Raw genomic sequence first — 57,631 nt, forward strand, 5'->3', positions numbered from 1 at the left:
TACAATTCATATTTAAACGCAACACATAAATAGTTACCAAAAAGGTTCCGCTATCGCATGATGAGAGAAGTTAGAAAAAAACGAAATTTATGCATTTTCGACATGTTTGTGGGACCATGATAAACAATTTTAAAAGATGTGGTTTCATTGTCAATATGACAGATATTAATAAAACAAAGAACAAACAAGTGAACCGTGATATTCATATGCGGATCCGTAGGATAACTTTTAAAAAAGGGGGGTAACCGGTAGCCTTTATAAGGGGTGACTGAATATCGCCTATAGTCGCCGTCACGTAAAATTGGCACCATGATTTTCGTTGAAATTTTTTAAAATATTAGTGACATTTACTCGAGACGATGTTTTTCAAATAGCGGAATAAGAATCCATTCCAAATATCCACTTCTGTCCTACCTTTTATTGTATTTGCACTGTATAATCCCGACCTTCACATTATCCAAGATCATTTTTAATGGTGGAATCCGACATTGTAATTACCGGAAGTGTTTCTGTGGAGTTTCACGTACAGTTAATTTGCATATTCCTCGGAGCCACTCGGATTTTTTCATCATTTTAAAGGTTAGTCAAGAGAAATATTTTATAGCAGACGATAAGCAAAGAAGAAACATTTATAATATTACTGTATTTATCGTTCCATAATTATTTCAAACTAAAAATGCCACCTAAAAACAAAAATGTAGTCAGAAACCTACAGGTAAATACTGGTAAACAAAAGAAATAAAAAGAAATACGAAATTTAAACACAAAACAAATAAAAAATGCAGACGAATAATCTAGAAAGGAACTCTGCATAGCACATGCACTTGCTGTCCTTGCTTGTATCCTAAAGTCGACAATCCATATATATATATTATTGAACCTAAGAGTTGAAATGCATAGTAGAGTAGCACAAATGGTGCAGGGTTTTTTTCTCCAACTTGTGCCAAAACTTGACAAAATAGTGCTGGTGAGTACTCAAGTCCGGAATCTCTGTTCCTTTACCTATGCCTATAGCTATGTCCACCCCTATCAATAATCTCTGTTCCTTTACCTATGCCTATAGCTATGTCCACCCCTATCAATAATCTCTGTTCCTTTACCTATGCCTATAGCTATGTCAACCCCTATCACTGGACAGTACTCAAGTCCGGAATCTCTGTTCCTTTACCTATGCCTATAGCTATGTCCACCCCTATCACTGGACAGTACTCAAGTCCGCAATCTCTGTTCCTTTACCTATGCCTATAGCTATGTCCACCCCTATCACTGGACAGTACTCAAGTCCGGAATCTCTGTTCCTTTACCTATGCCTATAGCTATGTCCACCCCATTCACTGGACAGTACTCAAGTCCGGAATCTCTGTTCCTTTACCTATGTCTATAGCTATGTCCACCCCTATCACTGGACAGTACTCAATTCCGGAATCTCTGTTTTTTTACCTATGCCTATAGCTATGTCTACCCCTATCAATAATCTCTGTTCCTTTACCTATGCCTATAGCTATGTCCATCCCTATCAATAATCTCTGTTCCTTTACCTATGCCTATAGCTATGTCCACCCCTATCAATCAGAACTTGAAATTTTTAAACCTACCTTATACACATACGTTTATCTGATGCAATGTCCAGTCTTGAACCCTAATCATTAGTCCAAATTAATGCTGATCGACAAAATGTAATCAAATTTATAAGCTGCAAAATCAATTTTTCAAGTATGCAGTAAAAATAAAAATGAGAACAAACCCACAACCTCTTGAGAAATCATACTTCGCAGATCATTAACATCAATGAAACAAAAGTAAATTTTCATGAAATTGGGAATGATACAGATAATGTGTGAAACTGAAAGAGACAACAACCCAATTAAAGAGCTAAAAATAGCCCAATGCCACCAAGCACAACGGTTACTTTTTCTTGTTACACTGAGTAGGGATATATAAAAAAGAAGATGTGGTATGATTGCCAATGAGACAACTGTCCACAAGAGAGCAAAATGTCACAGACATTAAAGACTATAGGTCACCGTTCGGTCTCAAGAATGAGCGAACCACATACCGCATAGTCAGCTATAAAAAGACAATGTAAAACAATTTAAACGTTAGTTTTTTGTCTTAGTTAGAATTTCTTTTCAGAAACATTCTTTTTAGTGACAATCAAATTATTTTTATCATTTTTTTTTCTGAATTGAAAACTATAGGTATTGGGAGATCTCATTATGGATTCCGAATTTTTTTCTCTGCATGACCACAATTTTTTTTTCATCATCAAATTTGTTATCAGAATACATTTGTAAGAAATAAACATACCACACCTTTTTAATTTTAATATTCAACTTCATATAGTATTTTTTAGAAACAGGCCTCTAATTTTAATATTTCTTGCTTCATGGTCACCTTAAAAAAAGTCAATTAAATTTAAATTATCATGTTTATAGTAATCTGTTATACTATATAAAATTAACAACTATATGCCACTGTTCTGCCTTCAACAATGAGCCAAGCCAATACCCCCTAGTCAAACATAAATGTTCCTGAAATGACAATTGTAAAATAATTCAAACCAGAAAACTTAATGCTAATCAATTAAGAAACAAAGCAATGAAAAAACGAATACTTTACACAGCAACAAACAACAGGCACATACATACAGCTATGTTTGATTTGTTGTCAAGCTATGCAAGTCGAACAACAATTTGTTATGATTATGCAAACAAGAAGATAAATAAATGTCCCCAATCACCTTGAATACACTCTATACAATTACATACAAGTTTTTTCTATCATTTTTATGTTATATGCTGAAATACATAAACAATTAAAATTTCAGGGATTAAATCCACTACAATTAGAAGATATGTCCATACAGATGCCAGCGATGATGCTGTGCAGGATGTGGTGAAGGCAGTTAATAAGGCTGCTGTCCAGAAAACTGTCGAGAAGAACCAGAAGTTGGATGATTTCGACAAAGGTGTGGTGAGAACGACCATCTATGATCTGCACGAGAAATCCCAGTCAGTGACCATGCCAAGTCTGCAGCAAGCTCTGAAAAAGAAAGACATTGACGTTTCCATATCAACAGTGTCCGGAAAAGTGCGTTTACTGGTATTTCGGTAATTAATTTCATTCATTATGTTTGGACTTCATCTATTATTTAGTAGAACATGTATCTTAAATCATCTCTTTTTACATGCTTAATTATCAATTATATATACACACAAGTCTAAATTGAAAAAAACTTTCAAATATGAAAAGGAAGATGTGGTATGATTGACAATGAGACAACTCTCCACAAAAGACCAGAATGACACACAAATTAACAAGTATAGGTCACTGTACGGCCTTCATCAATGAGCAAAGCCCATACTCAGCTATAAAAGGCTCCTGAATCACAATTGTTGTAAAACAATTCAAACGTGAAAACTGACAGCCTAATTCAAACCTATGGTTGCGTTGCATAAAAACCTCTCCTTTTGTACATGTGCATGCAAACAAATGTCTTGTTAGATGTGTCTAAATACAGCACAAACAACATAAAAATCATTCGTTCCAAAAACTGAAACACTTATACAACTTGGAGTAATGAAATATTTACCAGCATTAAATACACATTTCAGTATTGAAAGACATCTACACATCTTGGAAATATTTACCTGCATTAAATACACATTTCAGTTTTGAAAGACATCTATACATCTTGGAAATAATTACCTGCATTAAATACACATTTCAGTATTGAAAGACATCTATGCATCTTGGAAATATTTACCTGCATTAAATACACATTTCAGTATTGAAAGACATCTATACATCTTGGAAATATTTACCTGCATTAAATACACATTTCAGTATTGAAAGACATCTTCTATACATTTAACGCGTCGCCAGTAAACTTAATTTGCGACCATCAAATCCCCAATTGATGCCGTCGGAAATATTTATGTGCTCTGTAGTCATCAGCAAAATTGTCTGAAAATAAATAAACCGCAATTAAAATTTATAGCTACAAATTATTAAACATATTGAAATAAACTCTAATGCATCAATCACTTTTGTAATATGTTCCATTTAAACATGAACCTGCAGAAGTCTCTATCAAAATGTGGTAACATCTTAAACTGACAAATATAGAATGTTATTGACACCCATCTGTACTTGAGATTTAAAAGTATGTTCTCTGCGCCCTATGTTACATGTATGTTTTAGTGTAACCCTTAAGTGTTATGGAATTGTGAATGTTTCTATTTATATGATTATTTTTTTCAGGTTCTACAAGAATGCTTCAAGCCGAAGATTTGTGTCGGAGAGGGAGGACATCGTTCTCTTGTGGATGGCATATCTTCGTAAGATACGTAAGTTTAGGCAGCAGGGTCGTCATATTGTACATTTAGATGAGACTTGGTTAAACACTAATCATGTAGTAAAGGGTGACTGGCTGGATGTTCCAAGCACGTCCATGTCTGTCTTTGAGACCCACTGTAAAGGTATCCATCGGAAAGTACCTTCTGGAAAGGGTACTAGATTGATAACCTTAGATGTTGGCTCCTTTCAACAAGGCCTAATTCCCGGATGTCGTCTTATATTTGAGTCGAAAACCAACAGCTCTGATTATCATGACGAGATGAATAAGGAGCACTTTACAGGGTGGTTCAGAGAAACACTTCTCCCTAAACTGCCTCCTCGGTCTGTAATCATAATGGACAATTCTCCGTATCACAGCCACTTAGATCCTGACTCAAGGGTACCAAACACTAGCAGCAACAAGTCAGAGATCTCGGCATGGCTGGAGAAGAGCATTGTACAGTATGATAAGAAAACAAAAAAGGCCGAGCTGCTTGATTTAGTGAAGAAAACAAACCAAAACATAGGTATATAATAAATGACCTTGCATCAGCTAATGGCCATGAGATTTTACGCACACCTCCTTATCATTGTGAGTTCAATCCCATCGAAATAGTTTGGTCTTACTTAAGAGGCAACGTAGCTAGATTTAATTATAGTTGCAAGAAAAAAAGACATTATCAAGCTTTTAGAGGAGGCCAAGTCCCATATCGATGCGGAGTGCTGGGCTAAATTTGAGACTCACGTGGAAAGGGAGTTTGAGGAAAAGCTCAGGAAACTTGATGGCATCAGAGACGAAGACGTCGATCCAGTGGTGATTGACATGACGGACGATGACAGCCAAGACAGCCAAAGGACAATTTCTTACATGTTTTCAGAGAGGGAGGAGGAGGGGAATGACGTTGAAAATGACAATGACTTTGAGGACACCGTCTCTGATACCATCAATGATGCTGATGAGATTTTGTGCAATACCTGTGGTAGCATTGAACCACTCAACCCTATTCAAAAGGACAAGTATATATCCTGGTTTCAGTGTGATGCTTGTGATCGGTAGGTACACAACAGGTGTTGCACAAAACCTGCTCTTGCGAAGAATGTCTGGTTTCGCTGCATCTCCATTTTTAACCACCGGAACCTCAGTGAACCACTAAATTCGCCACTGGAAGAAATGGAACAGTGATGTCTTCCTTTAATGCCAGTAAAATAGTAACATGAACACCATAATTTTTATTTATTAAAGATATTTTTGAATGTAGGTTAATCAAACATACATTGTTCTTATAGCAATGTAAAAAAAATAAAAAAAATATTCAAAGCATCGTAAGAAATATGATAAACAGAAAAACTCCCATCTTTTCTATGAAAGTGATTTCCTATCTATAATACTGGAAACTTTTTAAAACTTAAAAAAATTGCCATCGATTTAAATTAAAAAAAGTTAAGAATGGATTGCTATAACTGGCTTAGTTGATCTGTGATTAGTGGTGGACAGTGGGAAATAAAGGCAACAGTAGTATACCGCTGTTCAAACTCATAAATCCATGGACAAAAAACAAAATCGGGGTAACAAACTAAAATGACGGAAACGCATAAATATAAGAGGAGAACAACGACACAACACTACAATGTAACTAACACACACAGAAACGGACCAATCATCAGACAAAATCCCACGAGAATAACAAATATAACATCAAAACCAAATACATGAATTTGGGATAGACAAGTACCGTGACACGTCTTATCGCAATGTCAATTTACACTCAAAAATATGAGAAAACAAACGACGCAACGTTAAATTGTAACACACACAGAAACGAACTATACTATAACAATGGCCATATTCCTGACTTGGTACAGGACATTTTTAAAGGAAAAAATGGTGGGTTGAACCTGGTTTTGTGGCATGCCAAACCTCGCACTTAAATGGCAATGTTAAATATAACATAGAAATGACAACATAATATTACAGGACTACAATACAAATAAATAGGAAAACGAATTAGACAAAGAAACACATGATTAATGAATAACAAAAAGCATCAGGTTTAAAATTTAAAACGCCAAAAACGCGCCTCGTCCACACAAGACCCACCAGTGACGCCCAGATATAAAAGATCGAAAGCGGAAAATAGAATATTTTTAATTTGAATTACCACAAAAAAATGTTTCCTCCCTACACTTGCACTTTAAAACTTATTTAATGTCAAAAAGTTTTTTCCAATCATTTATTTTAAAGAAAGTGTTGGTACATGTACATGCGACTATTTTACGGCAGTTTCAGAACTGATACAGCTTTATACATGGGAACTGTTTACATTTCTTTACAGATTATGATGCCTTTCTTAACATACCTATGTTTAATCTTCAATTACTGATTCTTTGATAACAGTTTCTGGACAGTGAATGTTTCTATTTATATGATTATTTTTTTCAGGTTCTACAAGAATGCTTCAAGCCGAAGATTTGTGTCGGAGAGGGAGGACATCGTTCTCTTGAGGATGGCATATCTTCGTAAGATACGTAAGTTTAGGCAGCAGGGTCGTCATATTGTACATCTAGATGAGACTTGGTTGAACACTAATCATGTAGTAAAGGGTGACTGGCTGGATGTTCCAAGCACGTCCATGTCTGTCTTTGAGCCCCACTGTAAAGGTATCCATCGGAAAGTACCTTCTGGCAAGGGTACTAGATTGATAATCTTAGATGTTGGCTCCTTTCAACAAGGCCTAATTCCCGGATGCCGTCTTATATTTGAGTCGAAAACCAACAGCTCTGATTATCATGACGAGATGAATAAGGAGCACTTTACAGAGTAGTTCAGAGAAACACTTCTCCCTAAACTGCCTCCTCGGTCTGTAATCATAATGGACAATTCTCCGTATCGCAGCCACTTAGATCCTGACTCAAGGGTACCAAACACTAGCAGCAACAAGTCAGAGATCTCGGCATGGCTGGAGAAGAGCACTGTACAGTATGATAAGAAAACAAAAAAGGCCGAGCTGCTTGATTTAGTGAAGAAAACAAACCAAAACCTAGGTATATAATAAATGACCTTGCATCAGCTAATGGCCATGAGATTTTACGCACACCTCCTTATCATTGTGAGCTCAATCCCATCGAAACGGTTTGGTCTTACTTAAGAGGCAACGCAGCTAGATTTAATTATAGTTGCAAGAAAAAAAGACATTATCAACAAACTAAAACTGACGGAAACGCATAAATATAAGAGGAGAACAACGACACAACACTACAATGTAACTAACACACACAGAAACGGACCAAGCATCAGACAAAATCCCACAAGAATAACAAATATAACATCAAAACCAAATACATGAATTTGGGATAGACAAGTACCGTGACACGTCTTATCGCAATGTCAATTTACACTCAAAAATATGAGAAAACAAACGACGCAACGTTAAATTGTAACACACACAGAAACGAACTATAATATAACAATGGCCATATTCCTGACTTGGTACAGGACATTTTTAAAGGAAAAAATGGTGGGTTGAACCTGGTTTTGTGGCATGCCAAACCTCGCACTTTAATGGCAATGTTAAATATAACATAGAAATGACAACAAAATATTACAGGACTACAATACAAATAAATAGGAAAACGAATTAGACAAAGAAACACATGATTAATGAATAACAAAAAGCATCAGGTTTAAAATTTAATACGCCAAAAACGCGCCTCGTCCACACAAGACCCACCAGTGACGCCCAGATATAAAAGATCGAAAGCGGAAAATAGAATATTTTTAATTTGAATTACCACAAAAAAATGTTTCATCCCTACACTTGCACTTTAAAACTTATTTAATGTCAAAAAGTCATTTCCAATCATTTATTTTAAAGAAAGTGTTGGTACATGTACATGCAACTATTTTACGGCAGTTTCAGAACTGATACAGCTTTATACATGGGAACTGTCTAAATTTCTTTACAGATTAGGATGCCTTTCTTAACATACATTTGTTTAATCTTCAATTACTGATTCTTTGATAACAGTTTCTGGACAGTTAGTTGAGTGATTGCTATTAACCCATCCTGTATACATTAAATCAACATCTGTGATAAAGTTTCAACATGTGATATACCTTATTTTCAACAACTGTGATATACCGTTAATTCCAACAACTGTGATATTTAGTTCCAACAACTGTGATATATATTTATTCTGATTGTACATTTTGTAAATACATGCAATTCATTTATCATGTTTATGTTAAAGATATCTATTTTTAACTGTGTTTATAAAATGCAATTGAATTTTAATGTTTAATGTTGGTTTAGTTTTTAATTTTAACTTGTTGAATATGTTGTTACGCCAATATATATATTAAATATATATATATGAAAAAGCACATGCACATTATATCATGTATCTTAAGTAATTAAATCATAATTTTTGTTTAAATACACCGTTGTATTGTTTTATTGAAAATGCGCTTTTTAATGTACATGTACATATATATGGCTATAGATTATGAGATGCATGTATAGCTAGAAAAATATGTAGAAGTTTAACTATACATAAGAATTTTGCAAGTTAAAAGAAAGGAAGGGTTAAGATGGGGATCAGTTTTAACTTATAAGTTATGAGCATTGATGCATTAAGGGACTTAATCTGAAAATAAAAAAAAACATAATAGAACGTATAAGAAGTGCACAGAAAGCTGTCAATGTTCAAAATTTTCACAATGGAAAATCTATATCACACTTAAACATTGTCTCATTTTTTAATCTGGTATTATAATTTGTTATGTTTAAACATGAAACAGTTGATGTGATATGTATATGAATGAAACAGAAACTCAGCATAAAGAATATCAAACATTGATTGGTTTTAGCTTTACTCTCAAGTCTGCATTAAAAAGTCAACCTTCAGTCTTTAACAATATAAAAATAGATAGATGGCGTAACAATATATATAAAAAGAAGATGTGGTATGATTCCCAATGAGACAATTCTTCACAAGAGACCAACATTACACAGAAATTAACAACAATAGGTCACTGCACAGCCTTCAACAATGAGCAAAGCCCATACAGCATGGTCGGCAATAAAAGGCCCCGAAATGACAATGTTAAACATTTCAAAGAGTAAGCTAAAGGCCTTATTAGTAAATATTACAAAAAAGAAAAGAAAAAAAAATATGTAACACATAAACAAAGGACAACCACTGAACTACTCCTGACTTGGGACAGGCACATACATACATAATGTGGCGGGGTTAAACTTGTAAGCGGGATCCCCCCTAACCTAGGACAGTTAGTGGTATACCAGTACAACATAAGAACAAAATATAAAAATCAGTTGGAAAAGGCCCAACTCACCAGATGGACAGAAATACTAGTGGACATGGTCGGGTACTTGTACATCCCAACAACAAAGGACAATATGTCAAGTACAGGCACTCTTGCAATCAACATTATAAGATGAACACATTCAGTATTCAGTCATCAAAGTTGTAAGCTGAGTACGTTTAATAAATTTGTAACAGAAATGGCCACAAAAACATGCCAGTACAGCATATCAAATCAACCACCCTACTTTATTATCTGTGTGTATCCTGAAAGTCAAGAGTATCATGGAACTTACTGAGTTTTTTTTTGTTGCTGTATAGAGTAGAATAATTAGTTCCCTTTCAAGGAAATTGAAGGGGACTTAGGTTTGCACTCAGCCTGTCTGTCTGTCTGTCCTGCCGTCAGTCAGGCAAATCAGTTTTCTACACTTTTTTCTTCATGCTTGAAAATATTGATTTAATATTTGGTATATAATTTCATCATGGCAAGTTAAAGAATAAGTTTGATACATATTCCAGTCTGATGGTTGTGAGCAGAGTTATAGTCCTTGGACTTATAAAATTAAATAATAATTTTTCCACATTTATCTTCGCCATGCTGGAGTATATGAACTTTATATTTGATATATAGTTTACACCATGACAAGTTATAGGTCAAGTCAGAATTTTGTTTCAGAACAATGAATTCTTAACTAGTATACGTAGGGGACAATGTATTTGCATAGTTGCCATGCAGTACTCTCAGAAATGTTTGATTTTATAATTGAAATTCCCTAAATTCAGGGCAGCCGCTCATAAATTACAGGTACATGTATAAAAAGAGGGACGAAAGTTACCAAAGGGACAGTCAAACTAAAACAAACTGACAACGCCATGGCTAAAAATGAAAAAGACAAACAGCAAAACAATAGTACACACGACACAACATAAAAAACTGAAGAATAAACAACACGAACCCCACCAAAAACTAGGGGTGATCTCAGGTGCTCCGGAAGGGTAAGCAGATCCTGCTCCACATGTGGCACCCGTCGTGTTGCTTATGTGATTACAAATCCGGTAAATAGTCTAATTCGGTAGATCATATTCCTGAAAGGGAAGGGGATTGTAGTTACGACGTAAGGAACATATCCGATATCATTTGTGAAACGGTTATTCCATAACGGTCAACCAACTCGTGATGGCGTCCGTAAAATTTACGAAGGGATGATTTCAACTTCACCATTTGGAACTCTTGGTTTAATAGCTTCCTTGTGAGCAGCAAACCTCTATCAAGAAAATCATGATAGGAAATGCAAGCATGGGAATATCGTATCAATTGGGAGATATATACCCCGTATGCAGGTGCTGCTGGAATGTTGCTACTTAGAAATGGAAAGTTCACAATTGGAAAGCTGAAATCATCTCTTTTGTCGTAAAGTTTTGTTTTCAACCGACCCTCATTGTCAATTTCTAGATGTAAGTCAAGATATGAAGCCGACTTAACTGTATCTGTAGTATCGTTTATCTCTAGTTCGATTGGATAGATGCGTTCCACATAGTCACCAAATTTTGAATTGTTTAGTGAAAGAACATCATCTATATAGCGGAAAGTAGAGTTTAAGGATATTGCTAACTTCTTGTCTTTCTTCTTAAGAAGTTCCTGCATGAAGTCAGCCTCATAATGATAAAGAAACAAGTCGGCAAGTAGAGGGGCACAGTTTGTTTCCATTGGAATGCCGACAGTCTGTTGAAAAACACGTCCTCCGAACGTACAAATATGTTGTCAATCAAGAAATCAAGCATCTTGATAATATCAGTTTCAGAAAAAATTTTGTTTGAATCAGAGTGATTCTTTACAAAGTAGGATGTATCCCTCCCTAAGACAAGATACTTGTATCTACGTTGGCCATTCTTTTTTATGAAGCAAAGTAATACCAACTCTTTCAATTTGTCTTTTAGTTTGGAATGTGGGATACTTGTGTACAGAGTAGAAAAGTCAAATAATACTGTTACAAGATGAAAGAGAGTTAGATTGTATGTACTCTAAAAGATCTTTTGAATTTTTAAGTATCCACATCTGATTCACGCCACCTCTAGAATAGGCAGTTTCACAATAACTTTGAAGCCCGTCTTTGATTGCTGATAAAATAGATGTTAATAATTTAGAAAGAGGTTTCGTGGAGCACTTGGAAGACCCAGCAATATACCGTTGTTTGTAAGGACACTTATGTAGTTTAGGTATCCAATACAGTGATGGAAGATCCAGATATAAGATGTATGTGTTTTGTGTTTGTTCGTTTGAACATTAATAAGGTTCATAGATTTATCGTTTGCATGTTTTACACTTTCTCATGGCCTTTTATACATATGTAACTGGCAATGCAGTATGATGACACACAGCTGCGAATGTCTGTTGTAAATCTCTTCGACTATCTTGGGCCAAAAATAAAATATTGTTTGTTTCCCCTCCCACCACCGACCCGGTAGAATCGACGCGACTCGAAAAATTGTATTGGCCATTCTTACCAAAATTTTTTTTTTTTTTGCTATGTTGGTTTTTGGTGATATCTTTCCGATGCTGTAGTAAACGTATGTTGGTTTTTTGTAATACCTTTCCGATGCTGTAATCAACAAGCGTTTTAAATCAAGACATTTTTGCATTGAAGCGTCTAGTATATGATTCGGAATCAAGGAAAACAAACTACCTTGCTACACGATTTGTGTTGTGTGCAAGGTTGATATTTGAAAAAAATAAAATCTGAAGCATCTTTCAACCCACTGAGTGCACCTTGGCTTGGTCTTTTACCTCTGTTCCTGTTTAAAGGATAAAATCTTTGAGTAAAAATGGTCTGAATCGTGCTTTGAAATCAATCTATTTTGTCTTCGACTTCGAACAGGTTGGGCACAAGTCAGAAAATGTTGGATACGTGAATTCCCTGCTTTCACCTCTTGTGTAAACAAGACCAGTTTAAATGTGTTTTTATTTTTCAATTTATGGCATGAAATTTACAAAAGGGTACGTTTTACGTTATAACTGCATCAGTTGAATTTGTAAATACTTAAGGTATTCTAGGAACAACAAAACATACAAGTGAAGCCTTGTTTTTTCTAGAACTAGAAAAAACATGCAAATCTTTTGTTTAGGAAGTAATTGACCAAGCTGCATGATTCAGGTGCAACTGAACATAACTGAATTATGGTCACTGCTATTGAAAATTTTTATTCTTTAAATTTTAATTCCCAAGTCATTAATTTAAGTCACTAACACATCTTTTTGTCATCTCATAATTGATGATCAAGGTATGAATTGGTAAACAGGAATGGATTTTTTTTTGTGAGTTATGCATCAAATTAGACTTGAAATAAGCTTGATTTTTAACTAATTAAACACTGTATGAAGATAATTCGTCAAAGGCTGTAACTTTTTATTGTAAATGATGTTTCAACCTAAAAATACACAATATGACAATATTCAACTAACACACAAGTCACAAGTTTGATATGTTGACATCGCGATTGATAACCGTTAATTAGACACAATAAGCAGTTCAAACATTTGTTCAATAATAATGTGCATATCACTTACGCATTGACGGCCTATATCATATCAATCATTTGCTAATAACTTGTAGGTTTTCCAGAATGAACAAAGAAGTTCAAAAACCATTTCAGTGTTAAATCGATAAAAGGGGAGAGAAACGAGTCTGTATACAGTACTTTCTGCTCATGATAATACCTCCATAATTTGGAGCACCACTTCTTTAACGTATAATGTACTTTATCACATAAACAATTCAGGATAAATCCGTCATAAAATCAATACTAATATCGGAAAAGTTATCAGATTAAAATAATCGCCATACAATCCAAAATTAATTATCAATCAAAGTTATAATGTTTATCGATCCGATACATTCCCCGCCATAAAGTTTGTGTGAAATTAACTCTCATTTGTTACTAACATTGTTCTTCAACTGGAAGCAACACTACAATTCTGTGTGCAGATCTTCGGATCAATAAGTCCTGAGTTCCGGTGTATTTAGTTCCCGGTCCAATGTTCTTGTATCGAACGGTTACATCCCTCGTCACACCATCTCTACTTGAGTTTGCTTCAACTATTTGTCCTAATTTCCAATTACTACGAAACGAATTGTTGTCCTGTACAAGAACAAGGTCCAAAACTTGAAGGTTCCGTTTACTCACATGCCATTTCTGCCTAATAATTAACGATGGAAAATAATCTCTGTGCCATTTTCTCCAAAATGTATTAACTACTTGTTGCACGAATTTCCAACGTTTTTTGAAATTGTCTGATTCATCCCAATGTCCTACTGGCACATTCGAAGATGCTCTTCCGAGAATAAGATCATTCGGACATAAATATGTTCCCTCGTTCGGATCAGACGTTGAAGTTCCTATAGGTCGCTCATTCAAAATGTTGGCTACTTCAAGTAACACGGTTTGTAGTTCAGAAAATGTCATGATTGATTGTCCAATGGCAAGACTCAAACTTTTCTTGACGGATTTAATCAATGCTTCACTGCATCCATTTTCCCAAGGAGCGTCAGCTGCTTTTGTAAATTCCCATTCCATGCCGTTACCGTTCCCAAACATTTTGATCGTATCCCAATGCCAACTTTTTACTACTTCCTTTAGTTCCTTACTAGCTGATACTAGTTGTGATCCAAGATCCGACCTTATCTTCTTAGGATATCCTCTAATAGATGTAAATCGTCGTAATACCATTATGAAACTACTATTATCGTATCCACCAGCAAGATCTACATATACAGCTCTACTGCTCATGCAGTTGAACAACACTCCATAAGCTTTTCCACGAGTGCGCCCCTTAACGGTATCCTTAATTGTAAGAGGTCCGAAGAGGTCTACTGAACAGTACGAAAACGCTGGTGACGGTTGAAGTCGTTCCAACGGTAATGGTCCCATTTGTTGTCCAATACATTTGTTTTCTCGTCTTCGACATATAATGCATTTTTTCCTAATCATAGAAATGTATTTGCGCACCTTTGGAATCCAGAATCTGGATCTCACTTTAGCCAATGTTACGTCTACTCCTGCGTGATCCTGATCATGTACTGACTTTAAGTATAACCACACATAATGCCCTTTATTAGGTAATAGCATTAAATCAGTTCTGTTCCAAGTGGCTTTCAGCCAATCAGCTAATCTTTTACCAACAACAACTATACCCGCGTCATTCTTTTCTGGAGATAGTCTTCGAAATGTTTTTGTCCAATTATCCGAAATGTCTCTTTGTAAATATCTAATCCATTCAAATTCTGCAGCATTTAGACTTTCGGCAGTTACACCCATTGATGCACCTTTGAATGATTTCGTAGTGGCGATTCGCATCAGTATGCATGTTACTCGCAAAAGTTTTGAATATGATGAAATGTTTTCCAGTTTAACATCTTCGAAATTTAAACCAGACATTGTATCATTCATCTTCTTGATATCAGATGACATAACAATACCTATCGTGTCGGGTAGCTCGTCATTACCTAAATTACAATCTTGCCTTAAAGGCCACTGGTCTATTGGATCATTTAAAAATTTAGGTCCATTTTTCCATATTGAGTTCTTAACTAAATCATTAGGAGATGTAATCCTTGTTGCGAGGTCCGCTGCATTGAATTCACTTGGTACCCACCACCAATCGGACGGTTCCGTCTTATTTTGAATTTCTGCTACTCTTGTAGCAACAAATGTGCCGAATCCATAACTCTCTCGTTGAATTTGTGCCCTAACAATCATTGAATCGACTATGTGTATAACTCGACTAAATTTATAATCCATCTCCTCTACTAACTTTTGTCTAATTCTAGCTGCCAATACAGCTCCACATAATTCGAGTCTAGGAACAGACATCTGTTTAGTTGGTGCTATACGGTTTTTTGCTATCACTAACCGTGATTCAAATCCCGCTTGATCTGTTCCCCATCTGACATATGCACATGTTCCATAAGCTAATTTACTTCCATCCGAAAATATGACTAGCATGGGATCCCCAACAGCATTATTTGGCTTTAAACATCTGTGAAATTTCAACTGTTCTATGTCGAAAAGCTCTTTGAAAAAATCCATCCATTCTAACCGTGATTCTGCTGACATGGCATAATCCCATCGAGAATTGTGTAAAGTCTTGTCATTTGTATTGTTTTCTATGCATAGCTTTCGCATTAGAACCTTAGCTGCTAAAGTATACGGAGTAGCAAGTCCTAACGGATCATATACACTAGCAACTTGACTGAGTACCATTCGAGGAGTTAATGACGTAGGTACGCTACTTTCAATCTGTGACTTCGTTATATTTTCTCCTTTCCGAACATTTTTGTACTTAGGAGAAAAAATTAATCTTCACCTTGAAATCGAACAAGTCTTGTTTTGGATCCCACCTCATTCCGAGAATTTTCTCATGCGCAAATTCATCTAAATCAACCTCCACGGATTCACCACTAACTGGGGATTGTAGATTACTGCCGCATTTTTCATTCCCAGATATAATCCAATGTTTAATGCGAAAACCTCCACATGCCAGCATTTTCTCGGTCTGCTGGGTTATCAAACGAGCATTATCTACACTTTCAACTGACTGTAATATATCATCTACATAACTATTTCTTATCACCATTTTTGATGCATCTGGGTAGATGTGTTGATACATTTGTGCTGTTTGGTGTAATGCAAGCGTCGAAATAGCTCCACTCGGTCTGTCGCCAAAAGTAACTGTCAACAATGCATAGTGATCTGGATCTCTGTGTGTTTCTAAATTTCTCCACACAAATCGGTGTGTGTGCTGATCTAACGGTGAAAGTCTTATCGCATTGTACATTTTTGAAATGTCACCAGCCAAAGCTATAGATTCTTGTCTGAAACGAATTAAGACCGCTAACAAATCATTGATCACATTGGACCCTTTCGCCCAATAGTCATTCAGAGTGTGTCCCATATAAGATGATGAGGAGTTAAATACGATTCTTAATGGTGTCGATTTTGATTCGGGTTTTAATACCTCATGATGTGGTATGTAATGTATCGGACCGTTATGTCTCATCATTTCCTCCTTGGTCAATTTCCTTGCTATGCCACGTTTCACCATATCCATAATCTGTTCATCGTAGGCACTTGCATATTTTAATGAATTTCGGAGTAGTCGTTTTTCGGTAGATCCAAGTCTTGATACGGCTGAATTCACGTTATTTGGTAGGTTGTTTGGATTTTTTATCCAGGGGTAATTTACTATCCATTGCTGTGATTCTTCATCATGTATCATGCCTGATTTAATGATATTTAATTCCCTCTCCTCTCTTAAACTATGTTGCGATTGTCCCACAGCACATTTGCCACACTTACATGAACCACATTTTAATGTGGTTTGTTTCCCTGGTCCTTCTATGTCAAAAAGAGAATCTAGTTTGTCTTTAATACTGTCTCTGTCCAATACATGAATATCATTTAACGGAATGATTTTTCCAGATGCCCAGTAAATACGGACTATGCCATGGTTTGACAATTTTGGCACTTCTAGTAGAGGATGACTGCCACGAATGCAGTACCCAAACTGATTTTTCATTAACTGTAGATTTCCAATTTGTTCTTCTTTATTAGGCATTAAAATACAACAATCTGTGCCGATCAATATGTCTACTTGGCCAGTTGGTCTATGTATATCATTCTTGTTGATACCTTTGAACAGTTGTTCGACTCTACTCATATCAACTCTTGCAACCTCGGCCGTAACTTCCTCCATGCCATATGCTTTTATTGTCCATATCTTACCTCCAAGGTCAGTCAACGGTATTACATACTCTTTGCTTTGTACATGTTCGGTTACATTCCCAACCTTTGTCACAGATAATGTTATATCTTGTCCAGATAATCCTAATCGTTTAGCAGTTTTGTGTGTGATCAGTGACATGTTTGCTCCAGGGTCCCAAAGTGTTGTCAAAGACATGTCCTTACACTGAACTGAACTGATCATCAATAGTACCCCATTCTTGTTCTTGTCATCGTTTATCACCTGTGTAGAGTTATGAAAGGATATGCCATCCATGTGTGCAGTGTGCAAATTTTTGTGATGAATTTTCCCACATGGTTGATGAAGTTCATTTTGTATGTCACAAGGTTTACGGCTGTGACAATGTCTTGACAAATGTCCTATCTTTAGACAACTGAAACATCCACCATTTTTTTCTCACTAAATCAACCTTTGTCTGACTATCTAATCTCGCAAATATAGAACAATCACCTATTTCATGATTATCTGATTTGTGATACCAACATTTAAACTTCCCTTCTGTATTTCTATTTGTACCGGCATATTTGTCTGCATTGTATCGACTTGTTGGTTTGTTTGACATTGCTTGAGCTACCTGTGCAAGACCTTCAACAACCTGTTTCATCACTTGTTGGTTCTCTTGTAATTGTACTTGTAAGGGATCTACAGCTACATCATTATTATTTGCGTCATTTTCGGATTCATTTGCATCCAAAGTATTGATCTTTCCTTTTGCTGTTCCATATTCACGCAAATCAGACTCCATGTACTCAAGAGCACTTTTTTCCTCTAACAAAAAATTTAAGAACTCTTTGAAACTCAGGGGAATACTTTTCGATTCTGTCTTTTGTTTTCGCAATGCCCATTCACGTTTTTGTATAGGGGGTAGGAGTTTTTCTATCTGACTCACCATAGTTGCTGTGTTCATCTCGGATTCGAGGTTCATACGTTTTAAATCAAGCCAACATTTCTCGACAGTTTCTACTACCGAAATAAACTTCATGTTGTCACCTTCTTGAACTTTCTTTAATCTTTTTAATTCATTTAATATGTGATCAATCAATTTCTCTGCTCTGCCATATTTCATATCAAGACGCCGAAACATTTCCTCGAAATCATTGTCAACACCTTTCACAACAGTTAAGGCTTCACCACTTAAACATTGCTTCAGAGCATAAGGATCTTTACCGTATGACGATATCATGTGTCTTTCATAATCAACTTTGAAACTTGGATAATCACGAATACTGCCAGCAAAAATAGGAGCCTCTAATTTTTTCACCCTAAACGTTTCAGTATCTTTATTTTTCTTAGCATGCTTCATGGAGTTTTGTTCTTTTAACTTACTGTCTTGTTCATGCTTTATCTTCTGTCTTATATTCTCACACAATGATCTTGATTTACAAAGTTCTCGGTACATACTAGTTAAATCATGATTATATTCGTTTATCTTTGGTTTGTCTTCTTCATTTTCAGAATCAAATGTTTCTAAAAATACCTCATGTCTTGCTTCTAGTTCTGTGTAAGCTGTTTCCAAATCTTGAAGTATTTTTTCAACCACAATTATTCCAGACTCATCCTGTATTCCTTCTAGTAAGCGACCATATATTCTATGAAATCTCCCTTTGGCCGTACTTCTTTTCTTCTTTGTTACTCTTTTGTGATCGGCATCAACAGACATCTTGCCTTGCGTTGAAATGTATGAAGATAATTCGTCAAAGGCTGTAACTTTTTATTGTAAATGATGTTTCAACCTAAAAATACACAATATGACAATAAACACTTGCTTTCATTACACCTATTGTTATCATCACCTTCCTTAAACCATATCCTTATGAATGTGAGTTTAAAGAAATACCAGTGTATCATACCCACAAGTGAAGGCAACAGTAGTATACCGCTGTTAAAAAAAAGTCATAAATTGATTGAGAAAAAAAGTCCAGGTTACAAAATAAAAAAACTAGGGGAAAACGTTAACTATGAGGGAAAAACACCGAAACAATATAATACTGAAGTTCAACAAAAATACCAAAAAACCAACACTGCGATGCACCATAAAATGTTCACATTTTTTTTACAATTGACTCCACTGAAAAAATGTACCATTGCATTGATGTATAAGGTGTCAGAACTAGGTTTGACCTACATATATGTATAAACTAATTTTATTTAACAATGGTTGAGTCACTGTTTGCTAAATGATCTAGGTGGTGCAACTACTGCATCGCTGACCTTTCAACACTGACCATAACGTTGTGACATTTAATTCCTCACGTGACATCTGCACTCGTTTCTGATTGTAATTGACTAGGATTATCAGTTTCTCAACCGAATGTCAATGGTTGACAGCCACAAAATTAAAAAAATAGTGCTGAAAGTGACTTGAATAACCATCAATCAACCAAACACATTATGTAGAGACTTTTTTTAAACAACGACCCGAAAAAGCGTAACATTGAGTACAATTGTGTTCACATTTTGTAGATATCAAAATAATATACAATTTATTAATGTCTTTCAAGTTTGAACATGTACAGGTAAAAATTCACTGATGTGAAATATATCTGAAAAAAATACAAATGTAAAACAAAAGATGAAAGATGTCGCACGCCAAACCCATTTTGTATATATTTTAAAACTTGAACAAACCTACACAACATATGTCGCTAATTATTGTTTCACACCTACAGCATTCTTCGATTACATCGTTAACTGTATGTATGGAACGCCATAACGGTCTTATAGTGTAAATATTTAATGTGCTGCGTAGCTTTGATTTTGTCCTGTCATTTCATCTTTATGTTACGTACAGATGCCTTTATTTCTGACAGTTCATCTTTGTGTTATGTCAAATTAATTAATGGTTTGGTCAATCAATGTGATATGTCATTTTCAAAATTTGTTGTGTGCTATAGGCAATACATTAAACTGTAACTACTATATGATTTGTGAATACCTCCAAATTTTATGATTAACCACTTTTACTTTCTTTCATATGTTGTGTGTATTCTACCTCCAATTCAGTTGATAATTGCATCTTGCCTCAAATGTGATTGTTGTGCTAAATTTTCTAAACATTTGTTCTGATACATCTTACTTAAATGAAATCGTCATAATATTATAGTCTAACGACTTTAGTTTATACATATGTATCTCCAGTGAAAAACATAATACATAATGGTATAGTTCATATGCGTTTGAACAATTGGTAATCTCTGTTAGCATTTATTACGTTATGTGCAAATGCCTTTTAAATGTTTTACATGTGTATGTCCAAACACCCAATAGATTAGTTGCAAACACTTATAACCTTTTATATACAAAATGTTAAATTATGCATTAAAGATACTATTTTGGAATACTGTCTGTCAGGTGATATGGAAGATCTTCCTTCTGTTGATTTGTCATGTTATGATCAAACATTTTTTGAATATTGAAAATGAAGATTAGATCTTTTTCCATAATTTACAGCATAAATAAATGCAAGGAGGAAAAGACTTTCACGCGGAAATTTACAAATAATATTCTACATTTACTATGTTGTTTCTTGTCTACTATTATTTGTCTGTTTGTCTTTTCAATTTTTAGCCATAGCATTGTCAGTTTATTTTCCATTTTATGATTTTGATTGTTCCTCTGGTATCTGTTGCCTCTCTTTTTGACGTCAACAATGATCAGATATTTAATTAATTAGCTTATTTGATAATTTGTTTTTTGGTTTGTAAAAATGCAAATGCATGTATAATATAGCATTGTATAGTGCATTACAATTATTAAAGTTGATTAAACATTCACAAACATAATCAATGTCTGAATATAAATGGATACCTTTTTTCTTCGTGTATGCAACAGATTGAAACAGAAAATCTAACTACTGTACAATACTAGTTCGTCAATGCAAGAAACTTGCTTTTTGAAAATATTAGTAAAGCTGAAAATTTGGAAATGCGACCCATCGAGGGCATTGCAACTTTTAAAGTTGATTAAACCTTAAAAACTTTAACCCATGTCTGAATACAAAATTATTCTAGCCAAGGGAATCAAAGTGCTATTGCATCATTCATGTATAGGCAATGAACTCAGAGCGGTCTTGCATCATTTTTCCTGCAGCTCAACTAGACCAGTACATTTAAAACGCAATGCAAAAACAATCTTTAAAGAACATATTAGCGAAAGAGTAGGCAATTGATAGCATTTGCTTGGTTTGTATCAACAACCTTACACTTGCAGATTTTTACTATTTCGTTGGTTTCTAAAATATTAAAATAAATTTCGAATTCGAGTTTTTTCTTTAAAAAGCCAATACCAAAGTGATTTTGACGCGTTTTCCTTTTCACTATGACAACTGAGTTCAAATTGATCTTCCATACTCTGAACAACTGTGTTTACCAAACATCCCGTGTTTATAGAAGCTTCATCATCAATGAATGTAGGAGATTTAGAACTATTTCATCGTTTTGTTTAAGGGAGTATTCTTTAATGTTAGATTTGTGTTGATCAGTTTTTAGTTTTCAAGTTGTGTTTAGTAGGCTGTTGTTAAGTCATTCCGTCGTTTTTCATTTTTTCGCCATTGTGTAGAACGCCACATGAGGGGTGATATTTTGATTTCGCCATTGTGAGATAACTTGTACAATAATAGAGAAAGACGTCACAGGATGCATTACGTCATTTGAAAAGACGGAACTTAACATATTTTCAGGGGTTAGTGGGGCAAGAGAACATGCTTTTCGGACAATACAGTCGTCAATCGTCATAGCAATATCAAACTAGGGAACATGGGAATAAGAAGTTGCTAAGCAGGAGTCAAAAAGGGGGAGTAGCGGTAGTCTTGGAAGTGCAGTAGGAGTCAGAATGGGAGGGGGTTGAAAAGTAGGATAATTTGGGAAAAATGGCTATTTTACTGATTTTCATTTTTAAAATAATAATGATATATGCACAGAAAAAAAATGATGATACCTGTGTGAAATATCTGTTGAGACGTTTCTGGTTTAAAAAAAAACACACACATTGATTGTATAAATGGAGCTTTCAAGTTCATAAAAATGGTAGATGATACAGAAACAGCAGAAACACACTTCATGTTTTATGTTATCTTGTTAACATCAATTTGTGTAAATGTCAATACAACATAATTGCTACATATGAATTCAACAAAAGCAAAGTACATGAATTAAAATGGACTAGGGTGCCACAGTTATATTCTATATAATGGTATATTTGGGAATATCTGAGAAAAAAAATGACACTCAAATTTCTTTTAATGCCGAATGGAAATGCTTACCATTCACAAGTAAACATTAGTTCTTATTCATTTTCCATGGTGATCCTTTAATAATTGACTTTCATTTTTTTTGTGGATAATATTCTTTCATTGCACAAACATTTACAGAATACCCAAGTCCACATTAACTACATCTCTTGTTTTTAAATCTGCTCTATGCAGGTTTATTGTTACAACTTAATATGAGGCACGCATTACCTGTGAATGGGGACGAAGTTTGTTTAAATTAATTTTTGTAACTTAAATATTTGTTAAAAAAAGAAACCGAAATACCGTAACGTTTCTGATTTTGGTTCTGTTTTTAGGGATTTTACTTGTGACGTTATTTAAGTTATGACGTCATGTTCAATGTAAACAAAGAAACGCAATGCATCAGGTAACGTTTATTCATACCAAAGACAAAGAATGATTAAAAATGAAATATATTGGTGTTGTGTTCCTTGAGTTCCTATATTTTACTAGACTAATCAAAGTCTCACGACAACAAGACCGGAAGAAGGAAGTAGAGTTATGTGTTCTGCGCAGATCCGGAAATTAAAAAACACGACAAAATAAAAATTGAACGATTTTGAGTTCATTAGTACAATGAAAAATTCGGGAAATCTTCCTGATTTTTTTTTTTTATTATTGAATTGTCTACTGTAATAGGGGACTTCGTCCCCATATAATTATTGTTCATTGTTAGTATTTGTTACAATGTATGTTCAAGAAAGGTAAAAGGGCTATTTTGAAGTGTCTTAAAACAGGTTTTCAGTCATTATGAGTTCTAGTAACATTTGTTAAAAGTCAATACGTTTAACAAAGATGTCAGTTTGCATGCGTGTTTTATACTTGTTAACTTGCAGATGTATTATTAACCACACGACACTTTTTTAGAATTTGTAGAATCACTAATATAATGTTGTTTATATATACATGATATATGCGATGTTAAGCAGCAGATTATGGACAGTACACGTTCTGTCGTGATATATATATAGTACCGACAACAAACTATTACATGCCCCGCTGCTAAAGTTGCCGTTTTTTCAAAAAGTGGATAAATCATATATCAGAACGGCGCAATAATGCAAACAGATAACATGCAAGGCCAACATTAAAAATATCTTTGTTTCCCCTCCCCAACTGAGGTTATCAGGGTATGGGTAGGTAGGTACGCAAATTATTTTATTTTATTTCTTGATATAATTGTTCTATATTGAATTTTTACAGAATTCAACAGGTAAGATAAGATAAGTCAAGAAAAGTGGGTATAGTATAATCATATACTAGTGGTATAGTATAATCATATACTAGTGGTATAGTATAATCATATATAGTGGGTATAGTATAATCATATACTAGTGGTATAGTATAATCATATACTAGTGGTATAGTATAATCATATATAGTGGGTATAGTATAATCATATACTAGTGGTATAGTATAATCAAACATTTTTTGAATATTGAAAATGAAGATTAGATCTTTTTCCATAATTTACAGCATAAATAAATGCAAGGAGGAAAAGACTTTCACGCTGAAATTTACAAATAATATTCTACATTTACTATGTTGTTTCTTGTCTACTATTATTTGTCTGTTTGTCTTTTCAATTGTTCAAATGAGGCCTTCGAAAATAGTGGAATAAATTACTTTTGGAGTGTCAAGAACTCGTTGGAAGTACTTGATAAATTGCATGCTTATATTGGTGATTTTGAATCTGTTCAAAGTTTTGATTTTTCTACCCTGTATACCACATTGCCTCACATTCTCATTAAGAAAAAATTCACACACCTAATTAAATGGGCATTCAAAAAATCAGAATGTGAATATACATGTTCAAACTCTTTTAGGTCATTTTTTAGTAGCAATAAACAAAAAAACTATGTTAATTGGACATGCTTTGATACTATATATGCCCTTGAATATTTACTAGATAACATTTTTGTTCGCTTTGGAGATTCCGTATATCGTCAGATTATCGGAATTCCAATGGGGACTAACTGTGCACCACTTATTGCGGACCTCTTTTTGTATTGTTACGAGTTACAATTTATGACAAAAATAAGCAAAGACCCATCAAACCAACATCTGATAAACAAATTTAATAATACTTTTAGATATTTGGATGATATTTTGGCTCTCAATAATGACGACTTCAGTATGTATATTAATGAAATTTATCCTGGTGAACTTACTTTAAATAAAGCTAATACTAACAATGACCACTGCCCTTTCCTCGATCTTGATATCTATATCACTAACGGAAAGCTGAATACTAAAATTTATGATAAAAGGGATGATTTTTTATTTCCTATCGTTAATTATCCGTTTTTAGATGGTGACGTTCCATTGTCACCATCTTACGGTGTTTATATATCTCAACTTGTACGATTCGCTCGTGTATGTAACAATGTTTTAGATTTTAACGAGAGAAATTTATGTATTACTGAAAAATTATTACACCAGGGTTTCGATATCACAAACTAGTCAAAACATTTACTAAATTTTATCATCGGTATAAAGACATCATACGTAAATATAGCTCAACATGCAGACTTTTTATACGTTCAGGTATTTCACATCCAATTTTTTATGGAAATATTCTTTATAAAGCACAAAGGTGTCAGTATTCACATCATAAACTTACAAAAGACTTAGTAAGAAGGGATATAATTACGATACTGTTGTCAAGTCATTAAAGATTGCATATTTTGGCGTTAATATTGAGTCACTGATAAGGTCTTTGCGTCGGAACTAAACACATTTTTCTAAAAACAGTTGTTGGCATGACACGGGTTATGTTCTTCTCATATATGTTATGATGGTATGATACTAAATCCCTTACGGGAAGGATTGTGCCTGATGTTCATATGATGAAATCATAATCTTTTAGTCAGTTTAATTGAAGTCTGGAGCTGGCATGTCAGTTAACTGCTAGTAGTCTGTTGTTATTTATGTATTATTGTCATTTTGTTTATTTTCTTTGGTTACATCTTCTGACATCAGACTCGGACTTCTCTTGAACTGAATTTCAATGTGCGTATTGTTATGCTTTTACTTTTCTACACTGGTTAGAGGTATAGGGGGAGGGTTGAGATCTCACAAACATGTTTAACCCCGCCGCATTTTTTGCGCCTGTCCCAAGTCAGGAGCCTCTGGCCTTTATTAGTCTTGTATTATTTAAATTTTAGTTTCTTGTGTACAATTTGGAAATTGGTATGGCGTTCATTATCACTGAACTAGTAAATATTTGTTTAGGGGCCAGCTGAAGGACGCTTACGGGTGCGGGAATTTCTCGCTACATTGAAGACCTGTTGGTGACCTTCTGCTGTTGTGTTTTTTTTATTTTGGTCGGGTTGTTGTCTCTTTGACACATTCCCCATTTCCATTCTCAATTTTATTTTTATAACCTGTATTCAGTGTACACCCCAGTTTTCTGATGTTTAAAACAGTATACAGGGACCTCCTTTTTCCTATTCATTTTATGGTATGAAATCTACAAAAGCACATATCCTTCATATGAACACTAAAGATTGAGCAACATGAACTCCAAACTTGGGGCGATATTGGGTGCTGCAGAAGGGTAAGCAGATCATGCTTCACATGTGGCATTCGTCGTGTTGCTCAATAAATGTTTTCAAAAAGAAAGCTTTATGATCGTTGTATTGTACCGTTATTTATATTTGTTAAAACAAGTATAATCAACGCCATGGATAGACAATTATTCATAATTTATTAATGCACGAATATTTTTAATTTTGAGGTAAATGACATGTTACAAAACTGTATATACAATGATTGCTAATAATAATCAAACAGACAAAAAAATACACATATTTTCGTATGCAACCGGACGTACTTTAATTTAGTAGTAAATGTCCGACAGCTAAGAGAACAACCGATAAATAATAAAGGAATAAACAAATGCAAATACAACGAATTGAGGGAAAGTTGTCAAAATATAAAGAACACAGAAATTATAAGAGTTTACGATAAAGATAAGATAACTTACCAATATTTAAAAATAAAATGAATAATGAAACATTAAGAATAGAAACATTTAGATTTAACATACAAATAAACAATGCAAATTAAAAAATAAAGACCAGAGAAAGTATTTACATGTAATTAGTAGATTTTTCACATGATCTGTAACATATTTGTGAATATTATGATAATTATTGACTTTTTTCTACAACATTTGCTGAGAAAATACAATGTCTCATGTTTATATAAAATATGAATATGCTATAGTATACAAATGAACATTTAACTTTGATGAATTTTGGTATTTGAATGGTTTTCTATGCATGTACTGAAGATGTCGACTTAATAACCTTTTCAACATAATTGTGTGTGTTGACTTCACTTCATCTCTAAGATATCGTACACTGACTGGTTATTTTGTCGGTGTCATTTATTTCCATACACGCAAAGATCAATATCTACACTTCCAAATGCAAACAATACATGTACATAGCAGATCAATGCTGTGTAATACATTTTTATTCTTTAAATATAGATAGAAAATAAAACTCATATGAACTGAAAAAATGATAAGAATTCTGATTCTGAGCACGATCATTGTATGACTACTAGATGGTCAAATCACGTGGAGACCTAAAATATATATAAACGGCACTCGCTGAGGCGAATATCGTTTGATAGCCATACCTGTTATATGTTTTAATTATTTACAATTTAGATTAAAAGATACATTTTGCATTATACTTAATCAGTTATATACATTTATATGTCGTAATCATCAATAATCAAAGGAAAAAAAAGTGCGTCCATTATTTGTTTTTGAATTTGAAACATCTTTTTGTTCTTAAATTAAAATCTTGTATATATTTGCTTAACACCACAACCGCGACTTACTGTTGTAGGTGATGTACAATGATTTTCAATGGTTTACAAGATATATGGACTAGGTATAATATAACTTTTCATTTCGTTTATATCTGTCATTTTTGTTTTTGCACCAAGAGATTCCTTTTCAAGAATTTCAAATAAAACCTGCCAAAAACAATACCTAAAAAAGTAGAAATATATGATATGATCAAATAAATCAATGGTCCGGGATTTGAATATAATTCTTAAACAATTTTAAAATCTGCAGAAACAATACTTTCATGTAATTGTAAAGGAGGAACATCATAGAAGTACACGGTACCTATAATGTTCTTTACACTGTTATTGCATTATTGGAATTTTGTCACGTTGTACAACTGGAAGTATTTACATTCAAATACCAAAATCCTCAAAGTTAAATGTTCATTTGTATAATATAGCATATTCATATCTTATGCAGGTTTCATATAAACATGAGACATTGTACTTTCTCAACAAATTTTGCAGACAAATAAAGTCAATAATCATCATGATTATTCACAAATATGTTACATAACATTTAAAACATCTACATTAGTATTTCAACGTGGTAAAACGTGTTCGTTTATAACAGGACAAACTCGCGATCAATACTACGTATACACATATATATATATATATATATCTATACATTCATAATTACATTACTTACAATTTACATGTTTTGAACAGAACACCAAGATGAAATTTGTATTGGTACTTGCCATTTTTATTGTTTGTGCTGCAGCAGTGACAGTTCTTAAAGTTAAAAGTAAGACATCTTTATCGTTATTTGAAAATATATTATTTTTTTTAATACAATGGACAAGAATTTTCTGTTGTCTTATTGTTTTCTTCAAATTTGTGATGTGTTTTTATACATTAATGCAGAATCAAAGTACAATTATGTATGTAAAATAAAGTTTAACTTTTTTTAGTTTTAGTTTTTTCGAGTTGATTACAGTCTGGTTTTTAATACAAATGACAGCATTTAGATACGTTTTTTTCAATCTAATTTTATACGAATTTGTTTAGTTTGATCTGTTTTTAACAACCTATGATAACAAGTAGTCAGGCCTACTTGATTTTTTAAATTTTGAATAGTCAGTAAACGAGTATATTTTCTAATATATACTTTTCGTATTTTCTAAAATCAATTAATTTCTGTTTGTTCTTATTGCGCATATCAACAGCTATAAAACTAACATATAAATAAATAATAAAAAATATAGATTGACTGGATCAAATTTAAAAAAAAAAGTTGTTCAAGAAATGTTAAAAAGAAAAGATCAAAAACAACAAACGATTGATATCAACTGTCATATTCCTGATTTGAAACAGTAAAACATGATCGATTTAACTTGGATTTATTGCTTATTTGCTTCGATAACAGTCACACATGCATCCATTATATTGAACAAAACTAAAAGACATAATAAGTTAAAAGTGACATTGTGTTATAACTAACAGTTAACCATTCCATAGGAATGTAGACACAGTGTACATTTAAGAATAACAGTATTTTTTTCTATATTTTCTATAATTAAATAACGGATTATAAAAAAAATAGAAATTATATTTGTATCAATTGCATATCTAGATACACGTCAATGCAAAGCTAAAGGTGGAATGTGTAAACAAACGTGTGCTGTAGATGAAGAAGACACAGGTTCATGTTGCCACAATAGTAATAGATGTTGCCAGCCGCCTACATGTATTGGTACGTACAAATGTTACACAGGTTCATGCTGCAATAGTGATATACGTTGCTTACCGCCTACATTTTATGGTATGTAACATAGGTTCATGCTGCAATAGTGATATAAGTTGATAGCCGCCTACATATTATGGTGTGTAACACAGGCTCATGCTGCAATAGGGATATAGGTTGATTGTCGCCTACATATTATGGTGTGTTACACAGGTTCATGCTGCAATAGTGATATAAGTTGATTGCCGCCTACATGTTATGGTATGAAAACCGCGTACACATATTACTGTTGATTGATTGTGATTTCTTGATTGAAACGAAAAACAGTTTTGAAGACTAAGGGATACAGTGCGAAATGTCGAACGAATTACTCCTTTTCTATAAGTGGTATGCAGACTTTAGCAAAATCAAGAAAACAACTTATTCAACAACACGTCAAATATAGAGATCGGATTAAGGTCAACGTATATTTACCTTCATTCATTAACATTGTTACCACCAATAAAGAAAAAATCCACTGTTCATGATATTTTTTGGTCGTACTTTATCATGTTTATTGATCAACAGAATTTTTTTTTTTATTTAGATAATTTGGTGTTTATTGACGACCTTTACATCGTTAATGGCTCTACTATTTCTTTGCAATTTCTACAACTTCAAAGATATCAAGTTTTAATTTATTTCATGAAAATCTGTCTTTTGTTTTGGAATATTAGTTATTTTTCATGACTTGGATTTTTTGTAATACACGTCTGTCCAAACATCGTTCAATTTATAAAAATTTTATCATGAAGTAACAATAATGGTCAGGAATTTGTACAATTGGTAATTTTCTAAAATAAATTAAAATTACTTCGATTTTTTTTACAAGAAAATAAAAGCAAACGCAGATGTGTTTTTAATGTCTAAATTATACTAACATTATTTTTAGGTTTAAATGTAAAAAAAAAGTTTATGAAGACTACATGTTAGATATGTGTAATAATACTTTGCTTTGCGTGAAATCCTAGAATTAGTGCAACTCATTTATAATGTATTATGACCATTGTCTTGTCTTTCTTATTCTAAGACACGCTTCAGTATGCCCAGTGTAAAGCTAAAAACGGAGAGAGTAAACCTGTGTGTGATGTTAATGAACAAGATACAGGCATAGGCCCTTTTTGCAATACAAACAGATGTTGTGAGCCGCCTATATGCATTGGTATGTAACAAATATCTCACCCGTTGTATAGTAAAGTAAATCACTTTTATTTTTTGTTAAACAAGCAATGTACAAGTAAATGTAATTAACATGTCACTTCCATACATCTAGGTAAGTAAAATGTGTGTCACAAATACTAGTTCTGTTTACCTTTTTTAATGAGAAATGGTCAGAAAATTTCAGGATTTTTACTGCTTAGATTATGTAGATAGACGTAGGGAAATATGGTATGAGTGCCAATGAGACAACTCTCCATCCAAGTAACGATTGATTAAATAAAACCATTATAACATCAACAAAAAGCATATATGATTGCTATTTTTGGCTATACGCAAAACCAGGTTCAACCCACCATTTGTTTTATTTAAATGTCCAATGTTATAGTTCATTTCTCTGTGTGATACATTTTAGTGTTGTGTTTCTGTTGTGTCGTAGTTCTCCTCTTATATCTAATATGTTTTCCTCAGTTTTACTTAGTAACCCGGATTTGTTTGTTTTTTTCTTAATCGATTCATGAAGGTTATATATCTCAACTTGTACGATTCGCTCGTGTATGTAACAAAGTATTACATTTTAGAGAGAGAATTTTATGTATTACTGAAAAATTATTACACCAGGGTTTTCGATATCACAAACCGGTCAAAACATTTACTAAATTTTATCAACGGTATAAGGAAATAATTCATAAATACAACTCAACATGCAGACATCATATATGTTCAGGTATTTCACATGCAAATTTTTAATGGAAATATTCTTTTTTAAGCACAAAAATGTCAGTATTCACCTCAGAAACTAACAAAACCTTTAAATAGACTCATTAAAAAGGGATATAGTTACGATACTATTAAAGATTACATATTTTGGCTTTAATATTGATTCACTTATAGGGTCTTTGCATTGGAACTAAACACATTTATTTAAAAAAAAAACAACAGTTGTTGGCATTACACGGGTTATGTTCTTCTCATATATTTTATGATAGTATGATACTCAACCCCTCACGGGAGGGATTGTGCCTGATATTCACATGATGAAGACATAATCTTTCAATCAGTTTAATTGAGGTCTGGAGCTGGCATGTCAGTTAACTGCTAGTAGTATGTTGTTAGTTATGTATTATTGTCATTTTATTTATTTTCTTTTGTTACATCTTTTGACATCGGACTCAGACTTCTCTTGAACTGAATTTTAATGTGCGTATTGTTATGCGTTTACTTTTCTACATTGGCTAGAGGTATAGGAGGAGGGTTGAGATCTCATAAACATGTTTAACCCCGCAGCAATTTTGCGCCTGTCCCAAGTCAGGAGCCTCGGGCCTTTGTTAGTCTTGTATGATTTTCTATTTTTGTTTCTTGTGTATGATTCGGAGTTAAGTATGACGTCCATTATCACTGTACTAGTATACATATTTTTGAGGGGCCAGCTGAAGGACACCTACGGGTGCGGGAATTCTCGTTACATTGAAGACCCATTGGTGGCCTTCGGCTGTTGTCTGCTCTATGATCGGATTGTTGTCGCTTTGACACATTTCCTTTCTTAATTTTATTATGAATTTTGAACAGCGGTATTCTGCTGTTGCCTTTTTTTGGGTAGTGAAAAGATAGAAAAAAAACAACACGAAGACATGTTTATTAAAAAATCTTATCATTTTACAGTTTCAGTAGATTGCAACTGTAAAAGTAGTACTTCCAAGTGTCATCCGGATACTGAGTATCAGGACAACGCTGGAAATTGTTCAGGAAGTAATAGATGTTGCAAGCCCTGTTGTCGTAAGTTTTTGTATTAATCAAAACATAGCATACACCACGCGTTTCATCATTTAATTCAGTGACATTTATCTCGCTAAACGTATTGTATACATAAAAATTTAACCATTGCATCAAGTATGATACGATAATAATCATCTCAAGACTGATAGATTTTTAAAATTAAAATCGAGAGTCGACGAGCGTTTTGAATAGTTAAATTTAATTGTCGAGATTGGATATATATCATATGGAACGAGGTTTTGTGATGGAATTAGTTTCTGTTTTGACTTTGAGACGATATGCAGATATCGTATACCTTCTTTTCAAATTACCTATTAACAGATATATTCTTTCTATGTAATGTCATCAGGCATTGTCGCCACTTTTTCACGATGTCGTAATATATTTGCAGAGGAAAGCAAGAACATTGAAAGTCATAATCAAATGCTGAGCAATGAATAAATGAGATCAAATGAACAACACGTCGTTAATTTATGTGGTACCCAACACTTTCACTAAAATTAATTCGGCTCGTTTAATTTTCATAAAATTTGCCTTTAACAAAAACACGAAAATTATTTTTTTTTTGAACCAACCGTTTTGTCAGAAAAATTACACTGGCTATATAGCAGTTTGACAAACACCAATTTTGATCATTGAGAAGCTTAATATTCCTTTAACAACACAACGTAATTAAAACGTTTAGATGACTTTACAGAGTTATCTCCCTGTAGCGTTAGGTACCACCTTAATAATAATAATAAATGGATCAGTGAAAAGATGAATTGAAGAAGAATGAGACAAATATGGTCTCTCAGCTCTGAGGTCGTAATTTTGGTAATTACTGTCAGTTTTCTTGCCAAAGGTCGACGATTCTTTCCATTAATAGTGCTCTTTCAATAATAACGACTTACTGTTTTAAAAAGCCTATAACATTGCTCCATCTGTACCCCCTTCCCCGACCACAAAAACTACAATACTACTATATTTGGACGAGGGTAGAATTATTCCATATCATCCCTTACTTCAAAGGTACGATTATATATGATGTAATAATAAGGACAGAATTATTTAAGCCGATGGCTTCTTTGGTGAAGGCACAAACACATGAAATTAAATAATCACGCATACCAGAGGCTCTTTCGCTGATCTCACTGATTATAGTTCGATTAATCAAAAACAATCAAACTTAAGTCCTACGAAGTCAGGTAGAACCATTAAAACCCTTCACTTGACCACATGAATATAACATAAAATTGAGAATGGAAATGGGGAATGAGACAGCAACCCTACCATAGAACAGTACACATTATGTTCCAAATGTATTATGGGAATGTTGTGAATGTAGAATCAGCTGTTGGTTGAATACTGATAAAACGAAGACGAAATCAACAGTTATAAAAAAAAAACACAAAAGCACACTGATAGTTTAAATAAAGCCTGGAATTATTTTTGTATTCCAATGTGTAATTTATATTAACTATTAACAAATAAGAGTTAAAACGGGATGTTTTAAATTGGTTCGTTTTTGTCTATGAAACACATCATGGTCATGACCATTCGCGTATGGTCCAAATACTCACATGGTTCGGAAAGAATACATGTAGCATACCGTATAGCGCATTATTTTTGCGGTGTGTAATTTTTTTATTATTTTCGCGGATACAATAAAATCGCCAAAAATAAATTCCTCTAGTGTACATTCAAATATATTCATAAAAGTTTTGAATCCACCAGAATAATAACTGCCAGAGTATTTCGTATTCCTTTTTCATTGCGAATTTTTAAATTTTACACCTGCAAAGATTACCCGCTATAGGGTATAACACATTCTTTAAATTTTCTATAGTTAATACATGATAAGGGTATATTTTATGTGTCGATGTTGTTTAAAATGTCATTTAGGTTCATTTTGTAGGTTTCGACAGTCGTTTGTCAAGATGTTGTTCAATGGCAAGGTTACCATATTGTTTTACAGGTTTTAACAAGATGAAAAGTAATGTTTTATCTTTTGAAAACAGACATCTATGTTGATACAATAATTTTTCGAATAAACATGTACATTTTTTACCATTACAGTTACATGTGGTGGAACTTTTAAAGGGCCAGAGGGAAGGTTTACATCACCTCATTATCCTTCAAAGTATTGTAATGGACAACTATGTACTTACACCATAATAGTTGAGGAAGGATCTAAAGTAATGTTGAACTTTACTTTCTTCGAATTGGAATACGCTTTTGATATAGTTAAGGTATACACATATATTAAACAATCAGAATACAATAAATATCATGCTATATTGATATTATTCTTGCATTCATACTTGTTTTGATAAAGCTAAATATTAGAAAATAGTAGCTTTATACATGTTTAACTCGTGTAGGATGTAGTTTTTTGTGTGTTTTCTTGTATACAAATAGAGATGGAATTATCAAAATGTCATTTTCAAAGGTTAAAAATAGTTTATTAAGCCTAAAATCGTGATGCAAAATAGCAAGGTCGAAGGATAACAAGTGTACAAAACCTTGTACTGCATTTTACATATAACCATCACCAATCATTATAATGAAGCGGTTGGTTCAGAATTTGATTACGAAGATTCAGAAACTACTAAATATTACAAAATAGTAGTTTTGTCAATACATGTTTAATTCGGGTATGCAGTAGTATAACAAATACCAATCATTACAATGAAGCGGTTGATCTCAGATAATTCAGAAAGTATTTATATTTTGATTTATATAGTGATACCCATTGTGATGGTGGACGTGTCGATGTGATATGAAATTCAAACATTTTTACATATTTAAAAACATATTTTTGAGTAGGTTTATGATGGCGAAATTATCACAGATACAGCAATGGGATATTTACATGGTCGACTCTTTGAAGGATTAGAATTTACTTCGACTTCCAACAAAATGTTAATTGTCTTCGAGTCTGATAGTTCCGGTGCCCATCCTGGGTTCAGTGCAATTTACAAAACACTACAGTAAGTGACATTTACAGTAAATCATGACCCTCACCCTAAAAAATAGTGCAGTTTACTTAGACTTTGATAACAGTAAAACCTGTAAGTATCTATAGGCAACAGTAGTATACCGCTGTTCATAACTCATAAATCCATGGACAAAAAACAAAATCGGGGTAACAAACTAAAACCGAGAGAAACGTATTAAATATAAGAGGAGAACAACGATACAACACTAAAATGTAACACACACAGAAACGGGCCAAGCATCAGACAAAATCCCACGAGAATAACAAATATAACATCAAAACCAAATACATGAATTTGGGATAGACAAGTACCGTGACACGTCTTATCGCAATGTGAATTTACACTCAGGTAGTGAGAGTCACAGCTTATGAAATGATCGACATTTTCGTTCATTACAAATTAAAATAAAATTGATATATATATCAAGTTGAGAAGGTTTTTTTTTATCATGATACATGATTTCTACAAATACAGCAATTCTTGCTAATTTTTTTTCGGAAAGCTGGCCGTTTAGATTATACCAAATCATATAAAGTCAAGATATAACTAAAATAGTCTCCTACGTTAACTCAAAGTCTTTTTCATATTATTTATCTATCTTACTACAGAATGTTATACAAACTGCCATAACATTTATGTTAGCGTTAAACGATTATCAGTTTCTGAATAAAGCAAAGGATAATATATTACTATGTTTGAAGAGTTGCTATCAAACATAACTGTTTCTAATACAATGTGTACAGAATAGTTGTTGAGGTTAATTAGATGTAGTAAACAATGTAAAATAGAATATAACTGTATGATGAAATTCACCATACAGTTGTAGTGCATTCAATTACTTAGCTTTTTGGCACAAAAGTTAGAAATTTTGGACCTCAAAGCTCTTGACCTTCGTGTTTAAAAAAAAGCCTCTTTGGATTCGAGCGTCAGTGATAACTATTGTGTTGGCGACAATTGTGTCTGGTATGAAAGCAAAATGTAATCCTGGTATCGATGAATTTATATGCATATATAAGAAACAGCTCAAATAAATATGAAAAAGCAGTCTTGTGCTACAACATGTATACCTTTACATGGAGTTACTTATCTTGTTTTTAATATACAATGGGGAACACAGTGTTCTTAAAATTGATTGTGTTTACTATTAAACAGTGCTAAAAATGACATGATATTTGGACAATATGAACTAATTTTTGCTACTTTTTGCAACACTTTATAAGTACGATATAACATACTACGTTCGAAATTACAAACACGTATTTAAAAAGACAACAATGATTGAAATGTATTATTAGACAACGGTGTGTAAAAATTGTGCAAAGTTATCAAAATGAAAAATTTGAAAGCTACACCGTCTAATTCACTACTCATTAGGCGTATTACATATGATTGTTTACGCAAATGTTATTTTGTTATGGAGTATCGATCGTTATCAAGAATTAATGTTATTTATTATTATCATTTATGAATAATATTCATTTTAATTTCAATTCATGTTTATTTTGCAGATGATTTGCCTTCATGACATGCACAAAGTGGAAATACTATCAGAAAGGAGTTGATAATAAAAAATGTTACCTGCAACATACTTCGTTTTTTGTAATTCATAATCAATAGTTAAAACATTTGTTTAGAACAATCATCCCTACGTGTAAAACCATGATAGTAAAAAGACTCATAGTTGATGTTTTTAAGTCGTAAATCAATCTATTTAGTTTTCGATCATACGTCCAAACTGACAAATAAATCGAATATGTTTTATTAGCGCAAGAGCCGAAGGGAAACCGTATTTAAGGATCAAGTCTAACATTGGTTTATGTCAGTTGTAAACAAAGATCACAACCCACATCGTTTGATCAGTTTTGTTGTATATCTGTGCTGTATGATTTCACAGTTTTTGCGGATTGATTCTAACCATTGTCATATCAACCAATTCAGACGTTCGATTGAGCACACTTTTCAATGTATTCCTTCTTCACTGTTTTGTTAGAAGAGTTTAACTTTTTTTTTAATCAAAAACTTATTTGTTACCTATATATCTGTCTCATTTATTCTTGAAAGAGTAATAACGGGGAAATAATTTTACAATAGTTCAAATTCATGTATAACGTTAAGTTTTGCATACACTATATAATTAGTTATCAAAAGTACCAGGATTATAATTAAGTACGCCAAACGCGCGTTTCGTCTGCATCAGACTCATCAGTGACGCTTATATCAAAAAAGTTATAAAGCCATACAAGTACAAAGTTAAAGAGCATTGAGAATTCAAAATTCGAAAAAGTTTTGCCAAATACGGCTAAGGTAATCTTTTCCTGGAACAAGAAAATCCTTAGTTTTTCGAAAAATTCAAAGTTTTGTTAACAGGAAATTTGTAAAAGTGACCACATAATTGACATTCATGTCAACACCGAAGTGCTGACTACTGGGCTGGTGATACCATCGGGGACGAAACGTCCACCAGCAGTTGCATCGACCCAGTGGTGTAAATAGTTATCAAAAGTACCAGGATTATAATTTAGTATGCCAGACGCGCGCTTCGTCTACATAAGACTCATTAGTGACGCTTATATCAAAAAAGTTATAAAGCGAAACAAGTCCAAAGTTGAATAGCACTGAGGATCCAAAATTCCAAAAGGTGGTGCCAATTACGGCTAAGGTAATATATTCCCGGAACAAGAAAATCCTTAGTTTTTCGAAAAATTCAAAGTTTTGTAAACAGGAAACTTATAAAAATGACCACATAATTGATGTTCATGTCAACACCGAAGTGCTGACTAAAACTATTATAATTTCAATTTCCTCATATCTTAAATATTCAGAAATAATGAATCAACAAACGAGATGAGATTACTTTATGCTCATCTTAGTCGGGACACACAATCGTACAACTATGTCCGTCCGTGCTTCTGTCTGTCTTTCAGCAAAACAGTGATGAATCAAAAGTAAGAAAAATGCGCTCAAGCGTGACGCGAACAAAAAATTACACCTATTGTCAAATATAAAGAGAGTCAAATGTTTTTCGTAAGAGTTTGTTGTTTCTCGTTTTGTATAAAGATAAGACCTTTCTTTTTTAAAAGGTTTAACATTGGTCATGTTAGGGGCCCTTTAATATGTATCGCAGATAAATTCATTATAGATATCAGAATCAAAATTTTATATATACGCCAGACGCGCGTTTTGTCTACAAAAGACTCATCAGTGACGCTCGAATCAAATAAATGTGAAAAGGGCCATACTTTGACCTTCAATGGTTTACTTTTTACAAATTGTGACTTGCATGGCTAGTTGTCTTGTTGGCACTCATACCACATTATCTTATATCTTAATTATCTATAAGTTAGCCGGTGTCATTTTAGATTTTACTTTTTCTTATAATAAAACACACATGCAACTACGCATCCCATATTCCATGATAGGACCCGCCACCATTAGTGTGTCGGCAGTTAAGCTTGGGATGGTCATTTTAAGATGCATTATTTGAATATAATCAAATTTGAAAATTATTCATATATATTGATATTGATATATTTATATTTTAATTCGTCTTCAATAGATCTAGTTATTTTCACAGATCTGCCATCATCAGGTGTCCAACTGTCAATTTGATGTTAAAGTGTTTTACTTTTATCTGCTAACCATATCTCCAACACTTTTATGTTTGCTTTACGCAACTTTTGGTGCTGTATTGAATATTTGTACACAATCTTCGTCAAACTGTAATCAATGCCAGTGTTTCATTATACGTTTCTATATTTTTCGTATATTTATATGGATTAATTTTAGTTATTAAAACTAACGGAATAGTTTTTTTTTTTTTTCTTTTTTTCTTTTTCTAAATCGATCGATTACCCACCTTACCCGATATACACTCACGCATAAGTAGCATTGAAACGGTCTGCAACATTAACTGAATTTCAAAGAACAAGGCCATGCAATGACTTGGCTGATCGAGGTTGTGAATCTAACCATTAATTAAATTTCGTCAAATCAAAACATAAAAGCACGCGAAAGTAATGTGTTTCTATACCTAATGTGTATATAGTCATTTATAATTTTAAAACAACTCTGAAGGATAAGTACTTCTTTACATAACAGTTGCCCCTGATAAAACAAGCGTACCCACTTGTATGTTTATCCATCTGATGAGTTAAGCCTTTGCTAACTGATTTTGATAGTTCGTTCTTATATTGTACTGTTATACCACTGTTCCAGGTAAGGGGAGGGTTGGGATCCCGCTAACATGTTTAACCCCGCAACATTATTTATGTATGTGCCTGTCTCAAGTCAGGAGCCTGTAATTCAGGGGTTTTCGTTTGTTTATGTGTTACATATTTAATTTTCGTTAATTTTTTTTACATAAATAAGGCCGTTAGTTTTCTCGTTTGAATTGGTTACATTGTCTTATCGGGGCCTATTATAGCTGACTATGCGGTATGGGCTTTGCTCATTGTTTAAGGCCGTACGGTGACCTATAATTGTTAATGTCTGTGTCATTTTGGTCTTTTGTGGATAGTTGTCTCATTGGCAATCGTACCACATCTCCTTTTTGATATGTATTGTAAACGAGGTCACATGATACACGTATTTTCTACATTTTTTTTTCTACAAGACGATTTATTCATTGTTTAAGGAATGATAACACATTTTACAAAAATATGGCTTATAAGACGACACAAGTTGTCTTTCTTGTACATAACACTGTTCCAGATAAAAGACGGTTAAGACGTAAGCATTTATAATTAAGAGGTGGGGCAGGAAACAATTGCTGGATGAATACAATCAATAGATGATTATAAAGATCGCATTTTAAGATTAATAAATTACGGAACCTGTTAGCTGTGCCCGAAATATTGTTTTTCGGACACATTAAATTTATATTTTTTCATACATAATTATGAAATTTGATAATATTCAAAATCATGGGCTCGCAAAATATTACTGGAAATATTATCTAATCTCAAATGGATTTTCATAAAGCAGTCGAATTTAGCCAATTCTATAATATTATGGAGTTCGCTAAGTGTCCCGACTGTTTTTATTTTCTGGTTTTGGTAATTACAGGGAGAGTTCAAACACAAACTTTCCTGTCTGAAGCGTTAGGTAAACGTTTATTTCGAACACTTTTTCGTTCCGACGGAAGGCGTATCTGAAAGCAATGTGTTTTACGGCAACAATATTATGAGATCTGATAATGATACATTAGGGAGATCAATAAAGTGGGTGTGTATAGTTGTTGCTATTCTTGAAAATTTAAACGTTTGTTTTAAACGTCTAATTTGCGATTTTTTTCAAATAGTGAACCAGCTTCGAAAATTTCACTATGACATGCAATGATCTGATGAAAGACAACTCTTCTAAAAAACGAACGAGAAAAAAACATCCAAATAACTCACAACTTTTTTGGAAGGCCGGTGACATATCCTTTTTTTCTATTTACACAAAATACTTTCCATCTTGAAATCTTTATGAGGAAAACACTGGTAAATAATTTATAATACTGGAAACGTTTTTCATTCTTACGCTATGTTGTTTTTGCGGGGGTAAAATACATTATATCTATTAAAATCAAATCGATCCAAATATAAAACTAATAAATCATTAACTGATAAATACAGATATCTAGTGTTTAACGAGAAACACGAATTATCCTGGTAGGTTTGATTTAAGGTTTTTTAAACTTTCAATAACAAGCATATATCATGTATATAATAAGGAAACATCTGAGGTTGATACATGGACAAAACCAAATCGGCGACGAATTTTTTGTCGTCAAATTTTGATCCTAAAATCATGAAATACCTTCACACAAAAGACAAATCACAGTTCTATTAAAATTACAGATTTGCCATTGCATAACTGTGTCCCATATTTGTACGTCGACAAATAAAACTAAACAAAATTTACGACAAGAATGTCTGTGTACCTGTGCACGGGTCTACTTTAAACTGTAATTGGGTCATCTATAGTAAAGGTTGTAAATTGAATTGATGTTATGAATGAATGACAGTTACATGTACTTTAAACCGTAATTGGTATGCCTATAGTATATTATTGTTATTAATGAATGAAAGTTACAGGTGCTTTTTTGAGAACGAACAATGCATATTAGATACATTAACATTAATTATATGGTTTCGGTCAGGCAGACCGAACAGAGAGAATTCTCTCTTTTTGTATTATTTTGTTTTTTTGATATGTTTTTCTGTATTTTTCCACTTAAGAATATGCTTTTCAACTTCGTGCTTGTTTGGCTTTATAAATATTTTGATATGAGCGTCACCGATGAGTATTGTGTAGACGAAACGTGCGTCTGGCGTACTAAATTATAAACCTGGTACCTTTGATAACTATTTACACCACTGGGTCGATGCCGCTGCTGGTAGATAAATAAAGGCAACAGTAGTATACCGATGTTCAAACTCATAAATCCATGGACAAAAAACAAAATCGGGGTAACAAACTAAAACTGAGGGAAACGCATTAAATATAAGAGGAAAACAACGGCACAACACTACAATGTAACACACACAGAAACGGACCAAGCAACAGACAAAATCCCACGAGAATAACAAATATTTCGTCCCCGAGGGTATCACCAGCCCAGTAGTCAACATTTCGATGTTGACATGAATATCAATAATGGGGTCATTTCTATAAAATTCCTGTTTTACACTTTTTTGAATTTTGGATCCTAAATGCTGTTCAACTTCGTACTTGTTTGGCTTTATAAATATTTTGATATGAACGTCACTGATGAGTCTTGTGTAGACGAAACGCGCGTCTGGCGTACTAAATTTTAATCTTGTTACCTTTGATAACTAATTATACAATGTTCAACTACGTTAAGGTAATATGGGAGTTTAAAATAAAAATGATAGAATATGTTCCATACTTTGCCAAAACGTTGTATCTATTGATACATGTTGAAAAATATAATAAAAATGATAGGTCACCGCGCATTTTCTCAAGCTACAGGACGGGACAAAATGACACATTTTGTATGGATTATACAGGAAAAAACACCATTTTGTGATTAGAAACTAAACAAAACGATAGAATTGTTAAATACTTCAGGAAAAGATAGCTTTCAGACACTGCTTTGAGAATATCAAAAGAAAAGATAGAGTCGCCGTACGTTTTTTCCGGCTAAAATACAAAATAGGAAAATTCCATACAGAATCCTTCAGAAAATGCACTTTTTTAGAGTTACCTCCCCTTAAAATGCCAATTTAAAAAAAAATAAAAACAACCAAAAATTATTAACATTTGCAAAAATATCAATATTTAGAAGTTATTATCTTATAAATTGGTACTTTTAAATGAAAATGTACATTAAACATCTGCATTCCTGCATCAAATTTTGCTAACTTGATGGAAAATCTGGACCTTTGATACTCTGTTTTTTACAATCCAAGATGGAGGAAGACACCCATACCACCTTAAGTGTATTACATATGAAATTAATAACACTGTAAAGCTAAAACTAGATAATGGCTAATTCTTGTATCAATTTAACTTCTCTTAATGTAAATGGCTTTGGAAATGATTTTAAGCGCAAATCCATGTTTCTTTGCTTGAGAAAAAATTTCAAAGCAACATCATTTTCTTGCAAGAAACACACAGTATTGAATCATATAAGCTATATGGAAAAGGGAATGAGGTGTAGATATTTATTTTTCGCACGGGGCAACGAAAGGTGTTACTATTTTGTTTAACAGCTCAACAGACTATACATGCTTTTAAAATAGCAGATGAAAACGGAAGGTATTTCATTCTAACTGTTGAAATTGATAACAAAGATTTTGTTTTTGTAAATTATTATGCGCCCACCAAAAATTTTGAAAATGAACAAGTTGGATAAATTGAAAAAATCAAGATTTTGTAAATCGAAAAGTTAGATCAAAATCTTATTTTGGGTGGAGATTTTAATACGATATTAAATCCATCTTTAGACAGAATGGGTGGTTCAAAATATAACACACCTGTCAAATATACGAGTTAATTATAAACTGTTATAGAAGAGTTTGAGTTATGTGATATTTGGAGGACACAAAATGCTGATTCTAGATTATATACTTGGCGTCAAAGAACTCCTCTTATACAATGTCGCTTAGATTTTTGGTTGAAATCGAATTTTTTGTTAAGCAGTGTTTTAAAAACATCCATTGTCCCGTCTATAAAATCTGATCATAGTCTCATCAACTTGACACTGTCCGGCGAACACTTTAGTGAGAGAGGTCCCGGTTTCTAGAAATTTAACTCGGGTTTATTGACAGATAAAGATTATGTGGATATGGTCAAAAATACTTTATCAGAATGTGATAATAAATATCACAATTTAGAAATACAAATTTGAAATTGGATACCATAAAAAGTGAAATAAGGGGCGCAACCGTCAAATATTCCAAATATAAAAACATAAAATTGCGGGAAAGAGTCCAATTTAAAAAAAAACGACACGACGAAATTCAGAAAAATCTCTCTCTTACATATTTAGATAAAGATATATATACACTTTTGATTGAATTAGATATTGTTAAAGAAGATTTAGAGCAAATAGTAAACAATCAAACAAGTGGGGCTATTATACGATCACACTGCGAAGGCAATAAAAGACTTCAAAATATTTCTTATCATTAGAAAATCGCAATCATAAAATTAAATGTATTAACAAATTAGTTGTAAACGACATTGAAATTTTGTCACAAGAAAAAATTCTTAACGAAGAGAGACATTTCTACGAAAATTTGTACTCATAAAAAAGACCCTGATAAATACTAAGGTGTTTCTAACTTTTTTTATTTAAATTTCATTCTTAAGCTTACAGATCTGGAAAAGGAAATATGCAATGAAGATATTTCAGAATCTGAATGCGTTCAAGTTTTAAAATCATTTAAAAACAATAAAAACCCTCGTACAGATGGGCTTACCGCTGAGTTTTACAAATTTTTCTGGATTGATATAAAACATATATTTCAAAAAGCTATGAATATTCCTTCGAGACCGGAACCCTCTCAATAGACCAAAGACGGGGTATTCTGACTCTTATCCCAAAGAAAGATCAAGATAGAACACTCTTGTCGAACTGGCGTCCTCTTTCTCTCTTAAATTTTGATTACAAATTAGTAGCCAAAGTTATTGCGGAAAGAATGAAATTATTTCTTCCAGACGGGATATGGTGCTGGTAGATACATTGGTGAAAATCTACGACTTATTGCTTATATTATTTTGTTTACTACTTTAAAAAATTATCCAGGACTTAAAAAGTAAAATCACAAAAATACTGAACTGAGAGGAAAATCAATTCGAAAAGTCCACAATTACATGACAAAATAAAATAACAAAACGCATCAAAAACGAATGGACAAGAACTGTCATATTCCTGACTTGGTACAGGCATTTTCAAATGTAGAAAATGGTGGATTGAACCTGGTTTTATAGCTAGCTAAACCTCTCACTTGAATGACAGTCGCATCAAATTCCATTATATAGTCACCGATGCGTGAACAAAACAAACAGACACAAATAGGTAAAAATGTCAAAAATAGGGGGACAGCAGTCAACATTGTGTTATCATCTTAATAACTATAAAAACAACAAATGTAACGAAGAAGCACACAAAGTCATACATCACATTAACATCCTCATATTGATTATATTATACGATTTTATTTGTCTATGTAAAATGCACCCATCAATTTAAATTACTTGTCTATTTCGAAAGGGCGTTTGGTACGCTAGAATGAAATTTATTCAAAAAGCATTGGTTTGTTTTAATTTTGGTAGCAAGTGTCGGAAATGGGTCTTAACTTAATACTCATATATATCTAATCGTGTCGTTAATAATGGATTTAGTTCTAGTCCATTCAAAATTGAGAGAGGTTTTAGACAAGGGTGTCCTTTGCCTCCTTTTTTTATTTATTTTGGCCGTTGAACTGCAGGCAATAGGTATTCGTAAGAACAATCAGATATCTGGTATAAAAATTGGGGATACTGAAATAAAAATTCACAGTTTGCTGATAATACCACTTGTTTTTTTATTTTGATTTTTTTAATGCATTTCATGTAAGAAAAGAATTTATTCGGTTCAATCGGTTAACAAAGTTGAAAAACGAGTATTTTTAACAGATCTTGGTACATGAAATGCATCAGGTTCATTGATGATATTGTAGATGATAAAGGCGAATTTTTGTATCATGACGCTATTAACAAAAAATATAACCTGAATGTTACTTTTATTAAACTTGCTTTACCACGTGACTGGAAAGATTTGTTATTACAACAACACATGTCACCTTACAGCAACTCCTTTGGGTTCGTTTTTGAGCATGAAAATAAAAAATGCCTATTAGTAAATTATTCGCAAAAGATCTATATTCACTTTTTATCGATCGGGGAAGTGTTTCTCCCTTTTCACAACAAAGGTGGGAAGAAAGTTTTAATATAGAAATTAGTGACGAAAAGTGGAACAATATTTATTCATGAGCTTTTAAATGTACTATAGAAAGCAAACTACAAGCTTTCCAATATAAAGTGTTACACAGAATAGTCTCACATAATTAATTGAAGTTATCTAATTAAATTTATTCTTGATATGATTATATATAATTAATGTATTTCAAAGTACCCTTTAAATGTATCATATACTGAGTATTCATATCATTTACTTGTAAATGTTTACTATGTCTTATTCAAAAAATATTAATAGTATGACAATGCCATAAATATCATGTCAATCACTTATGTCTTGTAAAAATGTATGTATGCACTGTAGTTTAAACACCAAACAGATCAAGAAAAAAGAAAAAAAAAGAAAAAGAAAAATCACTGGTAGAACTGGATAGCTTGTTAAGCATTTAAAAGGTCCGAACATGAAAAACAAACACAATTGAATTGAGAAAACTAACGGCTTGAATTATAACAAAACAATCAAAGAAAATAAATATAACAGATATAAACCAATGACAAACACTGGGCTACATGCTCCTGACTTAGAACAGGCACATAATATGATGTAGCGGTTATAAACATATTTGAATGCACCAACAACACCCTTTCCCTCACCATACCTGAAGCAAATTTGCAAAGGCACAACACAACATGCACAAGAACAAATTATTTAAACCAATACAGAAAAAACGGCAATAAACGATTACCATAGTGTTACAGTTTATACTATATGAAGTAGTTCATAAATCATAAAAGACGGTTGGAAAAATTTTGACTCATGAGATTTGAACCAATCTTTGCAAGTCGATTTAATAATTTTGTTGACTCTATCTTACTACAGGCTCCCGACGTGGTGACAGATTAAAAATGTGGCGAGTTTTAACATGTTTGCAGGCGCAAACCCTTCACATAAAATGGTGCGGTTTGCAAAAGTACATGTATGAATTATTCGAAATACTATTATGCTCAGTTAATCCGAAGAGACTATATAAAACTTACTGTTTTGTATAGGGCTTAGTTAACTACAAGGTGGCTTTGAACTAACTGTTTTGAATTGTGCTCAGTTAACTACATGGTGGCTTTAAGCTTATCGTTTTGTATAGGGCTCAGTTAAATCTAAGGTGGCTTTAGCCTACCGTTTTGTATGGTGGTCAGTTAACTTCAAGGTGTGTTTAAGCTTACCGTTTTGTATGGTGGTCAGTTAACTCCAAGGTGACTTTGAGCTTACTGTTTTGTATGGTGGACAGTTAACTCCAATGTGGCTTTAAACTAAATATTTTGTATAGGTCTCAGTTAACTCTAAGGTGGCTTTAGCTTACCGTTTTGTATGGTGGTCAGTTAACTCCAAGGTGGCTTCAAACTAACTGTTTGGTTTAGGGCTCAGTTAACTCCAATGCAAGGTGGCTTTAACACTAACTGTTTTGTATAGGGCTCAGTTAACTCCAAGAGACTACATTAAACTTACCGTTTTGTATGGTGTTTAATTAACTCAAAGGTGACTTTGAACTTACCGTTTTGTTCGGGAGTCAGTTAACTCCAATGTGACTTTAAACTTACTGTTTTGTATAGGGCTCAGTTAGCTCCAATGTGGCTTTAAGTTTACTGTTTTATATGGCGCTCAGTTAACTCCAATGTGGCTTTAAACTAACTGTTTTGTATAGGGCTCAGTTAACTCGAAGGTGGCTCTAAATTTACTGTTTCATATGGTGCTCAGTTAACTCCAAAGTGACTTTAAACTAACTGTTTTGTATAGGGCTCATTTAACTCCAAGGTGACTTCAAACTAGCTGTTTTGTATAGGGCTCATGTAACTCCAAGGTGGTTCTACGCTTACTGTTTCATATGGTGCTCAGTTAACTCCAAGGTGGCTTTAAACTAACTGTTTTGTATAGGTCTCAGTTAACTCCAAGGTGGCTTTACGCTTACCGTTTTGTATGGTGCTCAGTTAACTACAAGGTGGCTTTAAGCTTACCGTTTCTAATGGTACTCAGTCAACTCCAATGTGTATTTAAGGTTACCCCTTTGTATGGTGCTCAGTTAGCTCCAAGGTGTCTTTTAGCTAACTGTTTTGTATGGGGGTTAGTTAAGTCTAAGGTGGCTTTAAGCTTACCGTTTTGTATGGTGGTCAGTTAACTCAAAGGTGTCTTTAAGCTTACCGTTTCTTATGGTACCCAGTTAACTCCAAGGTGTATTTAAGCTTACCGTTTTGTATAGTGGTCAGTTAACTCTAAGCTGGCTTTAAGCTTACCGTTTCTTATGATACTCAGTTAACTCCAAGGTGTATTTAAGCTTACCGCTTTTTATGGTGCTCAGTTAACTCCAAGGTGACTTTAAGTTTACCGTTATGGATGGTTGTAAGTGATCTTCAAGGTGACGTTAGGCTTACTGTTTTGTATGGTGGCCAGTTATCTCCAATGTGGTTTTAAGCCTACTGACATACATTGTAAAATCAATACAGTATTTTACGTCGATTAACAAATTGATCATTTACAAAAAAACTGTTTTTATGGATGGATACAAATAAAACTTTACACACATAACCACCAAATGAGACGTTCAACCGAGTGTTTACATTGTGTTCATGCCTTTGACGACAAATGGTAGAAGGAAAGTAAGATTGAACACCGTTCTGGATCTGCTTCCTCTTTCAGAGCACGTGATATCACCCCTCAGCTTAGGTAGGGTTCGTGTTGCTTATTCTGTAGTTGTCTAATTGGTGTCTTGTGTACTTTTATTGAACTGCTCGTTTTTTCTATTTTAGCTCTGGCGTTGTCAGTTTATTTTCGATCTATGAGTTTGAATGTTCTATTGGTATCTTTAGCTTCTCTTTTTTTCTGCTATATCATAGTACAATCGGGTTTAAGATAAGGAGTGTGCCTTACAATGCTATTTTTGAAAGTGTCGTTCTCCATGTTGTTCCATATATTGTTATCGTTTCTTCTAATTATTCCCTCCATTATCAAATTAGTATCATTTATTTGTATTATATGATAACATGGTTTTACAATTGCATTAGTTTTGAATTATTTTATTTATAGGGAAAAGTAGATAGCTCAAATATATCAATGTACCATCGTCCTTTACAATCAAGTACCATGAAATACGAACTGTGATAATAACCATTGACACTTTTGGTTTAACAATACTGACATAGGCGTAAACATATACATCATTTTGTTTTTGATCATCCAACACTTAAAGATGTGAGGATTATAAATTTGTGTATGGACTCCTTGGTGTTTTCCCTACTAAACACGGTAAGGTAACACCCATTTTTCATTTCATGTAAAACTTAATAGTTCGTAAAAGATCATTCCCGAAATTAAGGCAGATTCCTGATTATCTCTCCATGAATTAAAGACCCAAATAATACAAATGCGAATAAAGGTTAAAGTCCGAGTCAGCTTTTTCCCTGCAATATTTCGAAAAAATCCAAACAATATCTCGAAAAGGGGCGCCATGACCTATCAATATTGTAAGCTTCTTTTTTCTCCTTAATTAATGCTCGTCCGTCTTATAGTAATAATTTGATTAATTCTTGATTTCACCTTAGTACATTCACGTCGGTGCAACGAAAAGAAGTCGAAACAAATGTATGTGCGGCCATTGATCAGATATCAACCTCAATGCAAACGACATTCTGTACCAGCATTTTAATCAGCCTAATCATTCCATTTTTCTATGACAGTTCGTATTATCGAACAAAATATAGCAATAAGTAACAACCCTCAACTTGCAACGCCTCTCCGTAGGCAAACAGAGGACTACTGGATTCGACAATGGGAAACTGCGATACCATATGGTTGCAATGACAAAATTGATTGTATAGCTATTCTATCTACTCCTCGACGTATACGCGGTCATGGTCATCGTCATTATACATCACCTACTTTTCATGATGTTTCTATTATTGACTTGCTGCCATTTATACACAAGCCGTTAGGTATTCATCCCAATCGCATGAAACTTTATTCCTTACCCCTTATAAAACTTCATTATCTGTTTAATTTATGTTTGGAAACCACTGTTACAACCCCTCATTTAAACCAATACGAACTTATAGCTATCAGTTCGCATTGGAAAGGATGAAAAAGAGAAAATATATTTTCCAAACCTTCCCTTTGCCAACAAAGGTCACGATGTCGTCAAATTAGGCAATATTTCTCATCATAAACTAGTTCGGTCGGATATACCTCCTTATCTTTAAGATCAGTCAGTATCAATATTTCTAATACCAAAAGTACCAAACTGTGCCCCTCTTCTTGCCATTTTTTTTTTCTTTATTGTCATGAGGCTGACTTCACACAGGAATTTCTTAGGAAGAAAAATAAGAAGTTAGCAATATTCTTTAACTTTACGTTCCGCTATAAAGATGATGTTCTCTGACTGAATAACACAAAATTTGATGACAATGTTGAACGAATCTATCCTATCGAACTAGAGTCAAAGAATACTACAGATACAGCTAAGCTTGTCTCATATCTTGATTTACATCTAGTAATTGCCAAAGTGGGTCGGTTGAAAACAAAACTTTACGAAAAAAGAGATGATTTCCGCTTCCCAATTTTGAACTTTCCGTTTCTATGTAGCAACATTCATACATAGTATTACCAATGTTATTTTAACTTATCGGGCGGAGCTTACATTTTGATTTGCATAAGGACAGTCCATTTGAAGATTTATGTGATAAGGATGATTGCCGTTATGATTATAACTGATTTCTAATCACCTACAATGTATCAGTGTCGTCAAAGGAATTTACAAAACAATGACTGGACTTCATTGATGAGTTTATCCTAAAACACCTATCCTTTGATGGACTGATTTATTATGAGCGAACTGGTTGAACTCCGCCCAGTCAAGTGAAATAAATCGAGTAATATATATCTCATAATTGAGACGATATTCCAGGGATTGTATTTTCTATTATGTAAGTAAGTAAGTAAGTAATTATTTATTATAGTGACATGTGTATCAGAACATACATTTATACAATTATATACATACCAATTTGATATTTACACCCGGCCCATTGGACCTATATGTCACTTTTGCAATATAATATCATATCCGAAAACGTAAAAGTTTACAAAATAAAAATACAGAATTAGACGTAAAGTTTTTTTTTCTATGAATGAAAGCTGAATTTACAAATTTTGCAGTTGAATTTGATAGTATTTCAATAAATGGATAAGTTTTTCGCTGTTGTCACTAAAATTGTCTAATGCGGCCATAGGTAGAAACCTTTGTCTAAGTTTTTCATAACATGGACAGTTTAACATAAAATGTTTTTCATCTTCGACATCTTGCTTTTCACACAGTACACATATTCGGTCTGGTAGCGCTTCGTTACGGAACCTTCCGGTCTCAATGCGTATAGGAAGAATCCCACATCTTAATTGGGAAAGAGCCGATCGTTCTTGTTTAGACAGATTTGATGTAATACACTGTTCTAGTTCGTAATTTTCTTTGAAGGTCACAAATGTTCGTAGTTTCGGTGATAAAGCAGATTTGTATTTCCATTCACTTTCAGTATAACATAAAAGTTTTTCTTTAGCTTCTTGTATGTCCACTATTTGTTTTGTTTCATAGAGGTTACTTAAACCAAGTTTATTAAAAATGTCCATAACTTGTGTGCACCATAATCCAGTATTCTTATACTCCCACTCGAAAACTTTTTTCGTGAGTCTCTCGTCGTCCATAAGAATGAGACGGTTCCATAGGCGTACCATATTTAACCAATGTCTTTGCGTTGGTGGTAACCAGCCAAGTTCACTGTTTAATGCTATTGTGGGTGCAAACCGATGTAAACCACAGAAATATCGTACTGCTCTGTTTTGTATCATATCAATGCCATGATAAGTATTGTAGCCCCAAACACCAGAGCAATAATCTAAAACAGGGCTGATACAGAAGTTAAACACAGTTTCAAAGGTTTTAAATCCAATTTCTTTGTATGAATGAACTTTTGAAATAGCAGCACCAAGTGCTCTACCACCGGCTTTGTCAAATGCATCCGCTGCAGCAGTATACTTAAGTTTCTCGCTAAAAATAACGCCCAGGTACTTGTATTGCTCAACTATTTGTAGTTGTTCATTTCCAATTTTGAATGTTGAACTGGTCCGTGGAATTCGACCTTTCCGGAAGTGCATAACACTTGATTTTGCACTTTTTACGTTTAATCTCCATTTCTCACACCATTTATTAAGTACATCAAGAACAACTTGCATATCGCGTTCGTTTTCAGTCACTAAAGCAATATCATCGGCGTACAACAATATACTGATTTTTTTCATTTTCTACCGGGATACCCATGTTCAAATTTTTAATCTCAACAGCTAAGTCATTTATAAAGATCGAAAAAAGCGTCGGCGAAAGTTTGTCTCCCTGTCGGACACCATTTACACAAGGGAACCAGTTCGTTTGGAATCCGTTTACACGCACACAAGACTCAGTGTTAACATATAAACTGGATATAGCATTGTATATGTAACCATCTGTTCCATTCAATCTAATTTTGTACTACAGTAAGTTGCGATCAACGAAGTCAAATGCTTTCTGCAAATCAACGAAAGTTACAAAGATAGACTTCCGATTTTGAATCATACTGTTTAATGTAAAGACATGGTCCAAACATGATCGATCTTTTCGAAATCCGTTCTGTTCGTCAACAATTGAATCATTTTCTTCTAAAAAGTTTTGCAATCTGTTGTTTAAAACCGAACTATAACACTTAGCTACTACAGAAAGCAGACTTATACCACGGTAGTTTAATGGAATTCTTTGATCTAATTGTGTACCTTATTACCACCGCCTATATCACACTCCATAGGTATATCTTTCTTCCTTTTCGGGCCCAATTTGTTCAACTCATCCCAGAACTTTCGTGGATTATCTGTAGAGACTTTCTCAATGTCAAGCGCCAAATTCGATTTGTACTTTCTCTCTAAGAAACGTAAAAGATTATCAAATATTTTTTGAGAAGTCGAGAATTCTGTCCTAGCTTTTCGTCGGGCACCATGTCCGTTAGTTTTAAGAAACGCCTTTTCTTTGTCTCGCATATTCTTTCATAATTGAGAAAGTTCGTCATTCCAGAAGGGTTTATCAAATTTTCTCCGTGTTCGTTTTGAACAATCAGTGAACGGTACTTTATCTTCCATTTCTCGAAAAACTGTGTCACAAAAAGCTGCATAGATACTATCTATTTCACCTTGTTCTTCTCTGCAAATATCGATTGTTCTAATAAGTTCATTTATCGTTTGTTTAATAATGTCGGAACACATAAAATCCGCAGGAATACTACGCAGTTTGAAATGTTTTCGGTTCTGATCTGTCTTCACATCGTTATTTATATTCGTTTTGTTTCCGTTATCCGATTCTGAATTTAAATTGTATCTATAATGATAGTCAAAAACTAAAAATGCGTGATCAGGAATTTTACATCGAGTGTCTATGAGATTTTGAATTCCCTCGGCGCCAACAACGTCACCACACGGTACAATCTTAAAGTCTTTACAACTGCCAATGATATCATGTGGAACGCATATATAATCGACAACAGATTTGCCTCTTGATGAAATTGACGTGTACTGATTTGATTTTTCACCCAAACGACCATTCAAAACGCAGAATTTACTGTCAGTTAGAAACTCTACAAATACTTGTCCGTGTTTATTGCAAACAGAGTCTATAGTGGTCCTTTCACAAATATTATCAAATTCAAAATTGAAGTCATTCAAATGGCCAATTATGATTTACTTGATAGAGTATTGCTACTCAAACGGCAGCTATTAAACCAGGATTTCTAAATTGTGAAGTTGAAATAATCCCGTCGTAAATTTTACGGACGTTCTTCATTATATTTCAAAAAAGAAAATGAGGTAATATGAAGAGGTCTGTTCTTTGTTCCTGTTTTCTCCCGTTTACTTTTTTTTTATCTAGTTATAGTTTGTTTAAAAATATGTCGAAAAAAGTTAAATCACCAAAATACTATAGTCCGATGAAATTCAAGACACAAATTCCCTATTCATATGACAAAATCAAAAGCTCAAACACACCAAACCAATGTATAACAACTGTCATTTTCAAAAAAAGTGCATATTCAGACAGAGAGTAAATCGATTTACACTAACTCTGCTGATAGATTTGGCAGTTTTTGCTATCCATGTTTATTGCTTAAATACTTTCTGAAATATTTTATCATCAATTCACGTGTCACATTGATATATTGTTTGTATACTGCCTTGATTTGTTTTTATTATACCCTTTGATATTTTGAAATATTTGAAGTATTTCCTGTTTGGCTTGTATGATGATTTAGTATAAGTCATTGCCAATATGTGATGTATACACTCATTTTGCCCTTGTGATAACTGTTACGCACTATGTCGCTTAAATATTACATATATTATATCGTACAGTGTAGGTACTTTTTTACTCTGGTAAGATGACCAATTTTCTGTTTAAGAGTTATCTAATTTGCTAATTTTATAGTAGTTATCTACCTTTACTAAATAAATATGTCAGTATATTTTTTTAACTCATAAACCGTTAACCGTTTGATCCCTAGAATCTTTTTATTTGAGGCCCTTAAGTCCTAACTTAGAAAAATGACGCCAAGGTAACAACAAAAAATATCGACAATTTTTTTTTCTTAATTGTTGGTCATGTTGGTTGTATACTCAGATTATTTTTTTTAATCGGATCGTAGCGATTCAATGAAATTTTTGGAGTTATCTATTTTTACCAAATTAATTTGTTGGTATATTTATAAATTACTAAACCGTTAACCGTATTACCATTGAATCTTTTTATTTGAATAAGTATTAAATTATAAACCTGGTACCTTTTGTTAGCTATTATTCGTGTGTTGCTCTGTCCTATATGTTCTCCAATTTATTTGGATCGTAGTCCTTTCTTGTAATGTCAATGTCATGTTAAATGTTATGTTTAACATTTATCATAAAAGCGAGAGGTAAGGCTAGCCATAAAACCACAAATACTAGCTATCAAAAGGTACCAGGTTAATAATTCGATACGCCAGACGCGCGTTTCGTCATCAAAAGACTTTTAAGTTCATATAAAAAAAAAATCAAAATCAAAACAAGTACAAAGTACAAGAGCATTGCGGACCACACGTTCCAAAAAAGTTGAGACTAATACGGGTAAGGTTGTCTACATTAGATAAGAGTAACATTAACATTTATAGTTAATCATACTTCTCAAACACTTAATTTATAAAAATGACTAATAGTATTTAATAAATATACATGATTACACTTAAGGGGTGACTAACTACAGAATAAGCATGAATACATTAAACTACCTAAACCAGCACATTAGAAATTGTCACAGCCGAGTAAGCCGAAGAGATCGACGCACAAAGTGACCTCACGTTTGAATCTTTAAAAATTTCTCAAAAATAGAATAGAATTAGAACATAATTCAAGATAAAGTTTGTAATACTGATATAACATTTTTTATAGCAATGAAAATTACAATACTTATTAATATAAAAGTATATACGTCTTTAAATTCCCCCCTGCTAAGCTGAACAATTTTACTTTGTAAGAGTTATCCCCCTTTTCACTGTTTATCAGGTGTATGCATCTCCTTCGTAACAAAAAATGAGATATCAACAAAATTGTCCTTCTAAATTGTTCGTTACATCCTGAAGATGTTTTGCTAATAAGCATCGAAGCGAAGTTTTTAGGGGTTACCATTCTTAGTCAAGTAAATTTGTATGTATGCTCTTTTAACTCATTAACGGTTAACCGTAAAACCCTGGAATACTTTTATTTTATGTTTTTTTTTAACTCATTGATGATTAAACATATAACCCTGGAATGCTTGTATTAAATGCTTTTTTAACCCATTAACGGTTAAAAGTACATCCCTTCATCATCACTAAACTAGTATATATTTGTTTAGGGGCCAGCTGATGGACGCCTCCGGGTGCGGGAATTTCTCGCTAAATTGAAGACCTGTTGGTGACCTTCTGCTGTTGTTTTTTCTATGGTCGGGTTGTTGTCTCTTTGGCACATTCCCCATTTCCATTCTCAATTTTATTTTTAGTTTTAGTTTTTCAATCTAATTTTATACGAATTTGTTTAGTTTGATCTGTTTTTTAACAACCTATGATAACAAGTTGTCAGGCCTACTTGATTTTTTAAATTTTAAATAGTCAGTAAACGAGTATATTTTCTAATATATACTTTTCGTATTTTCTAAATTCAGTTAATTTCTGTTTGGTCTTATTGTGCATAACAACAGCTATAAAACTAGCATATAAATAAATAATAAAAAATATAGATTGACTGGATCAAATTTCTAAAAAAACTTGTTCAGGAAATGTTAAAAAGAAAAGATCAAAAACATCAAACGATTGATATCAACTGTCATATTCCTGATTTGAAACAGTAAAACATGATCGATTTATCTTGGATTTATTGCTTATTTGCTTCGATAACAGTCACACATGCATCCATTATATTGAACAAAACTAAAAGACATAATAAGTTAAAGGTCACATTGTGTTATAACTAACAGTTAACCATTCTATAGGAATGTAGACACAGTGTACAATTAAGAATAACAGCAATTTTTTTTCTATATTTTCTATAATTAAATCAAGGATTATAAAAAAATAGAAATTATATTTGTATCAATTGCATATCAGATACACGTCAATGCAAAGCTGGAGGTGAAATATGTAAACAAACGTGTGCTGTAGATGAAAAAGACACAGGTCCGTGTTGCCGCAATAGTAATAGATGTTGCCAGCCGCCTACATGTATTGGTACGTACAAATGTTACACAGGTTCATGCTGCAATAGTGATATAAGTTACTTGCCGCCTACATGTTATTGTGTGTAACACAAGTTCATGCTGCAAAAGTGATATACGTTGCTTGCCGCCTACATGTTATGGTGTGTAACACAAGTTCATGCTGCAGTAGAGATATACGTTGCTTGCCGCCTACATGTTATGGTGTGTAACACAAGTTCATGCTGCAATAGTGATATAAGTTGATTGCCGCCTACATATTATGGTATGTAACACAAGTTCATGCTGCAATAGTGATATAAGTTGATTGCCGCCAACATGTTATGGTATGTAACACAGGTTCATGCTGCAATAGTGATATAAGTTGATTACCGCCTACATATTATGGTATGTAACACAAGTTCATTCTGCAATAGTGATATAAGTTGATTGCCGCCTACATGTTATGGTATGAAAACCGCATACACATATTACTGTAGATTGATTGTGATTTGTTGATTGAAACGAAAAACAGGTTTTGTAGACAAAGTGATACAGTGCGAAATGTCGAACGAATTACTCCTTTTCTATAAGTGGTATGCAGACTTTTGCAAAATCACGAAAGAAAATTATTGAACAACACGTCAAAAATAGAGATAGGATTAAGGTAAAAAAAGTAAAATAACCAAAGTACCTAACTCTAAGTAAATTCAAAACGGAAAATCCATAATTGAATGGCAAAATTAAAGTTTAAAAACATTATGGGAATGCAAAATTAACTATCATATTCTTTACAATGTACTGGCATATCCTTATGTATAAAATGATGGATTACACCTGGTTTTATAGCTAGGTGAACCTCGCACTGGCATGACAGTCACATGCATTCCGTTACAATGACAACAATGTGTGAACATAACTCACAGACGTAATATGTAAAACATTGTAAAACATTGTGTTATAATCTTCATCGCTAAACACACACAATTATGCAAAAAAAGGGAAAAAAACAATTGCCATATAGACAAAGCACGTAAGCAAAAATGAAAGACAAGAATACACACGTAACCATGGAACAATACCACAACGGCGGGGTATGTAAGTACCGAGCCACTCAAAAAGTAAATTACAAAAAATTAAACTAAACAGTAAAAGTTATTTATATACAAAGACAAA

General features: G+C 33.3%; 5 protein-coding genes and 1 pseudogene across 5 annotated transcripts; 3 read left to right on the forward strand and 3 right to left on the reverse strand.

Moving 5' to 3' along the window:
* The first annotated feature begins 676 nt into the window (after positions 1-676).
* On the forward strand, positions 677-4,873 carry LOC139504437 (uncharacterized). Its single transcript, XM_071294522.1, has 3 exons — positions 677-725; positions 2,828-3,110; positions 4,264-4,873. Exons 1-3 carry the CDS (start codon positions 677-679, stop codon positions 4,871-4,873), a joined length of 942 nt encoding a protein of 313 aa, XP_071150623.1.
* On the reverse strand, positions 2,316-15,984 carry LOC139504518 (uncharacterized). The gene is made up of 3 exons (XM_071294621.1): positions 13,226-15,984; positions 3,825-3,966; positions 2,316-3,042 (listed from the first exon to the last, which is right to left on the reverse strand). Exon 1 carries the CDS (start codon positions 15,916-15,918, stop codon positions 13,597-13,599), a length of 2,322 nt encoding a protein of 773 aa, XP_071150722.1. The 5' UTR covers positions 15,919-15,984; the 3' UTR covers positions 2,316-3,042; positions 3,825-3,966; positions 13,226-13,596.
* On the forward strand, positions 5,162-7,564 carry LOC139504438 (uncharacterized; annotated as a pseudogene).
* A 13-nt stretch (positions 15,985-15,997) lies between the features above and the next one.
* LOC139504439 (uncharacterized) lies at positions 15,998-17,713 on the reverse strand. Its single transcript, XM_071294524.1, has one exon. The coding sequence runs from the start codon at positions 17,711-17,713 to the stop codon at positions 15,998-16,000; it is 1,716 nt and encodes a 571-aa protein (XP_071150625.1).
* Positions 17,714-17,786: 73 nt separating this feature from the next.
* Positions 17,787-19,194, reverse strand: LOC139504440 (uncharacterized). Its single transcript, XM_071294525.1, has one exon. It carries the CDS (start codon positions 19,116-19,118, stop codon positions 17,787-17,789), a length of 1,332 nt encoding a protein of 443 aa, XP_071150626.1. The 5' UTR covers positions 19,119-19,194.
* Positions 19,195-28,250: 9,056 nt separating this feature from the next.
* Positions 28,251-36,821, forward strand: LOC139503771 (kremen protein 1-like). The gene is made up of 7 exons (XM_071293645.1): positions 28,251-28,347; positions 29,176-29,295; positions 30,356-30,487; positions 32,146-32,259; positions 34,318-34,490; positions 35,068-35,231; positions 36,749-36,821. Exons 1-7 carry the CDS (start codon positions 28,278-28,280, stop codon positions 36,750-36,752), a joined length of 777 nt encoding a protein of 258 aa, XP_071149746.1. The 5' UTR covers positions 28,251-28,277; the 3' UTR covers positions 36,753-36,821.
* Positions 36,822-57,631: the final 20,810 nt, after the last annotated feature.

This window comes from Mytilus edulis, chromosome 14 (assembly GCF_963676685.1).
Source record: "Mytilus edulis chromosome 14, xbMytEdul2.2, whole genome shotgun sequence".
In the NCBI taxonomy this organism is placed as follows: domain Eukaryota; kingdom Metazoa; phylum Mollusca; class Bivalvia; order Mytilida; family Mytilidae; genus Mytilus; species Mytilus edulis.

Coding starts and splice junctions, on each gene's coding strand:
- LOC139504440 (XM_071294525.1), bottom strand. CDS start 19,118: ATGTCTGTTGATGCCGATCACAAAAGAGTAACAAAGAAGAAAAGAAGT.
- LOC139504518 (XM_071294621.1), bottom strand. CDS start 15,918: ATGGTACTCAGTCAAGTTGCTAGTGTATATGATCCGTTAGGACTTGCT.
- LOC139503771 (XM_071293645.1), top strand. CDS start 28,278: ATGAAATTTGTATTGGTACTTGCCATTTTTATTGTTTGTGCTGCAGCA. Junction 28,348..29,175: donor GACAGTTCTTAAAGTTAAAA/GTAAGACATCTT, acceptor TTGCATATCTAG/ATACACGTCAATGCAAAGCT. Junction 32,260..34,317: donor ATGTTGCAAGCCCTGTTGTC/GTAAGTTTTTGT, acceptor TTACCATTACAG/TTACATGTGGTGGAACTTTT.
- LOC139504439 (XM_071294524.1), bottom strand. CDS start 17,713: ATGGATGGCATATCCTTTCATAACTCTACACAGGTGATAAACGATGAC.
- LOC139504437 (XM_071294522.1), top strand. CDS start 677: ATGCCACCTAAAAACAAAAATGTAGTCAGAAACCTACAGGTAAATACT. Junction 726..2,827: donor AAACCTACAGGTAAATACTG/GTAAACAAAAGA, acceptor TTAAAATTTCAG/GGATTAAATCCACTACAATT. Junction 3,111..4,263: donor GTGCGTTTACTGGTATTTCG/GTAATTAATTTC, acceptor TATTTTTTTCAG/GTTCTACAAGAATGCTTCAA.